Source organism: Staurois parvus, unplaced genomic scaffold (assembly GCF_062004578.1).
Source record: "Staurois parvus isolate SC_StPar_1 unplaced genomic scaffold, SC_StPar_1.0 ptg001452l, whole genome shotgun sequence".
NCBI classification, from domain to species: Eukaryota; Metazoa; Chordata; class Amphibia; order Anura; family Ranidae; genus Staurois; species Staurois parvus.
The window spans coordinates 77,429-149,517 of NW_028319248.1; the positions used below are offsets into that span (position 1 = coordinate 77,429).

Below are 72,089 nucleotides of genomic sequence, written 5' to 3' on the forward strand. Positions count from 1 at the left end.
TCCTGTTTTGGGGGTCATCTCACTATTGCCCATCTAGTGAACCTGTTATTAATTTCATTAACACTAAAGCAGCTGCAACTGATTAACAACCCCCTCTGCGACTTAAGCAGGCCATAGACGGGTCGAAAACCGCACGTTTTTTAAAAAAAAAAAAAAAGAAAAATCGGTTGTTCGATCGGCTGACATTACCACCAACGGTAAAAAAATCGGCTATAGCCGGCATTTAACCCCATAATTACTTCTGTCCAGGGGCGGACTGACAACTCATGGGGCCCCCGGGTAATAGGGGATCATGGGGCCCCTGTGTCCTCGCCCACACCCAAAAAAGCCTATGAAAAAGCCAATGAACAGTACCAGGGGCATCTCATGGGGCCCCCTACTGACCCCGGGCCCTCGGGCAGTGCCCAAGTGCTCGAATGGTCAGTCCGCCCCTGCTTCTGTCCCTTGCAGAGACAGGAATTCCAGTCCGCTATTATATTTTATATTATAAAGTCTTGGGGTTGCAACAAATGTATCCATACAGATGGTTTTATTTGGATACAAATGGATACATTGTTGCAACCACAAGACTTTTTCATATAAAATATAATAGCGGACTTTAGAATAAAGAATGGAGCCGCCATTCAGTGACATCTGTACATTCTTCTTCTTCTTCTCCCCCTGCTCCATTCATAAAAGCTGTACTATCCCTTCCCACAATAAAAAACACTCTATGATTGGTGGAGGCAGACCTTTCATTCATCTGCCCATGTTCATTCATAAAGCACTTTTCATTGTGAGAATCATTAGTACAACTTCTATGAATGGAACAGGATGACAGAAAGGGCAACAGGTCCAAAGGCTCATTTTAACCCTTGCAGTACTGGAATATCACAGGTGTGGGGATATCCAGGGGGCAAAAGAATGAAGATTACTTCTTCTTTTTCCTCTTCTTCCTCTTCACGGCTCATGCACAGATTTTTTATCAGTAAAACGAACGGACGATTTGCCCATCATTGCCGGGAAAATCAGCCGACCGTCAAAATCGGCCTCGAATTTTCAAACATGTTCAATAAAAAAAATGTGCCAAAACCCCGAAAAACGGCCAGCCAATTAACCCACTAACGGTGCGAAAATCGGGAAATATTTTTTCTTCGGCCGATTTTCGACCCGTCTATGGCCGGTATTACCTGACCAGCTCAATATCCCAGGAGTTTCATTGACTTGATGCTAGACTCTGATTAAAAAGGCTTCATTGCATTTTTTTGAGCCGTGTGAATATATATATATATATATATACAGGGGCGGACTGACAACTCATGGGGCCCCCGGGCAATTGGGGATCATGGGGCCCCTGTGTCCTTGCCCAAACTCAAAAAAGCCTATGAAAAAGGTACCAGGGGCATCTCATGGGGCCCCCTACTGACCCCGGGCCCTTGGGCAGTGCCCGAGTTTCCAAATGGTCAGTCCGCCCCTGACTACAGGTATATATATATATATATATATATCCAGGGGCAGACTGACCATTTGGAAACTCGGGCACTGCCCGAGGGCCTGGGGTCAGTAGGGGGCCCCATGAGATGCCCCTGGTACCTTTTTCATAGGCTTTTTTGATATGGAAAGGACACAGGGGCCCCATGATCCCCTATTGCCCGGGGACCCCATAAGTTGTCAGTCCGCCCCTGCCTGTATTATATTCTACGGATGATCTGATCTGGGATGACACGTTATATGGACCATATTATTCATGTAAGATTGTATAGATCTGATCACACATGGTATCTGTCTGTCTGTCTGATCGATTGATCAACTGACCGACCATCTATCCATACTGGCCGATGTGATATTAGATGGCCCATATTTCCAACACAGACATCTCTAGCACTGTATATAGACGATGTGTGATCCGGGGGATAGTTCACATCTCAGCCCCTCCAGACGGTGTCAGGGATGGGCGGGGCGGGCTGGTGTCGGGATCCGCCCTGTGAGTGATGTCGGGCTGCTCCTCCCTGCTCCTGGTCCCGGTGTTCGGGGAGGAAGCCGGAAGAGTGACCCGGAGATGGAGCTGAATGTGGAGCTGATCCGTCCGCGGCTGGGGAAGGTGAGCCCTCCTCCCGTACTGGGCCACAGAGCTGACACTCTACCGGCCCCCCCGCTGTGATCATTGCCCCCTGTATTCTGATCTCCGTAACTCCAACCCCCTTCTGTACAGTCATTGAAAGTATTGATCATGTGATTGGAAGTATTGATCATGTGATTGGAAGTAATGATCATGTGATTGGAAGTAATGATCATGTGATTGGAAGTATTGATCAAGTGATTGGAATTATTGCTATGACTCTGGTCCTAATTGATCAACTTTTATACCAAGATCGATTGATCATAGACCTACTGGGTGTGGAGGACACAAGCGAACCTCCATGGGGCATTGGAAATGAACTCCTGGAAAGGGTCAGGAAAGTTTGAATGAAAGCTCTTGGGGCGAGGCGGAACAGCGGTTTTCACTTAAGATCGTCTTTGGTTGCCACAAATCGCATATTCCTATTTCCAGACTTAGTCTAATTACTCCCCTCCCCCCGGTCACATCAAACCCGACTTTGAAATCGTGCGACTTGCTGTGAAGTCGCAGGTTTTCAAAGTCGGACGACGTGTCGATTTCAGGCACGATTTTTCAAGACATCTGATACAGGTCTATGCAATTCGCGCCAGAAGTCGCGCATATATTACTCTAGAAATCGGTGCGGGTCCAACCAAGTTGGAATCGCACCGACATGACCGCTGTAATTGCGGACAGTAGGCTGCGATTTGCAATTCGCATGCCAATTCGCATCCAGTGTGACTGGGGACTCAGTGTATTTATGGGCCGAATACGTCACAGCGGTATGTCCTGCGTTGCGGCGGCTCATTCACCGCGGCCAGAGTACCCAAGGAAACCGTATCGTCAGGGGCGGACTGACCATTTGGAAACTCGGGCACTGCCCGAGGGCCCGGGGTCAGTAGTGGGCCCCATGAGATGCCCCTGGTACCTTTTTCATAGGCTTTTTTGAGTTTGGGCAAGGACACAGGGGCCCCATGATCCCCTATTGCCCGGGGGTCCCATGAGTTGTCAGTCCGCCCCTGCGTATCGTACTTCAGCTTCTCTTCTTCCATAAATGACCCATTTATTTTCCAATCGATCGTTTCCAGCAGGAATAATTGATCTATAGCCCACAACCCAGTCGATCGATTATGGTGGATTTTGATTGATAATTAAGATCTGGTCGTAACCTACGATTGCAAGTTATTGGTCGCTTTTCCATCATGTGATCTCATCATCCAATCAGTCGATCTGCAATCGTATACATGAACAAAGTATCTCAGTGCTGCCGATCGATAACAATCAATCATCTCCTACCCTGGCCTGGATTGAATCCAACTGAAATTGAGGCTAAATTGACCGGAAGGGAAGTTGTAGCTGTTCGATCATTTGTGGATTTGATCACTTTGATCAAATCGCACATAAAAAAAAAAAAAAATGAAAGTCTGTGTGGCCACTATAAGATATGCAAATAGTTGTATGTATCAAATATGGTCGCATTGAAGGCGGAGCTAATTGTAACGATCGATTAAAGCCGACTTTGTATCATTGCAGTACAAGTTCCGGGATCTGACGGTAGAAGAGCTGAGAGATGTCTACAAGACCTTCCCAGGATTCATCTACTCCATGGATACATACAGTAAGTGGATGAGGACTTCCAGAGCCACCTAAGCATTGAGAAAGTCCTGCTTACATTTTTTTTTAAATTACCCCCCCTCCCCGGGTCACACCGATTCGACTTGAAATTGTGTGACTTTCTGTGAAGTCGCACGATTTCAAAGTCGGATGTCATTACGACTTGAGGTGCAACTCTGCCTAGATGTCTATGCAAGTCGCACCCAGGGGTGGACTGAGAATTCATGGGGCCCCCGAGCAATAGGGGATCATGGGGCCCCTGTGTCCTTGCCCACACTCAAAGCACACCCAAAAAAAGCCTATAAAAAAGGTACCAGGGGCATTTCATGGGGCCCCCTACTGACCCCGGGCCCTTGAGCAGTGCCCGAGTACTCGATTGGTCAGTCCGCCCCTGGTCGAACCTGAAGCAGCACATGCACTACTCTAGAAGTTGGTGCAGCTCTGACCAAGTCAGAATCGCACCGATATGACCGCATTAGTTGCGAACAATAGGATGTGACTTGCCGTGCGATTTGCAACTTGCATGGCATGGCAAATCGTATGGCAAGTCGAACCCAGTGTGACGGGGTCTTGAAGGGTATCCAACCACAGGAACAGAAATGTATTATAATGCAACTCACTGGTCCTTAGAGGTGGTGGATGCATTAGTTTTCTCTTTATTTTCACCTGGTGATCCTGCCAGAAATACACTTCCTGTCCTAGGGTGACAACACTCACTCAAGCCTTTCTATGGAGGAGCAGAGTTGTCACCCTAGGACAGGATTGCAGAACACCCCCCTTCCCCCACCCTTTTTTTTTTCTCTATAAAGCTGGCCATATACCAGTAGATTATTGAACAAATAGTCATAAGAACATTCTTACAGGACATTCAACTGTCACTAAAAATGTCACCAGGTGCACTTCAAAGTATAATTAATGCTCCATTCATACCTATGCAGTTTGACTTTTCTCCTTTTTTGCAGTGCTTTTCGCAGTTCGTTTTGCGGTTTTTGCCACGATTTGCGTTTTGTTCAGTTATTTATTTATTTTTTTTAAAGTGGAATTTTTTTCCCTTTTTTTTTTTTTTTTTTACATATTTTTTAAAGTGGAATTTTTTTTTTTAATTTTAAAGTGGAATTAATTTTTTTTTTTTTTTTTTTTTGCTGAGCAGAATAAAAACACAAAACGCGGCAAAAACACACTACCGTGCATTTCAGCAGATTCTCCATTGAACTCTATTGTATCAACAATGCTGCTTTTTGCTTACTGAGTGTGGCATCAGCAGAGCTGGGGGTCACTACTGAGTGTGGCATCGGCAGAGCTGGGGTCACTAATGAATGTGGCATCGGCAGAGCTAGGGGTACTACTGAGCGTGGCATCAGCAGAGCTGGGGTCACTACTGAGCGTGGCATCGGCAGAGCTGGGGTCACTACTGAGTGTGGCATCGGCAGAGCTAGGGGTACTACTGAGCGTGGCATCGGCAGAGCTGGGGTCACTACTGAGCGTGGCATCAGCAGAGCTGGGGTCACTACTGAGTGTGGCATTGGCAGAGCTGGGGTCACTACTGAGCGTGGCATCGGCAGAGCTGGGGTCACTACTGAGTGTGGCATCGGCAGAGCTAGGGGTACTACTGAGCGTGGCATCGGCAGTGCTGGGGGTACTACAGAGTGTGGCATCAGAGCTGTGGGTCACTATTGAGTGTGGCATCAGAGTTGGGGGTCACTATTGAGTGTGGCATCAGAGTTGGGGGTCACTATTGAGTGTGGCATCAGAGTTGGGGGTCACTATTGAGTGTGGCATCAGAGTTGGTGGTCACTATTGAGTGTGGCATCAGAGTTGGGGGTCACTACTGAGTGTGGCAGCAGCAGAGCTGGGGGTACTACTGAATGGGATCAGCAGTGCTGGGTGTACTACTGAGCAGGGCATCAGCAGAGCTGAGGGTCACTACTGAGCAGGGCATCAGCAGAGCTGAGGGTCACTACTGAGCAGGGCATCAGCAGAGCTGAGGGTCACTACTGAGCAGGGCATCAGCAGAGCTGAGGGTCACTACTGAGCAGGGCATCAGCAGAGCTGAGGGTCACTACTGAGCAGGGCATCAGCAGAGCTGAGGGTCACTACTGAGCAGGGCATCAGCAGAGCTGAGGGTCACTACTGAGCAGGGCATCAGCAGAGCTGAGGGTCACTACTGAGCAGGGCATCAGCAGAGCTGAGGGTCACTACTGAGCAGGGCATCAGCAGAGCTGAGGGTCACTACTGAGCAGGGCATCAGCAGAGCTGAGGGTCACTACTGAGCAGGGCATCAGCAGAGCTGAGGGTCACTACTGAGCAGGGCATCAGCAGAGCTGAGGGTCACTACTGAGCAGGGCATCAGCAGAGCTGAGGGTCACTACTGAGCAGGGCATCAGCAGAGCTGAGGGTCACTACTGAGCAGGGCATCAGCAGAGCTGAGGGTCACTACTGAGCAGGGCATCAGCAGAGCTGAGGGTCACTACTGAGCAGGGCATCAGCAGAGCTGAGGGTCACTACTGAGCAGGGCATCAGCAGAGCTGAGGGTCACTACTGAGCAGGGCATCAGCAGAGCTGAGGGTCACTACTGAGCAGGGCATCAGCAGAGCTGAGGGTCACTACTGAGCAGGGCATCAGCAGAGCTGAGGGTCACTACTGAGCAGGGCATCAGCAGAGCTGAGGGTCAATACTTTGCAGGGGATCAGCAGAGCTGGGGGTCACTACTTTGCTGGGGGTCACTACTGAGCAGGGGATCAGCAGAGCTGGGGTCACTACTGAGCAGGGGATCAGCAGAGCTGGGGGTCACTACTGAGCAGGGGATCAGCAGAGCTGGGGGTCACTACTGAGTGTGGCGTCGGCAGAGCTGGGGGTAACACTGAGGAGATCTGCTGAACAGGGGTACTACTGGGCTTCTACTGGTCCTCTTTAAAACACATAAAAAATGAACACCAGCTTCATTAAAGCTTCACAGAAGCATAAAAAAACACATTACAAATGCATGCTGAAGGGTTGGGTGCTAAAGTTGTGGGGGTGTGAGGGCGGGGGTGTGAGGGCGGGGGTGTGATGGAGGGGGTGTGTTTAAAGTCCAAGCATGTGTAAATGAGCCCCAAAAGTATTGCTACAATGTAACAAGCTTCAATTTGTAGTCTGGCTCCTGGAGTGATACATTGTTGCAGTGGGCGTGTCTAATGATCATGCTTTTCTTTGCAGCATTTAAAGACGGTTCACAGAAAGACCTCCTGAACCTCTCCGGGACGGTTCCCATGAAATTTCAGGGTACGTTTACTTTGAAGTTTTTTTGTTTGTTTTTTTATCTCCTTTTGTGGTCAGATTTGGTTTCCAAGGTTTTTTGTTTTTTTTTTTTGTTTTTTTTATACAAAAAGTATCCAAATATATTGGAAAGTCATGTGACACATCAGTATTTCCCCTCTGGCCACATGCCTTTTATTGATGTCATCCGTCATCCTGGGCCTAGAAGGCGGCTGACAACCATCGCCATCCCCGCCATTACTCATCATCAGCCTGTGTGTGGGAGGTTTTATCATTACACCCAACCACTAAAATGCCATTGAAGATGTCACATTTTACATGTTTGAAAACTCGCTTTCAGTCTTTTTAGAGCAGCTTTCATTAAATATGTGGTGATCCTGCCATTCGGGCACTTCCTGTTTGTGGGTGACAACGCTCCGTCCCTGTCTCCAGTTGTTCTCCTGCGTTGTCACCCTGTCACACGGGCTTCCAATAGAGGCCGCCTGCCTTTCCACGCACATGGCCTCCCAGTCTTAGTCCGTAGGGTTCAATATTGAGTTGGCCCCGCCCTTTGCAGCTATAACAGCTTCAACTCTTCTGGGAAGGCCGCCCACAAGGTTTAGGAGGGTGTCTATGGGAAGGTTGGACCATTCTTCCAGAAGCACATTTGTCAGGTCAGGCACTGATGTCGGGGGAGGAGGCCTGGCTCGCAGTCTCCGCTCTAATTCATCCCAAAGGTGTTCTATGGGGTTGAGGTCAGGACTCTGTGCAGGACAGTCAAGTTCCTCCACCCCAAACTGGCTCCTCCATGTCTTTATGGACCTTGCTTAGTGCACTGGTGTGCAGTCATGTTGGAACAGGCAGGGGCCATCCCCAAACTCTTCCCACAAAGTTGGGAGCATGAAATTGTCCAAAATGTCACCTTAAGAGTTCCCTTCACTGGAACTAGGGGGCCAAGCCCAACCCCTGAAAACACCCCCACACCATAACCCCCCCTCCACCAAACTTTACACTTGGCACAATGCAGTCAGGCAAATACCGTTCTCCTGGCAACCGCCAAACCCAGACACGTCCATCGGATTTCCAGACAGAGAAGCGTTATTGGTCCCTCCATAGAACACATCTCCTCTGCTCTAGAGTCCAGTGGCGGCGTGCTTTACACCACTGCATCCGACACTTTGCATTGCACTTGGTGATGGAAGGCTTGGATGCAGCTGCTCGGCCATGGAAACCCATTCCCTGAAGCTCTCTACGCACTGTTGTTGGGCTCATCTGAAGGCCACACCAAGTTTGGAGGTCTTTAGCTATTGACTCTGCAGACAGTTGGCAACTTCTGCGCACTGTGCGCTTCAGCATGCGCTGACCCCGCTCTGTCATGTGACGTGGCCTACCACTTGGTGGCTGAGTTGCTGTTGTTCCCAGTTGCTTCCACTTTGTTATAATCCCACTAACAGTTGAGCGTGGAATATTTAGTAGCCAGGAAATGTCACGGATGGACTTATTGCCCAGGTGGCCACCTATCACGGGACCACGCTTGGAGTCACTGAGCTCCTGAGAGCGACCCATTCTTTCACAAATGTTTGTAGAAGCCGTCTGCATGCCTAGGGGCTTGATTGTATACACCTGTGTCCATGGAGGGGATTGGAACACCTGAATCCAATGATATGGAGAGGATTGGAACACCTGAATCACATGATTTGGAGGGGGGGGCAATACTTTGGGCAATATATGTGTGTGTGTGTGTGTGTGTGTGTGTGTGTGTGTGTGTGTGTGTGTGTGTATACACACGCTATATACTGCATCTATATACACAAACTAGGGCGTCTTTTATTAAAAAAAATACAAAAGTGGCAGTTGTTATGCACAGAGCAGTCTACAGTAAATGTCGTGGTTGGGTGTACGCCCTGAACGTTTTATTTTGCAGGGAACTCTTACAACATCCCGATCTGTCTCTGGCTCCTGGACTCGCACCCCTTCGGTCCCCCGCTCTGCTTCCTGAAACCCACCGACACAATGGGCATCCGGGTCGGCAAACACATAGACGCCCAGGGGAGGATCTATCTGCCGTACCTCCAGAACTGGAGCCATGTAAGAGCGCTGCGTCCTGGGCTTGTGGAATGAATGGGTCAGAAGCGAATCAGAAGCTGGGTGATGGTAGGCAGGCTAGTGAAGGATGATTTCTGATTGGTTGCAGATAGTTATTATGTGCTGCTGCATTGTGCACTCTGGTCTATGGGACACATAGGGGGAGATTTACTAAACCTGGAGAGCACAAAATCTGGTGCAGCTCTGCATAGAAACCAATCAGCTTCCAGGTTTTATGGTCAAAGCTTCATTGAATGAGTTGAGGTTACAGTGCATTGAAAAAGTCTTCACACCCCTTGAAATTTTCCACATTTTGTCATCTTACAACCAAAAACATAAATGTATTTTATTGGGATTTGATGAGATAGACCAACACAAAGTGGCACATAATTGTGAAGTGGAAGGAAAATGAGAAATGGTTTTCAACATTTTTTGAAATAAATATCTGAAAAGTGTTGCGGCATTTGTATTCGGCCCCCCGGAGTCAGTACATTGTAGGACCCCCTTTGGCTGCAATTCCAGCTGCAAGTCTTTTTGGGGATGTCTCTTTGCACATCTAGAGAGGGACATTTCTGCCCATTCTTCTTTGCAGAATCGCTCAACCTCTGCCAGATTGGATGGAGAGTGTCTGGGAACAGCAATTTTCAGGTCTTGCCACAGATTCTCCATTGGATTTCGGTCTGGACTGTGACTGGGCCATTCTAACACATGAAGATGCTTTGATCCAAACCATTCCATTGTAGCTCTGGCTGGATGTTTTGGGTCATTGTCCTGCTGCAAGGTGAACCTCCGCTCGGTCTCAAGTCTTTTGCAGACTCAAACAGGTTTTCTTCTAAGATTTCCCTGTATTTGGCTCCATCCATTTTCCCATCAACTCTGACCAGCTTCCCTGTCCCTGTTGAAGAAAAGCATCCCCACCACATGATGCTGCCACCACCATGTTTCACGGTGGTGATGGTATGTTCAGGGTGATGTGCAGTGTTAGTTTTCCCCCACACATAGCATTTTGCTTTTAGGCCAAAAAGTTCCATTTTGGTCTCCTCTGACCAGAGCCCCTTCTTCCACATATTTGCTGTGTCCCCCACATGGCTTCTTGCAAACTGCAAACAGGACTTCTTCTTCCAACAATGGCTTTCTTCTTGCCACTCTTCCATAAAGGCCAGATTTGTGGAGTGCACGACTAATAGTTGTCCTGTGGACAGATTCTCCCACCTGAGCTGTGGATCTCTGCAGCTCCTCCAGAGTTCCCATGGGCCTCTTGGCTGCTCCTCTGATGAATGCTCTCCTTGCCCGGCCTGTCAGTTTAGGTGGACGGCCATGTCTTGGTAGGTTTGCAGTTGTGCCATACTCTTTCCATTTTCGGATGATGGATTGATCAGTGTTCCGTGAAATGTTCAAAGCTTGGGAGATTTTTTTAAAACCTAACCATGCTTTACACTTCTCCACAAATGTATCCCTGACCTGTCTGGTGTGTTCCTTGGCCTTCATGATACTGTTTGTTCACTAATGTTCTCTAACAAACCCCTGAGGGCTTCACAGAACAGCTGGATTTATACTGAGATTACATGACACACAGGGGGGCTCTGTTTACTAATTAGGTGACTTGTGAAGGTAATTGGTTCCACTGGATTTTAGTTAGGAGTATCGGAGTAAAGGGGGCTGAATACAAACGCAGGCCACACTTTTCAGATATTTGTAAAAGATGTTGTAAACCATTTCTCATTTTCCTCCCACTTCACAATTATGTTCCACTTTGTGTTGGTCTATCACATCCAATCCCAATAAAATACATAACATGACAACATGGGGAAAATCTCAAGGGGTGTGAAGACTTTTTCAAGCTGTATTTATACTGAGATTACATGACACTCTGGTGGACTCTCTTTACTAATCATGTGACTTCTGAAGGCAATTAGTTCCACTGGATTTTAGTTAGGGGTATCAGAGTAAAGGGGGCTGAATACAAATGCACGCCACACTTTTCAGATATTTATTTGTAAAAAATGTTGAAAACCATTTCTCATTTTCCTTCCACTTCACAATTATGTGCCACTTGGTGTTGGTCTATCACATCAAATCCCAATAAAATACATTTACATCTTTGGTTGTAACATGACAACATGAGGAACATTTCAAGGGGTATGAAGACTTTCAAGGCGCTGTAGAAGCTGATTGGCTGCCATGCGCAGCTGCACCAGATTCTGAGTGCTCCAGTTTTAGTAAACCCCCCCATTATATACACCTATTAGAAACCATTGAAATGTTTTTGTTTAGACCGGAGATCTTCTTTGTGAAGCTCGGTATAGGCACTGATGGCTGACAGCCTACTCCATCTGCTTCCTTGTGTGTCACCCTGCGTGGTACAGCCTGTCACATGACCAAGGAGTGTCACATGACTGGACCGATCATTGGTTTTACTGAGTCACCGGCCAGACAGGTATTTCAGGTTAGGAGTCGTCCTGATAGGGAAGTGTGTGTGTATATATATATATATATATATATATATATATATATATATATATATATATATATATATATATATATATATATATATGAAAAAAACTATAAATAACTTTATTGTCAAATTCCTAACACATATAAATATATGCAAAGTTCAAATATTAAACTGTGCATCCAAGCGTGATCCTGATTTACTCCCAAACCTCTCTCCTCCCCCTCTGGATCATGCACCCCCCCCCCCCATTTTTTTTCTTATTTCTATCTTGTTCCCTTAGGGCACGGGGGTCAAACTGGCAGCCCTCCAGCTGTTGCCAAACTACAAGTCCCATGAGGCATTGCAGGATTGACAGTTACAAGCATGACTCCCAAAGGCAGAGGCATGATGGGACTTGTAGTTTTGCAACAGCTGGAGGGCCGCCAGTTTGACATCCCTGCAGTGGATCCAAAATGGGGATGTTTGTAGATAAGGAATGATGATGATTGCGAGGGGTTCAGAATGAGGAGCTCTGTAGTTCAGGGATGATGCTGATTGTAGTGGATCCAGAAGGAGAGACCTTTGTCAATAAGGGATGATACGGATTGCATGTGGTTTAGAATGGGGACCTTTGTAGTTAATGGATGATGCTAATTGCAGTGGATCCAGAATGAGGATCTTTGTTGATAAGGAATGATGCTGATTGCAGTAGATCTAGAATGGGGATGTTTGTAGATAAGGAATGATGCTGATGGCAGGGAGTTCAGAATAGTTACCTATGTAGTTCAGTGATGATGCTGTTTGCAGGAGATCCAGAATGTGGACCTTTGTCGATCAAGGATTAATGCTGATTGCAGTGAATCTGGAATGGGGACCTTTGTAGATAAGGGATGATGACGCTGATTGTGTGGGGTTCAAAATGGGGACCTTTGTAGTTAATGGATGATGCTGATTGCAGTGGATCCAGAATGAGGATCTTTGTTGATAAGGAATGATGCTGATTGCAGTGGATCCAGAATGAGGATCTTTGTTGATAAGGAATGATGCTGATTGCAGTGGATCCAGAATGGGGATGTTTGTCGATAAGGAATGATGCTGATTGCAGTGGATCCAGAATGAGGATTTTTGTCAGTAAGGAATGATGCTGATTCCAGGGGATCTAGAATGAGGATGTTTGTAGGTAAGGAATGATGCTGATTGCGGAGGATGATATCTGCCTCCTCTGTGCCTTGTGAGGTCATTATCCCCCAGTAGTGACCATATGGCCGCATTCATGGCTTCCATGACAGGTCGGTATGTGATGATCACTTTTTGTCTTTTCAGCCGAAGTCCACAATCCTGGGACTGATCAGAGAGATGGTGATGAAGTTTGAGGAGGAGCACCCGCTGTATTCCCTCACAGCCACTGACGCCCACAGACAGAGGGAGCTGCTGTCCTACATCTCTCAGGTCACGGATGGTAAGGGAGAGCGGATATAGTGAATGCGGGGTCCGGGGAGAGCGGATATAGTGAATGCAGGGTCCGGGGAGAGCGGATATAGTGAATGCAGGGTCCGGGGAGAGCAGATATAGTGAATGCAGGGTCCAGGGAGAGCGGATATAGTCAATGCGGGGTCCGGGGAGACCGGATATAGTGAATGCAGGGTCCGGGGAGACCGGATATAGTGAATGCAGGGTCCGGGGAGACCGGATATAGTGAATGCGGGCTCCGGGGAGACCAGATATAGTGAATGCAGGGTCCAGGGAGAGCGGATATAGTCAATGCGGGGTCCGGGGAGACCGGATATAGTGAATGCAGGGTCCGGGGAGACCGGATATAGTGAATGCAGGGTCCGGGGAGACCGGATATAGTGAATGCAGGGTCCGGGGAGAGCGGATATAGTGAATGCAGGGTCCGGGGAGAGCGGATATAGTGAATGCGGGGTCCGGGGAGAGCGGATATAGTGAATGCAGGGTCCGGGGAGAGCAGAGCGGATATAGTGAATGCGGGGTCCGGGGAGACCAGATGTAGTGAATGCAGGGTCCGGGGAGACCAGATATAGTGAATGCAGGGTCCGGGGAGACCGGATATAGTGAATGCAGGGTCCGGGGAGACCGGATATAGTGAATGCAGGGTCCGGGGAGAACGGATATAGTGAATGCGGGGTCCGGGGAGAGCGGATATAGTGAATGCGGGGTCTGGGGAGACCAGATATAGTGAATGCAGGGTCCAGGGAGAGCGGATATAGTGAATGCGGGGTCCGGGGAGACCGGATATAGTGAATGCGGGGTCCGGGGAGACCGGATATAGTGAATGCAGGGTCCGGGGAGAGCGGATATAGTGAATGCGGGGTCCGGGGAGAGCGGATATAGTGAATGCGGGGTCCGGGGAGAGCGGATATAGTGAATGCGGGGTCCGGGGAGAGCGGATATAGTGAATGCGGGGTCCGGGGAGAGCGGATATAGTGAATGCGGGGTCCGGGGAGAGCGGATATAGTGAATGCGGGGTCCGGGAGAGCGGATATAGTGAATGCGGGGTCCGGGGAGAGCGGATATAGTGAATGCGGGGTCCGGGAGAGCGGATATAGTGAATGCGGGGTCCGGGAGAGCGGATATAGTGAATGCGGGGTCCGGGGAGAGCAGATCTATGTGATTTGTCTACTGTGTTGGGTGTTTTTACTAGGCAATCTAGCAGATTGCCGCTGACAGGACACAGCTCTGCCTTGTTTACGTAGGCAGAGCTGTGTTCTGTCAGTCTCCTTGGCAATCAATGGGTGCCGGCGCTCATCCATTGGCTGGCTCATGTTGATCGGCTTCTGCTGTGTCCAATGACAGCAGAAGTGGCAGTCCAGCGTCGTGCACATGCCCCCTGTGGCCAAAGTGCAGAATTGCGTGTATATATATAATGTGTGTGTACATGTTGGATTTTGCACAGAACGTCCGCCCTGTAGCAGTAAATCTTCTATAAGGGGGAGCTTAAAGTGGTTATTTACTAATTCTAGCAACATAAGGATTCAAAATAGTTCATGTTGATTGAGAGAGTGAAGTCCAGTCAAGGTAATATTGGGAGACAGTTGCATGTTTGTTCATCACCCCCGACATCCACCGACAGCCCAGGACAATCTTTTGGGGTGATTATCTTGGGGCAATAATTGATTATCTGGAATGGTGTTTCCTGGGTGATGATTGTTCTCTTTTGGCGTTTAACACGCACAGTATACATACACATGTTCAGCCTGTGCGGTCACTTGTGTTTCTGCAGAAAAGCCATGTCAGGGTTCTGTCATTCCATTGCATTACTAGTAATGGAACCTAACCGAGCCCCACCCCCCCCCCTCCCAAAAAAAATGCCTAACTGGACCAATGTCCTTTTATTTGCATCTGATGTATTTTTTTTTTTTTTTGTGTGTGTTTGTTTTTTCTAGGCGTATCAAACATAGACGTGAGCTCACCAAGCAGAGGAAAGGTCACGGTAATCGGAGGTGGGGATTTGGCTCTGGCCTGTTTATTGGCCATCTCTGCAAAGGTAAATATAAATAAATATTACCGCCCAAACCATCTAAGGTCATTGTCGCATATCTGATTTTCAGAGCTGGTCCCGACGTGTTTTGTTTGTCCCCAGTCCTGTTATGGGGTGACTACTGTGTCCCATTTGGTATGCTCTGTTGTCACCCTGTCCTTCTTCTTTTTTTTTTGAAAGGGTGAAATTAGAATTTAATGTGCTAAAGAAAATAAAGAGGATATTTGGACAACATACATTTTCTTCTGCTACTATATGATATCTGATACATTTATCATGGATGCATGTTGTAACTGATGAACTCAGTAAATTTGCATGTTCTCCCTGTGCCTGCGTGTGTTTCCTCCGGGTACTCCAGTTTCCTCCCACACTCCAAAGACATGCTGGGAGGTTAATTGGCTCCTGTCTAAATTGTCCATAGTATGTGTATGTTTGAATGTGATTTAGGGACCTTAGATTGTACACTCCTCAGGGGCGGGGACTGATGTGATTGTACAATATATATGTAAAGTGCTGCGTAAATTGATGGCGCTATATAAGTACCTGAAATAATAATAATAAAAATAAATAAATACAAACACTACCATAATAAAATACATTTATTAGAAACTGTCACATGATAGCAGGCCTCCGGGCCAATCAGCTGTAGCAGTAGAATTCCCTGCAGGGGCGTGCAACAAAAGGGGAGGGGGTGCTGGTGACATCATTGACTCCACATGTCGTCCCCCCCGTCAAAAGGGCCCCTGGCGGAGACTGCAGATGGTGGTGCCGACAGGCATAGTTCGGCATGGTCCACCATTGTCACGCTCATGAACTTTGTTTAAAGCCATAGTGCACAGCCAATACTGGATAGAGTGCTGGCAGACAGGAAGTGTTGGAGGGAGGTTGCAGCAGTGCTGAGAAAAAGGTTCAAAACTGTATTTTAAAGAATAATGCCGGCCATACATGGGTCGAAATTCGACTGATTTTTCGCCCGAAGATCGGACCTAAGAATAATTGGCCGACTTTCGCTCTGTTAGTGGGTCAATGGTACTGGCTGATTTTTGTGGATCCTCCCCTTTTTGGTGATCGGGCATGTTGGAAAATTTGTGAAAAACGACCGATTTTCAACTCGATGATCAAATCGTACGATCGTTTTTCCGAAAGGAATATGCGCATGAGCCGTGACCTGGAAGGAACAGAAGTTTCGCCTGTTATACGGGGTGAACATTAGGACTTGGTTGGCCGATTTTCGAAATCATTGATGGCACCATTGGATTACTGAGCAAACAACGTTTTCGATTTTCAGACGAAAAATCGTTCAAAATTCAAATCATGTATGGCCTGCATTAGTCTCAGTGTGCTGTATAAATAAAAAAATATATATTTTTTTTTATTAGTGTTCTGTTCCCCATAGGACAAGCACGTGTAACACTTTGTCGCATCTTCTGTGCGCTTTCCCAGCTCTGGTTCACACTAGTGCAGCTTTGAAACCATGCCACTTCATGCAGCTTCAGCACGGGTTCACACTGATGCGGTGCGGCACGTCACGTATGAGTCACACAGGAACAGCACCGCATTCCTGTGCAGATTTTCTGCGCAGAAAATTCTGTGCGATTTCTGTGCAGTGTAATTTGAACCATACATTTTGTATGGCTCAGATCGCACCGCATCCGCACCAAAATAGTGCAGGACCCTTTTTTTTACTTTTGTCCACACTAGAATCGGACCGCATGTGTATTCACACCTATGCAATCCAATTCTGCACATCGCACTGCGCTTTGCGAACCAATTTCGGGGTGTTGTTAATTTAACATACACACCCGCAATGGTTCGCTTGACTGGGGCGAGGTTATAATGCAGTGTGGAAATCGCACAGAAACCGGTGCAAATTTCGCACCGCATTTGTGTGAATCTGGGTTCAAAGCTGACTATTCAGTGTGACTTCATTGTGGCTTGCTGACACTCTGTGCGACTTCAGATGTCAGTGCAAGTTGCAATGGATTTGCACAAAAATAATGCAGGAACCTTTTTCAAAGTCGCTGTGACTTGAGTCAAACGATTTTAATGGTTTTATTGCTGCTAATACGGTGCGATTGCCCTGCGACTTTGAATTCTCAAGTCGCATGACAAGTTGCACTGGTATGAACCAGGGCTAAGTCTATCAGTGAAAGTGCCCCTCCCCCCTTTTACACAGCCATCCAACAACGAAGCAGGCAAGGAGCCATCTGCTGTGACGTGCAGACTTTTCTCCATCTTCAAACATTTTCCCAAGGGGAGAGGGGGGCTTATCAGCTAAAATAGTTCAGGAAAATGTAAACAGGTGCAGCGCTGATAAAGAATATTATGTGGAATAGCCAAATAGTTCAATCAATCATATGAATGATATAAGGTGCCAGATATGTCTCAAAATAACGGCATAAATATCATAAATAAACACAATAAATATAAAGTGCAGGATAATTATAACCACATGAAGGTGGTTAGTAGTGATAAAACAGTCAAAAAAAATGAATGTGAGGATCATGACAGATCACAAACAAAGTGCTCGAATTTCTTATCCAGGAATGACAGATGATGTGACTTAGTAATTAGTGAAGGCGCACTCACCAGAAGCGCGCTATAAACACGCATTTGAGATTTCTACTGTCTCATCAGGTATGTTCAGGTCAACTGCTCCAAAATCAGGCCAGGTTCCTGTTCCCTTCAGAGTCCCTTGACAGGTATCATTGTGTCGGGTCACCTCAAAATAGGCTTTGTGAATGATGGCACTCACAGAGAGCCCAACAAAAGATGCCACATAGCGTGATACTGTTTTTCTCAATGGAATTTTATTTCCACAAAGCAAGGTGATAACAAAAGGAAAGACAACTCACAATATATTTTCAGGATGGCCACCAGCGGTGGCGTGATGTCAAGGTGCTGTAGCCCCTCCCTGATGCGTTTCGTGCAAAGCACTTAGTCATAGGGTTATTTTGTCTTTTGCTAGCCTTTTGTTATCACCTTACTTTGTGGAAATAAAATTCCATTGAGAAAAACAGTATCACGCTGTGTGGCATGGTTTGTTGGACTCTCTGTGAGTGCCATTGACATTGTTTATATTGGCATTTATATTAGGAGGTTTATGGTTGCCTTTGGTGTCCCAGCAGCTGTTGTGTTTGTAGCGCTCCTTGAAACCACTTTTATAACATTCCAGGCAAATGCTTGGGGACAAAAAAAAATTTCCCTTTATGAAAGCAGCCTTCTCCTTGCTGGCTGTGTTGTTGGATAGTCCTGGAGGGAGGGGGTGCCTTGTCTGATCTTACAACCAGCCTTCGGCAGCAGCTAGGAGGATGGGACCAGGTATCCAATGTACAATGAACATATTATTAAAAATCGAAGCAAGGCTTCTTCTTCAAAAAAAATGAATGGCAATTGTTTGACACTCAATGCTTTAGCAAACTAAATGTCATCCAGTTGGGGTGGACTGATCCGGCGCCACCACTGCCATGCATCAAATTAAGTATCAAGTCGCAGGTTTTATACTATGAGATGGTTGCCTTGCATTCACTATATCCGCTCTCCCCGGACCCTGCATTCACTATATCCGGTCTCCCCGGACCCTGCATTCACTATATCCGCTCTCCCCGGACCCTGCATTCACTATATCCGCTCTCCCCGGACCCTGCATTCACTATATCCGCTCTCCCCGGACCCTGCATTCACTATATCCGGTCTCCCCGGACCCTGCATTCACTATATCCGGTCTCTTTGGACCCGGCATTCACTATATCCGCTCTCCCCGGACCCTGCATTCACTATATCCAGTCTCCCCGGACCCTGCATTCACTATATCTGCTCTCCCCGGACCCTACATTCACTATATCCGCTCTCCCCGGACCCTGCATTCACTATATCCGCTCTCCCCGGACCCTGCATTCACTATATCCGCTCTCCCCGGACCCTGCATTCACTATATCCGCTCTCCCCGGACCCTGCATTCACTATATCTGCTCTCCCCGGACCCTGCATTCACTATATCTGCTCTCCCCGGACCCTGCATTCACTATATCTGCTCTCCCCGGACCCTGCATTCACTATATCTGCTCTCCCCGGACCCTGCATTCACTATATCTGCTCTCCCCGGACCCTGCATTCACTATATCTGCTCTCCCCGGACCCTGCATTCACTATATCTGCTCTCCCCGGACCCTGCATTCACTATATCTGCTCTCCCCGGACCCTGCATTCACTATATCCGCTCTACCCGGACCCTGCATTCACTATATCCGCTCTACCCGGACCCGGCATTCACTATATCCGCTCACCCTGGACCCTGCATTCACTATATCCGCTCTCCCCGGACCCTGCATTCACTATATCCGCTCTCCCCGGACCCCGCATTCACTATATCCGCTCTCCCCGGACCCCGCATTCACTATATCCGGTCTCCCCGGACCCATCATTCACTATATCCGGTCTCTTTGGACCCGGCATAAACTATATCCGGTCTCTCTGGACCCGGCATTCACTATATCCGTTCTCCACGGACCCTGCATTCACTATATCTGGTCTCCCTGGACCCCGCATTCACTATATCTGGTCTCCCCGGACCCCGCATTCACTCTATCCGCTTTACCTGGACCCTGCGTTCACTATATCTGGTCTCCCCGGACCCTGCGTTCACTATATTCGCTCTCCCTGGACCCTGAATTCACTATATCTGGTCTCCCCGGACCCCGCATTCACTATATCCGCTCTCCCTGGACCCTGCTGTCACTATATCTGGTCTTCCACAGTACACACAGCATGGAAATGCAATTATTTTAGTAAATATAAACTGCTAAATACCTTTTCTCATCTGCAGTATACAGCAGTCTTGTGAGTTCTATCAGTGTACAGCAGAGAACTGGTTAAAGCTTATAGGAGGAGTTTTCACTCTCCTCTGACTGTCCTATGAGGCTGCATAACCTCTGACCCTAAGTCTGGACAGGGCTGATTGGCCCTGTGCTGATCACATGCACCCTCCCAAATAAAAAAAAAAATAATGCTCTAGCCATGCACACTAAACTGCGCATGTGCAGAGTGCCTCCTAGAGCTCTGTACTATCAGCAGATGGATTGGGGACAGTAAAAGAAGGGGAGGATCAGAGAAGACAGGATCAAACGGCCTTTTTACACAATGCTGGGAATTAACCCCTTAGGTTCCACATTGAATATAACAAGCATGCTTTGCTGCATATACAGACTGATTGTACTGTTGTGGGTTTAGTAACATTTTAATAGTGATGACATCTTGTGGTTTGTCCAGAGGGCTGCGGACAAGCTGGTACTTCTCGACGTCAGTGATGGTGGACTGAAAGGGGGAGGAGCCTTGGACCTAGACATATTCTGCATCCCGAACGTGCAAGTCAGCAAAGGTAAATGTCAGAGCTGGAAGTCTGCTTGGGTTTGTGGCTCAATTAAATGCAAAAAATGAAACTGTATTGTCCAGAGATTCTAAGCCTCTTTTATTGCGTTTTCAGATTTGTCCGCGGCAGCTGGCTCTAAGACGGTCATCATTACAGTGAATGCGTGGAGCAATGCGAAGTCCTATTTGGAGGTTCTTCAGAGTAACGTGGAACTGTTACGTGGCATAGTACCAGCTGTGGCCTATCACTGCCCGGACAGTGTGCTGCTCATCGCCTCTCAGCCAGGTAAGGACAACATGGGGTAGTCAGTAAAGCCCAAGGTGGAGTCACCATAGGAGGCCAGGAATATGGAAATCATCCACATTTAAATCCTCGCTTCTCACTGATACATAATTATTAAATGGCTTTCGGATAAACCCACTCCCATCACCAATCGGAAATTTCTGCGAGCAATAAACCCACCCCCATCACCAATCGTAAACTTCTGTCAGCAATAAACCCACCCCCATCACCAATCGGAAACGTCTGTCAGCAATAAACCCACCCCCATCACCAATCGGAAACTTCTGCGAGCAATAAACCCACCCCCATCGCCATTCGGAAAATTCTGTCGGCGATAAACCCACCCCTATCACCAATTGGAAACTTCTGCGATCAATAAACCCACCCCCATCACCAATGGGAAACTTCTGCGATCAATAAACCCACCCCCATCACCAATGGGAAACTTCTGCGATCAATAAACCCACCCCCATCACCAATGGGAAACTTCTGCGATCAATAAACCCACCCCCATCACCAATCGGAAACTTCTGTCGACGATAAACCCACCCCCATCACCAATCGGAAACTACTGGCAGCAATACACCCACCCCATCACCAATCAGAAACTTCTGTCAGTGATAAACCCACCCCCATCACCAATCAGAAACTTCTGTGAGCAATAAACCCACCCCCATCACCAATCAGAAACTTCTGTCAGCGATAAACCCACCCCCATCACCAATCGGAAACAACTGTCAGCAATAAACCCACTCAAATCACCAATCGGAAACTACTGGCAGCAATACACCCACCCCATCACCAATTGGAAACTTCTGTCAGCAATAAACCAACCCCATCACCAATCGGAAACTACTGGCAGCAATACACCCACCCCATCACCAATCAGAAACGTCTGTCGGCGATAAACCCACCCCCATCACCAGTCGGAAACTACTGTCAGCAATAAACCCACCCCCATCACCAATTGGAAACTTCTGTCAGCAATAAACCAACCCCATCACCAATCGGAAACTACTGTCAGCAATAAACCCACCCCCATCACCAGTTGGAAACTTCCGTCAGCAATAAACCCACCCCCATCACCAGTTGGAAACTTCTGTCAGCAATAAACCCTCTCCCATCACCAATCAAAAACTTCCTGTCAGCGATAAACCCACCCCACCACCAATCAGAAACTTCCTGTCAGCGATAATCCCACTCGCACTTGCGGGGAGATTTTTTGCAATTCTTTCCTTCCATCAGCAGCAGATACTTACTGCTTCATGTCTGAATTCCAGTGGAGATCATGACCTACGTGGCCTGGAAGCTGAGCGGCTTGCCTCATCGACAGGTCATAGGGATCGGATGTAACTTGGATTCGGCCCGGTTCCAACACATCATCCGCACTGTGACCAATTCCCAGGAGGAGGCGCAGGCCGGTTGGATCATCGGAGAGCAGGGCGAGGACAAAGGTAAGCTGGGAACCTTCATGGCCACAATTGTTCCTCGTTGGCTTTATTAACATTATTAGACAAAATGACTTTCCTCTGGAGGCTACAGGATTTATGGAGGACTTCCATTTGAATCCTGGTCAGGACACTATCTGCATGGAGTTTGCATGTTCTCACTGTGCTTGTGTGGGTTTCCTCCGGGTACACACCAGTTTCCTTCCACACTACAGACATGCTGGTAGGATAATTGGCTCCTATTTAAATTGGCCCTAGTGGTTGCATGCATGTGATATAGGGACTTTTTGTCAGCTTGTAGGTTCTCTATATGCAGCGTCCTCCAGAGGGTACATAATGCAACTGTTCTGCCCAGGACCCTCAGTGGGCTCTCCATAGCATAAGTCGAAGAACAGTCTTTCAGCCAAGCTAAGCTGGGTAGTGGTCACACTACGGGCAGATCAAACACTGCCTTATGCAGGCCATAGATGGGTCGAAAATCGGCCGATTTTTCTTTTAAACGAAAAATCGGTCGTTCAAGCGGCCGACGTTACCAGCAACGGTAAAAAAAATCGGCCGATTTTTCATCCCGTCTACAGCCGGCAAAAAGTGTCCCTGCAAAGAGCTCCGCTATTTCTTTGACAGTTCTTTGACATTTATAGTGGATGCTCTTCTTCTTCTTCTTCTACTTCTTCCTCTTCTTCTTCCTCCTCTTCTTCTTCCTCTTCTTCTTCCTCTTCTTCTTCCTCTACTTCTTCCTCTTCTTCTTCCTCTTCTTCTTCCTCTTCTTCTTCCTCTACTTCTTCCTCTTCTTCTTCCTCTTCTTCTTCCTCTTCTTCTTCCTCTTCTTCTTCCTCTTCTTTTTCTACTTCTTCTTCTTCTTCTTCCTCTTCTTCTTCTTCCTCTTCTTCTTCCTCTTCTTCTTCTTCTTCTTCTTCTTCTTCCTCTTCTTCCTCTTCTTCCTCTTCTTCCTCTTCTTCCTCCTCCTCCTCCTCCTCCTCCTCCTCCTCCTCCTCTTCATCCTCCTCTTCATCTTCATCTTCATCCTCTTCTTCATCTTCCTCCTCTTCCTCCTCTTCCTCCTCTTCCTCCTCTTCCTCCTCTTCATCTTCCTCATCTTCATCTTCATCCTCTTCTTCATCTTCATCTTCCTCCTCTTCCTCCTCTTCTTCATCTTCATCTTCCTCCTCTTCCTCCTCTTCATCTTCCTCCTCTTCCTCCTCTTCCTCCTCTTCTTCATCTTCCTCCTCTTCCTCCTCTTCTTCATCTTCATCTTCCTCCTCTTCCTCCTCTTCATCTTCCTCCTCTTCTTCATCTTCATCTTCCTCCTCTTCTTCATCTTCCTCCTCTTCTTCATCTTCCTCCTCTTCATCTTCCTCCTCTTCATCTTCCTCCTCTTCTTCATCTTCCTCCTCTTCATCTTCCTCCTCTTCATCTTCCTCCTCTTCATCTTCCTCCTCTTCATCTTCCTCCTCTTCATCTTCCTCCTCTTCATCTTCCTCCTCTTCATCTTCCTCCTCTTCATCTTCCTCCTCTTCATCCTCTTCATCCTCTTCTTCCTCTTCATCCTCTTCATCCTCTTCTTCCTCTTCTTCATCCTCTTCTCCTTCTTCTTCATCCTCTTCTCCTTCTTCTTCATCCTCTTCTCCTTCTTCTTCATCCTCTTCTTTTTGTCTTCCTCTTACAGGTCACGGCTCATGCGCAGATTTTTTTATCGGTAAAAAGATCGGCCGATTTGCCCATCATTGCCGTGAAAATCGGCGGAACGGCAAAATCGGTCGATTTTTTTCCAACTTCACCGATAAAAAAAATCTGCCAAAATACCGAAAAACGGCCGAACAATTAGCCCACTAATGATCCGAAAATCGGCAGATTATATTTTACCCATCTATGGCCTGCATTAGTTTTCCCAAAATGGACACTCTCCTTACTCCCCTCCAATTCTGAACCCCAAATTGTTTAGTACATCAGGTACCCTCTTCCCACCTGTGTATGGGGGCATCAGCTTTCAAATTAACAGAATAGACCTGAAATTCAGGTACTGTCACCCGGGTTGCAGCTGGGGACAATGGAGAAATGATAGAGTTGTTAACAAAATGGCAAACCCAGGACTTTATTCAGTGGGAACGCAGTTCCGGCACCACCAGCACTGGATGTTTGTAATGTTAAGGGGTGTTGGGGTGTGTTGGAGGATCTATTGTTGCTGGCTGTTGGGGGATTTATTGTCACTGAATAGGACCTATCTTTGTGTAGTGGTCTATTGTTGCTGGGGAAGTCTGTTGTTGCTGGTGGGGGATCTATTGTTGATGGGGGTTAGTTGTTGCTGGAAGGGATTTACTGTTGAGGGAGGGGTCTGTTGACTATTGTTGCTGGCTGCTGGAGAGTCTATTGATGCTGGCTGCTGGAGATCTGTTGTAGCTGCTGGGGGTCTATTTTTGCTTTGGGGTCCATTGTTGCTGGAGGAATCTATTTTTGATGGGGGTCTGTTTATGCTTGGGTGGTATTTGGTTTTGGGGTCCATTGTTGCTGGAGGAATCTATTTTTGCTGGGGGTCTGTTTATGCTTGGGTGGTATTTGGTTTTGGGGTCCATCGTTGCTGGAGGAATCTATTTTTGCTGGGGGTCTGTTTATGCTTGGGTGGTATTTGGTTTTGGGGTCCATCGTTGCTGGAGGAATCTATTTTTGCTGGGGGTCTGTTTATGCTTGGGTGGTAGTTGGTTTTGGGGTCCATTGTTGCTGGAGGAATCTATTTTTGCTGGGGGTCTGTTAATGCTTGGGTGGTATTTGGTTTTGGGGTCCATTGTTGCTGGAGGAATCTATTTTTGCTGGGGGTCTGTTTATGCTTGGGTGGTATTTGGTTTTGGGGTCCATTGTTGCTGGAGGAATCTATTTTTGCTGGGGGGGGTCTAAAGTTGCTGGCTGTGGGGGATCTATTTTTCTGCTTTTCTTGTTATTAAAAAATTTCATACAAACTATTTAGCACCACAAAATGATACTTGGCTCTGTATTCTCTAAAAGGAGAGGTACTGGGAGGTACGTAGGGAGTGGAACCAAGAAACGGTGCTCAGAGGTGGGTAGGGGGCGGAGCCAAAAAGTGACTCAGAAGGGGGGAGTCCCTGCACCTATTTTTGGAGAACAAAAGCCCTGGGAAAACCCCATCGTCTGAATTTATGGCAACATTATTTTTCAGTGGCTGCATGGAGTGATGAAGATGCTGCAAACAATCAAAAATCGCCATCAAGAATATATCCCAAGATCTTTCAAGAACAGCTGGCAAGCAGGTAAGTTGTCTAGAGTGGGCCTGAATGCTAAAATTAGGATTTGGTATCTTATAGGCAATATATAGAACGATTATTTACATATAATACACAGAATATAACTGGATATAACATTTATAGGTAACGTTGATCCAGGGAATATCCGATTGCCTCTCGGGGGATCAGGAAGGAATTTTTTTCCCAGCAGGAGCAAATTGGATCGTGCTTTGCTGGTTTTTTTTGCATTCCTCTGGATCATCTGTGGGTGTAGGATTATAACTTTTTTTTTATGGTTGAACTGGATGGACTTTTGTCTTTTTTTTCAGCCAGACTAACTATGTAACTATTATTTGTGTCTAAGCTGTGCCTCGCAAAAGCTACAAAAATTTTTTTTTCCTTATTTTTCTCCTGTAAATTAGCAGAGCTCCTCCTGTGCCTTAATCCTCATAGCTGTATATCTTTAGTGTGAGATCATCTAGGGCACTGCTGCCTCTGACTGCTGGTTTCCCCAGATTTGGAGTGAGATCTCCTAGATTGTAAACTGTAACGAGCAGGGCCCTCTATTTCCCTTGTACCAAATTGTATTGTAACTGTAATGTCTGCCTTCATTTTGTAAAGCACTGCGAAAACTGTTGGCGCTATATAAATCCTGTATATTAATAATAATAATTTGATATTGATGTGCTGCTCACTGTTCTCCTTGCTGGAGAGGAAGCTGTACCTGAGGACCTACAGTGCAAGGATCTCCCTGCTTCTACTTTATTTATTCTGAGGATTGCTGCTTCCTCCACTTTATTATCCCAACACTCATCAGATCTCCAGTTATTAAGGGACACTTCTGACACGAGGAACCAAAGCTATGCCTCTACCAAGATGGCCACCCCTACACATAAACACCATGCAAAACATGGCATTATAAGCCAGAAAAAAACTAAAAACAAATCTGCATGGAGCTTACAGGGAACAACAGTTACTAATCCTTTGTTCTCTTCTTGTCTATTTTGACACAACCTCCACAGTTTAGGTCCAATTTAACGTGGTCCTCTGTAATGAGGTAAGAATTTCAGTTGGAGAGCAGCAAGACCAGAAATAGCTGAAAATACTTGTGAATTTTAAGGTCCACTTTAAGGCCTCATGTACATTGCTGCTCCCAAATGTGAGTTCAGAAGCTTTTGGCTTTTTTTTGTCAAAGCCCCTTAAACTCAACTCAATAAAAGCTTTATATATCCATGCACACATAGGTTTTTTATCAGACTTTAGCAGCAGCAGCATCTAGGGGCGGTTAAACGTCCCTCTTCTGAACGCAGGAGAATCACATTCGGACGAGGACGTGACAGAATTAGGGTTAGCAAAGCATCCTCCTTTAGGCTTCATGTACCAAGCTCTCCTAGCTGCTGAAAAACGCTAAACACGCCACAGATGCGTGTAAACGCAGTACCACATTCAGCCACGTTTAGTGCTTGGGTGTTAATTCATTTCAGTGTCAAGTACTCTGGCCAATTAAATGAAAAAACGCCCAAGCATTTAAATCGACTGAAATTGGTACCACGTGTATACTCATTTTGCCACGTTTAGCGTTTTTCATCAGCCTGGACAGCTTGGCGTCCAAGGGAGCGCCAGTGTACATGAAGTCTAAAGGAGGATGCTTCGCTAACCCTAATTCTGTCGTGCTGATCTATATCTTCAATAGGTTGAGTCGGTGACCCAGACCAACGATGCAGATCGGGAGTCTTGACTTGATTCTTCAACCCCTTGACGCCGACGGTACACAAATATGCGGCCTCACAAAACTGGGCTTTTTTCTGTGGGGCTGCATAGTTGCGTACATGTCTTTGTGCTGGGAGCGCGCCGCACTGCATGCTCCCAGCACAAAGACCGCAGTGTCTCACTGAGAGCCCCGGGTCCTGTACTAACGATCGGGACCCGGGACTTCTGATTCCGGGTCACATGATCGCTGTGATACCCTCTGATTGGCTATGACAGTGATCAGCCCCTGGCCTGATGTAAGCTTACAAGCCCTTCCCGGTGGCCTAGGTTCCCCTGACTAGATATGGATCTACAGCCCGGCCCCCTTGTTTTTTTGTTTTTTTTTCTCTCTCTCTATGAATGGAGAAGTGAGATAAATTGTATCTCTCTAACTCCTGGCAAAGAGAGAAAAAAAATTGTTTGTTAAAAAAAGAAAAAGATAAATAAATATTAAAAAATAAGAAAAAATACCTAGATCAAGGTTTTATCTAGTTCAGTGTCAGGGTTAGTATTTGGAACAAGGTCGGTGTCAAAGGTCAGGATTTAAAAAAAAAATCGGTATCAGTGTCAGTTAGTGTCAATGTCAGTGTCAGTGTGTTTTAGGTAAAAAAAGATAAAAACAAAATGCGCACTATTGTTTCTGGGCTGTACTACGGGTACAAACAACAACTAATATAAACATATATGGTATCGCTGCGATCGTCAAGAGCTGGAGAATTTATTTTGGGTTGTTCTTTGGTGGTAGGTTATGGTCGTAACAAGAAAATGTATATTATATAGGGTGCGTTTGTTGGAGCCCAACCTCTGTAGCTGTAAGATAAAGGTGCCAGATGGATATCAGGGATGGATGGATGGGAGCAGTAACACTGAGGCAGCTCTTCTTAGAGTGGAAGCAAGGCTCTAATGCAGTAACAAGAAAAAGGGAGGAAGGCGCCTCTAAGTGCAGTATTAACAATTTATTAGACAATGGAAAATTTGCACTTACAAGAAAAACGGTCAAAAAGACTCATCGTGTGGTCATTGGATCCAGGTGGGACATCCAGCCGTCCAGCAGCAAGCTATGTCTATAGGATCAGGAAGTAGAGTCCAGGATGTGCATCAAAAATGAAGATTGGAGAGCAGAGTCAGATGTAGCAGGTGAAAGGGGTGGTAATGCATTTCGGAGCATGCTCAATAGGCTCCTTCTTCAGAAACACACAGCTAAATAAATAAAAAATGATTTTTTTTTTTTTTTACTTTTTTGGGACAGTTTTCCTTTGATAAGAACAGGAGATATCCATTACCATTTACCACAAAATGAAAGCCTAATTTGTCCTGAAAAAAGCAAGGTATAATCCACCTGGATGTACAAAGTAGTTGTGATGAGATGGACGGTTTTACTATCACGTGTCAACGTTGCAAAATTGCGGTTAGATTTGTTTTACCCTTAGGCGTGAAGGGGTTAACTTGGACAGTTACAGAGAAAATATTAAATCCAGTGGCAGTCAGCTAGATTACATTTTTAAAAAAGGAGGTGAGCAATGGGAGCCGCCTTCTTTTCCTTAGTACACGTTTCTACTCAATGTAGAAGATGACCTCCGACACTGCACGGCATGAGAACTACCGTAACTACTTTGGCACAGTGTTACATTTTTACTATAAACAAGCAATGTGTTGTTAGAAATATGTTAAAAACTATAGAAAACATTCTAAAAAAAAACTGAATTGTGATAATAAGTGCACACAAAGTGAAGATCAAAAGCAAAGTCTAATGTAAAGTTCACTCACATAACCACCTTCAGCAATTCCAGTGCTTTGGCCACCACCACATAAATCAGCTTACCAGAGGGTCAGACCTCACCACACAAGAGGGCTAATATGGCTTTATACTGTCTGCAGAAGGATGGATGGCTCTCTCCTCTGTATGTTGAAATGGCCACATAGCCTAGAAGTGAGTCTCGTATACAGAGGAAGAAAAAAGAATCCGCGATGTGTAGAAGTTTACCAATCGATTTATTAAAACAAAATAAGCCAGGAAATATAGACCAAGCAACAAGACTTACAACTGGCGCACACCCAAACCAGCTTGATGATGTCACAGCTTAGCTATGAACTTACGCGTTTCGTCCTACAGACTGTCTTCTGAAGGAAGATTATTATTACCAATAGAAATCCATCATAATAAATGCAGTGTGTGATTATCCATTTAAATAGTGGGAAATCTAAACCAGTAATACAGTGCGCCGTTTTGTTTTTGATCTTCAGGGCCTTGGAGGTCATGAAAGGGAAAGGGAAAGGTCAAAGGTCGTGGTCCATCGGCTTGTCTGTAGCCGAACTCGCAGACACCATTGTTCAAAACAAAAAGACGACCCATTCAGTCTCATCATTTGCCAAGGTAATTATTCCACCATGCTAATATTCTAATACAAAACTGCTAAAAGAGATGACATTATAACCTGACGTTGAACTGGTGTAGGAGCATGTGGTTTCCTTTAATTCATTGTGTGAAAAGCAGCAAGGCATTGCTTTCCAGTCATGGATCAAATGTCTTTCTTTTGACTGCCATAACCTGCAGAGAGCCATTTTGTCCTTTAAAACAACATCTGTCCAGGTAGCCACATCTACCCAAGTTAGATGCAAACTAAGCCTTTCTCACTGGCCTAGCGTCCCCTGGCCAGATGTAAGCTTACAAGCCCTTCTCGGTGGCCTAGGTTCCCTGACTAGATATGGATCTACAAGCCTGTCTCACTGGTCCAATATCTCCTGGTGTAAATACAGACCTTCAAGCATTTCTCATTGGCCTAGGTTCTCCCAACTAGATATGGGTCTACAAACCTTTCTAGTATCCCCAAGCCTTTCTCACTGGTCTAGTATCCCCTTGTGTAGATGTGGGCCTTCAAGTCTTTCTAATTAGCCTAGGTTCTCTTGACTAGATGTGGGTATACAAGCCTTTCTTACGGGTCCTGTATCCCCTGGTGTAGATGTGCGCCTTCAAGCCTTTCTATTCGGCCTAGGTTCCCCTGACTAGGTGTGGGTCTACAAGCCTTTATCACTGGTCTAGTATCCCCAGGTGTTGATGTGGCCTTCAAGCTGTTCTCATTGGCCTAGGTTCCCCCGACTAGAGACAGGTCTACAAGCTTTTCTCACTGGTCTAGTATCCCCTAGTGTAGTTGTGGGCCTACAAGCCTTTCTCATTGGCCTAGGTTCCCATAACTAGATACAGATCTAAAAGCCTTTCTAGCTGATCTAGTAGCCCCTGGTGTAGATCAAAGCCTTCGTTATTGGCCTAGTGTTCCCTGGCCAGATGCAAGCCTAAAAGCCTTTCCCACTGTCTTAAGGTCCCCTGACCTAGATAAGGCATTCGCATTTTTCTTATTTTCCTAGTGTCCACTGGTCAAAATGCTTGCTCACTGTCCCCTGGCTTTGATAAAGGCCTACAAGCCTTTCTCATTGGCCTGGTGCCTCCTGGCCTAGAAACAGATCTCAGCATTGCTTATTGGTCTAGTGTCTGCTTACCTGGATGAGGACCTACAAGCCTTTCTGAAAGAGAGCTGGTATCCCCTGATTAAGATACAAGCCTAGCTCATTCTCCTGGTTTGCCCTGTCTTACAGGCCTTTCCCATTGGCCTAGTGTCTCCTGGCTTGGAGGCCTTTGTCAGTGGCTTAGTGCCTCTCCCCTCTAAACAGATCTGAGTATTTCTTATTGGCTTAGTGTTTGCTGGCATAGATGAGGACCTTCAAGCCTTTCTGAGTGGGCTAGTGTTCCTTTACCCAGATACAGGCCTTTATTATCATCCTAGTGTCCATTCTCTTTCTTTCCTAGATACATCTCTGTGGGCATTTGTCATTGTTCCAGTGTCCCCTAGGCCTAGGTGAGGATTGTAAAGTTAGCTGCCCTGGTACCCCCAGGCCTAGATTCTGGCCTCAAAATTTAAGTAATTGCTCTATTGCTCCATGACCCAAATGTGGACCTACAAGCCTTACTCCTTCCCTGCTTCCATCAAAATCCTTTTCCCTTTTGGTGGAAACTAGGCCCTCTAGTATGACCCAAACATACGTTAGAGAATCATCCTCTCCTAGGCTTCTCTTTACCTTTCTGATTGAACTCAACTGACACTTGAGCAATTTTTTTTTTGTCTTATCTTAAAGCGGAACTAAACCCTCTTATCCTACAGCCAAGGAAGCTGCCATCTTGGCCTCTGTCTGATCTTAAACTGCCATGATGCTGCACATGTGATCAGTTATGACACCAGCCATTTGATGGTTTGACAGTTTGATTGAGAGCACAGCCAATGTGACATTTCCTGACTTGTCCCGGTAGTGTAACTGTCTTTTGAAACTGTTAAGTTGATGGGTTTAGTTCCACTTTAAGAGTACTTGAGATGAGGTCTATCTCCTGACTGACTTAGAAGAGTCCGTTTAAAATTCAGGTGATTTAACCCGGAGAAGTGTTGCGAAATTAAAAATTTTATAGATTTGGTCATGTTGGGGGTTCTGGAATACAGTTGGAGATAGATCTGTAGTAGTATTTTATTTTGCTGGTCCTAATTGTTTTCTCTCTCTTTGGTGACCAATCAGGGTTTCTACAACATACAGGAGGAGGTATTTCTAAGCCTGCCGTGTGTACTGGGAACCACTGGGGTGTATGGGAACCCTGAGATCCTTCAACCGGATGATACGATGACTGCAGCCCTCCAAAAAAGTGCCTCATCCATACACAATCTTCAGAAGCAGCTGCAACTGTAACCTCATGGAGCTGGACTCCTCTATCTTCTCTACTACGCAATGAAGTTGGATGGGGATGATCTCTGCAGTGCAGAGTATCACTCTCCTACAATGAAGAGATTATTGCAGGGTTACTGAAAGAATGGAAGAAAGTTTTTGTAGTTTGTTTATGGAACAATTATGAAGTGCTCTTCTTATAAATGGTCAAGCTGGCATTTTTACAGGCTTAAAGGGAACCTGTCATGTCTAACATAGTATGGGAGCTGGCATCACAGGCTGCATGCGCCTACTAATTAACTAAACTCACTCCTGTGTCCCCTGAGATCCGGGGCCCACACTGGGCCTTTAGCCTTGTCTTCTGCTCTAGAGCTTTGTCAAATCCCAAAATCAACAAGACCATCACAGTGGCCAAATGGCAGCATTCTCACTGTATGTTAAAGTATACACGCATGGATCATTCTCAATCAGCTGAACAAAAGAAATCTAACAAATTCTTCCCGCCTCCCTCTGAACCTTCGCCGCCGACTATCGTATTCTAAATATTCTAAAGCCAGCGGCTGTCAGAGTACCAGAATAGTGATTGCAGCTGATTGGTTGCAGTGACATATTGGCGACTGGTTGTCTTCTTCAATCTGCAGATTGAAGTTTTGCAAGCTGGGTGGTGCTGACATGGCCACCTGCAGATCACCTTTCGGGCAATTCAGAATAGAAGAGATGAAATATAATCCATGTATGGCCAGTTTAAGATGATAGGGGTGAAAATGCTGAGTCAAAACCTAAAGTGGTTGTAAACCTCAGACATGAAATATGAACAAAGCACATCCACCTATAGTGTGTACTTGTCTCAATCCAGAGCTCTAAATGTTGTTTCTGTCTGCTACATCCTTCCTCTGCTATCTGCATGAGTCATCTCTGACAGGTTTTCCTGACACCAAGAGGGAAAAAAAGGTGACTCAGGAAGGAGCTCCAGCACACAGCCTGTGATTGACACTTTCAGCTCTATTGCTGTGTGAAGGCAGTTTGTCCCTTCCCTCCAATCAGCTCTCACTGAGCTATTCAGTTTCCCACCCCCTGCTTTCTGGAAGCTCAGACATAGCTCTTTGGATGTAGAGAAGAAAGGTATGAGGATAAACTGGTACAACTTGTGCAGGGGGATTTGTTTCTGTGTATCACCTGAGGCCAGGCACTTCATTGGGTATAGGTAAGAGTTTACAACCACTTTAAGTCAAGGCTGCCATCACACCAGTCACCCAGCATTGGTTGGCGCTCCTAGGTAGTCAGAGGCAGAGCAGATGATTTGGAAATCTGCCTGCTACCATGCTGTAATGTGATTGGACACAGACAAGACAGGTTCACTTTAAAGAAAACCTGTCATGGTGAAAGTTACTTGTTGCAGCCACTGATACTGCAGGGGTGTGCTCTGCCCTACACCTAGCTCTATATATCCAATAGCTGGATGATCTCCTCATTCAGCACTGGATGGGAGCCTTGGCAATACCCAGCTTGACAGGTCCTCTTAATTATTTATGGCAGTGCAGCGTCACCATTATTATGCAGTATGTCAGTTTCCAGGATCATAGATCCTACTTGAACAGAAAAAGAGCAACTCAAGTCACAGTAGCAGGTTTTTTTCCTAGAGTAGGTGCAGGTACTCCTCCCTTCTGAGTCACTTCTTGTCTCCTCCCTCTACCTACCTATGAGCCCCGTTCCTTGGTCCCACTCTCTACCCACTTCCTAGTACTGTCCCTTTCCGAGAATACCGAAGCATCAATTTGTGATGCTGAATAATTTATATGGACTTTGTTACTGATAACAAGAAAAACAATAAAATAGATCCCCTGCAGATGCAAAATACCCCCCCCCCAGCAATAATAGATCCTCCCAGCAACAAACTCCCCCTTCAACAAAATATCACCCAACAACGACAGATCTCTGCCCACAACAAAACAGTAGATCTCCCAGCAGCCAGCAACGGTAGACCCCTCCCTCAACGGTAGATCCCTACTACCAACAATTGACGCCCTAGCCACCTTAGACCCCCCAACAACAATAGATCCTTGTCGAAATAGAAACAACACCTCCTGCGCTCAGGGACCCAGATCAACGATAGATGGGTGGATGGACCACTTATGGAAGTTAGTCCACCAATGGATCAAAGGTTGTGCAGCTCTTAACAAGGCTGGGGAAGCCCGACCAGTACTGCAAAGTGAAACAACGCAGCAACCTTGCGCATTACCTCAATACAATATTAAAGTGAGATATATATATATATATATATATATATATATATACTCACATATGAAGCAGTAAAACAAGCATGCAAAATCCTCAAAGGAGCATTAAAGTGCAAGACCAGTGCTAGTCACATCAAGGGGGGAGACTCTCAAAAGTTCCGCTGATGCGTTTCGAAGGGGGTCCCTTCTTCCTCAGAGCTCTCGCACTGGTCTTGCACTTTAACCACTTGCCCTCCTGAGGATTTACCCCCCTTAATGACCACGCCTCTTTTTGCTACTCGGCGCTGCACTAATTCAACTGATAATTGCGCGGTCATGCAATGCTGCACCCAAACAAAATTTATGTCCTTTTTTTCACACAAATAGAGCTTTCTTTCAGTGTAATTTGATCACCTGTGCGCTTTTTATTTTTCACGCTATAAACAAAAAAAGGCCAAAAATTTTGAAGAAAAACAATATTTTTTACTTACAGCTATAAAAAATATATAGTAAACTCAAAGTTGGTTATAAATTTAGGCCAAAATGTATTCTGCTCCATGTTTTTGGTAAAAAAAATCCCAATAAGTGTATATTGATTGCTTTGTGTGGAAGTTATAACATCTACAATCTATGGTATAAATACTGTAATTTACGCCATTTTTCTGCTATACAGCGCTGCGCTAGTTTAACAGACAATTGCGCGGTCATGCAATACGGTACATAAATGAAATTTACATCCTCTTTTTTCCCCACGAATTGAGCATTCTTTCGGTGGTATTTGATCGCCTGTGCGGTTTTTATTTTTTGCGCTATAAAAAAAAAGGCTGACAATTTTGAGGGAAAAAAACAATATTTTGGACTTTTTGCTATAAAACATGTCCAGTAAAAAAAAAATGCAAAAATCTAATTTAGTCATAAATTTCTGCCAAAATGCATTCTGCGACATGTCTTTGCTAAAAAAAATCCCAATACGTGTAAATTAATTGGTTTATGTGAAAGTTATAGCGTTTACAAATGGCGGGAAAGATACTGGGATTTTTAATTTTTATTTATACTAATAATGGCGCCGATCAGCGACTTTTGGCGGCAATCAGCGACATACGGCAGTGACCAGCGACTTATGGCAGGACTGCGGCGGACATTTTGACACTGGGGGGGAACTGACTTGGGGTCACTGACATTCCCAGTGACACCAATACAGTGATCAGTGGAAAAAAAAACACAAACTGTACTGTCACTGGGGAGGAAGAGGTTAACATTTTTAGAATTTTCTGTGTAAGGGGAGTGTTTTACTAGGGAGGGGTGTACTGGAGGGGGGGGGGGGAGCTGATCGAGGGAGAGAAACTCTGCAGCTTCTCACAAGCTGTCAGAGAACTGACACAGAACAGGGCTTTGTGTAAATAATGCAGCCCTGCTCTGTGTCAGCGATCACCGTCAATCGCGGGAAAACGGCCGGGAAAAACCGGCCGTGACCCATCGGCTGACACCTGCTGCTGACACCCACGGGACAGGTAGGGCGGAAGCGCTCCTCGCGCGCGCCCCCTACCTGTTTTGAATGCAGCCGTTTTAAAACGTGCTTTTGCCTACGAGTGCCGCCCTGCCACCGTTTATATCCGGTGGCTGGGCGGCAAGTGGTTAATGCTCCCTTGAGGATCTTGCACGCTTGTTTTACTGCTTCCTTTTGTGAGTATATTACTCATTTTAATAAAGTCAACTTTTGTATTGAGGAAATGCGCAAGGTTGATGCGCTTTCTATTTGTTTCACTTTGCAACAATAGATCCTTACCAGTAACAACAGACCTTCCTAGTACTAATAGACCCCCTGCAACAATGGATCCCCTTGGCCGGCAGCATCAATAGACCCTCCACCATACTCCAGCCTCCTATTCAGGGCTGGAGGTGCCAGAACTGCATTTCCCCGCTAATAAAAAGCCATACATTGAGTCTGCTCCAGGGCTGGTCTGACACATCATGGGGCCCCTGTGCCCTTGCCCACACTTAAACCACACCCAAAAAAGCCTATGAAAGGTACCAGGGGCATCTCATGGGGCCCTCTACTGACCCCGGGCCCTCAGGCAGTGCTCGAGTTCCCAAATGGTCAGTCCGCCCCTGGTCTGCTCCCTATTAAAGGCAATATTGATTTGTAATTCATTTCCACAGATATCACAGATGAAATCTTATTTGAAACTTCCACTTTTGCTCCAGTGTTTAGAAAACTTAAAAATAACTTCATGAGAACGGTTACCCTTGTCAGCCAATGACTGGTTAGCTTTTGTTGGAGTGCAGTAGGCGTGCCAGGGAAGGTTGATTGATTATTGGTTGCTTGGATTGGGGCACGTTGTTCTTTTTATAAAAAAAAAAGAGAGAGAAAAAGAGAGACCTGTGTGGTGCCAGCGACATTCAAGTGATACGTTTCAAGTATGGGGACAAAAAAGTATATTGAGCTAAAGTACACATCTGCATTCAACGAAGTGTTTGTATGACTTCATGCAGGGTCAGCCTGCCATCTCCAATGGACCCGGGGCCGTCCAGCTACAGTGCGCCCCCTCCTGTTTTGATATGGTCACCATCAATTTTTTACCATCAATGATTGTGGACTCTTAAAGCGGAATTAAACTCAAAAGCAAACATTTATTCCATTGCAGCTTCCCTATTCTTATGTCATGGCTGCATTCGTTTTCTTTTTTAGGCTTTCTTTCTTTAGCAGAACTATTAACAGGGCTGCACAAAATCACGTAGTGTAATGGGGTTAGCTCGGCAGCGAGTGTGTGTGACCCCCTGGATGAGTTTACAACACAAAACAGGTGAGAAAACAAAGGTGCTATTTATGTACAAGAGGAAAAACATCAAAACAAAAAGAAACATGAAAATAAATCCTTGCCAACTTACTGTACATACAGCTTCCCTCGCTATCAACTAGGTGCAGCCTTGTTTTTTTTTTTTTTTGTTTAAAAAAATATACTTTATTTTTTACATAAGTATAAAAAAAGATACTTTAGTCGGGATACATCTCACCCTGTACTGTGACACAGCGCTTAATACACCACATGGCAATACAGTTCCAATCGTACAATAAATACATTCACGCAGCAGTATGATACCTAACGTGACAATACAGAGTACTAGGCGTCATCCTAGACTCCAAACTCTCCGTCCAGGTCCAGGTCCAATCTCTGACAAACTCATGTAGACTTCACCTCCGCAACATCTCCAAGATACGTCCATTCCTAACCCCGGAAACTACTAAGCAACTCATTCACTCCCTCATTATATCACGCCTCGACTACTGTAACTCCCTCCTCACTGGCCTCCCTCACCGCAGGCTATCCCCTCTTCAGTCTATCCTGAATACTGCGGCCAGACTCATCCACCTTACTAACCGTTCTGTATCTGCCATCCCTCTCTGCCAATCCCTCCACTGGCCTCCACTCAGTATCCTCCACCCCTCTCTGCCAATCCCTCTACTGGCCTCCACTCAGTGTCCTCCACCCCTCTCTGCCAATCACTCCACTGACCTCTATTCAGTGTCCTCAATCCCTCCACTCAGTATCCTCCACCCCTCTCTGCCAATCCCTCCACTGGCCTCCACTCAGTGTCCTTCACCCCTCTCTGCCAATCCCTCCACTGGCCTCCACTCAGTGTCCTCCACCCCTCTCTGCCAATCCCTCCACTAGCCTCCACTCAGTGTCCTCCACCCCTCTCTGCCAATCCCTCCACTGGCTTCTGATTGCCCAACACAAAAAATTAAAATGACTAACATTGACGTACGAAGCTGTCCATAACACTGCCCCAAACTACCTCACCGACCTGATATCCATCTGCCACCCAGAAACGTACTTTCCGCTCCTCACAAGACCTCCTACTCTCTAGTTCCCTGGTCTTCTCCTCCCATGCCTGTATCCAGGACTTCTCCAGAGCTTCCCCCATCCTCTGGAAGTCACTACCCCAATCCATCAGGCTGTCACCTACTCTCCTCGCCTTTAGGCACACCCTGAAAACCCATCTCTTTAGGGAAGCCTACCCCGTCCTCACCTAATTGCCGATCTCCTCCACTCTTCCTACCACTCCATCCCCCACAGTTATTTCCTCCTGTACCACTATCCCCTCCCTCCTAGATTGTAAGCTCCAAGGAGCAGGGCCCTCGAACTCCTCGTGTATTGAATTGTATTGTTACTGTATCATCTCCCATTATAATGTACAGCGCTGAGCGAACTGTTGGCGCTATATAAATCCTGTATAAAAATAATACAGTTCCATTCGTACAATAAATACATTCACTCAGCAGTATGATGCCTAACATGGTGTACACGGCAAACAAACTCCCCGTCATTCCAATTCCCCGTCATGCATGACCCTGAGACTGTTTGTGGACCCCTAAGGTTCCACCAGAGTATCCTGGTAGTGCGATGTCAGATGTGCAGACCCCTGTCCCATACATCCTACATGGCACCGCCACATAATCATAACATGCAGAAACATTACGGAATAAACCAATTCAATCAAGCATCGGGTGTGTTGGAGGGGGGTGGGAAGAAGGGAAGGGGGACAGGGTTCACAGGCCCGAAGCTTTATTGAAAGGACAAAGACGCGTAAGGGAGAGTAGGGGGAAGGGGAGACCCTCAGCTGTCCTCTTCCTCCTTAAAGTCCATCAAGTTATAGTCTCTGAGCCAGGGGCGGACTGACAACTCATGGGGCCCCCGGGCATTAGGGGATCATGGGGCCCCTGTGTCCTTGCCCAAACTCAAAAAAGCCTATGAAAAAGGTACCAGGGGCATCTCATGGGGCTCTCTACTGACCCCGGGCCCTCGGGTAGTGCCAGAGTTTCCAAATGGTCAGTCCGCCCCTGCTCTGAGCAGACTGAGGATTCGTCTGCGACAGTCCTCAATGGACATCCTCTCCCGCTGGTGGATGAGGCGTTTCCTGGCACACCATAAAATGTCCTTAACAGTCTGATTATGTCAGTATTTCTGTGCTCAAAGTGGTACATTTGTTTGCATGGAAATATGTATTTTTTTTTATTGCAGGCCTGTAATTCTTAGGAATAACTCAGTGAAATCTGTCCGAACAAGAGTCTAGTAAACATCTCGGGGATGATAAAATTTGAAACACATAATCATAAATTATAATTTAATAAATAATCATAAAAATATTAATATAAGAATACATTTAAGTCAATAATGTAATCAAACCAAAAACACTGAAATTTGAAATAGAGCGCCAAGTTCACACATCACTGAGCAAAGTCGCAGAATCATTTTCAGTGTCTGATGACAAATTTCTGTGCAAATCATTATCACTCAATTCTGCAAGTGGTTCTGATTTACTATCGCTGTTCTCTAGCCGGTCTAAAACCGCTTTTGACCTAAAGGATTGGATTGGACACACAACAATCCAATGGATCACCCATCCCACGCACTGCTGCTTCCATCAACACTGGTGATTTTGGAACGTACTGTTTTAACTTAGGGAGAGCATTGTATCTAATTAGCATAGTTGCTCTTTCTCCCTCACCCCCTCTCAGAAGCAATGCAAGCGCAAAACGCCAAAAAGTGCGGACTTCTACCCTGATCCTTTGGGGCGCAGCTTTTACTTTCTGACTGCTCATCACATTTCTTGAGGTACTAAAATACCAGAACAGTACAAACACCCCCAAATGACCCCTTTTCAGAAAGTAGACACCTTATTCTATCTGCTGAGAGGCATATTGAGTCCATGGAAGATTTATTTTTTTCCACAAGTTTCTGGAAAATGACAAAAACTTTTTTTTTTACACAAAGTTGTCATTTAAATGATATATTTCTTGCACAAGCCATGGCCATATGTGGAATTACACCCTAAAATACATTCTTCTACTTCTACCAAGTATGGGGATACCACATGTGGGAGACTTTTTGGGAGCCTAGCCAGATACAGGAGCCTGAAATCCAAGGACCACTTTGAAAGCCTGAAGGTGCAGCACCCACCATTTTATTCACTAGGGTGTTTGCTTTAAAAAAATATATAATGTTTGGGGTTTAAATGAATTTCCTAGTAAAAAATACTGCTTTTACATGAAAGCCGGCTGAAAAAAATGATACCAGGATGATGCTTGCAGCTGTAGGCATCATCCTGGTATAACCATTCAAAGTCCAGTTATGTACCAGTACGTCGCTGGTCCTTGTTGGGTATATATGCTATGTTCTATTTTTTTTTTATGCAGCCTGTGGACTGAATGAAAAGAAGAGAAGAAATCTCTGCCAGAAAAAGTGTGTGGTATGCCCACCATTAGAATATACCGCCCTGCATCCACCCACTTCTAATGGTGGGCACACATTAGGTCGCATGGTGCCACATGCGCCAGTTCCAAGATTGTACAAATGTCTAAATAGTGGCACGCTCCGATAAAAATTGTCCTCGTATAAGTGGTACCTCATATGGAAAAAGGATGACACCAAGTCCCAAACTATTTTGCCACTGCTCCCCATATAGTCTGGGCATCTGGGGGGCTCCACGTGACTATCTTTTCCCTCGTAAATCCAAAACTTATAAGTATAGCCTGTTGCCCTCTCACTGGTCTTCTACATCTTGACCCCATATCTGGCACGCTTGCTGGGGAGAAATTGTTTGAATGCAAGGCAGTCAGGAAAATTAATCAGGGACTCATCAATGCAGATGTTTTGCTGGGGAGTATAGACATCTGCAAATTTTTGGTTAAGGTGATTAACGAGGGGCTGAATTTTGTGGAGCCGGTCAAATTCAGGGTTACCCCGAGGAGGACAGAGTGTATTGTTGTTGAAATGCATAAAACACATTATACTCTCATATCTATGCCTGGCCATGGCAACAGAGAACACGGCATTTGATGAATCGGGTCTGTGGACCAATACAACCGCAATTCATTTATTTTAGTAATGCCCATGTTGAGGGTTAGGTCCAAAACAATATCAATTCAAAAACCGTAATGGGTTACCATGCGAATGGTCTTGCAAGGTTTGAATTTGGTTGGCGGCGATACATTGTTGTGCATATAAACTGCTTTGATCCACAATCAATGCATACAGATCTTCCATGAAAAACAGAGTAGTTAAATTTGCTATTTCCACCTGAATTCCGGGTTGGGCAGTGAATGGGGGAAGTACAAGTGCTGCAGAATTTGTGGGCTGCCAATTGGGATTTGCAAGCACATCTGGAAGGATACTAGGGGCTCTACGGTACTGTGTGCGAATTCTTGGTGGTTGCGGGACAATACTTGTGCTCGCCACCGCACCGGCTTGTACTGCACTTATGGGACTCATCACGTTGCCAAGTGATACTGCAGTGCTGGTATTATTATTATTATTATACAGGATTTATGGCGCCAACAGTTTTCTCAGCGCTTTACAATATAACGGGAGACAATACAGCAACAATACAGTTCAATACAAAAGGGATAGGAGGGCCCTGATCCTGGGAGCTTACAATCTAAGAGGTATGTGAAAGACCAAGATGTACTGGGCCGCTGGTGCTCGCCAGTTCACCAAAAGCAAAAGGTAGCGCGGCACTAGTACTGGCACTCTGCTGCATATGAGAGTCATCAAAATTTACCAGCAAGTGCTAACAGAGATCAGGCCTGATTCTGCCAACACGGTTTTGTGTGCAATGTATCAAGTGACAGTGACTTACTGGCACTGCACTTGCTGGGGGAGAAGGGGGGGTGTAAGAGTAGGGGCTAAACGCAGGTGCCGAGGCTGATCCCGCTAATACTGCATTTTTAGGGACACTATACTAATGTGAACGGTGGTATAGTGCTGATCTGATCAAAGATATTGATCCATTCAGACACTATACTAGCAATGGAGGTTTATTGTGCATGAGCGTGTTCCTGGCAATCAAGGGGTTAAATGTGATTACTGGAGTATTGACGGGCAATCTGACGCTATCTGGGAGGGGCGTGAAAACCATGGGAGCGCAAATCACATATATATATATATATATGTGATTTTGCGCACCTGTGCCGCCCTGTAGCAGTATTTCAGCTATAGGGCGATCAGGAAGCGGTTACAGAAGCGGTTTGTGTTATGGAGCTGCGTCACTTTAACTGACAATTGCGCAGTCATGCAACGTTGCACCAAAATTAAATTTACATCCTTTTTCCCCACGAATTGGGCTTTCTTTCGGTGGTATTTGATCGCCTGTGCGGCTTTTTTTTTTTTTTGCGCTATAAAAAAAAAGACCGACAATTTTGAGAAAAAAAACAATAATTTGGACTTTTTGCTATAAAACATGTCCAGTAAAAGAATGTAAAAATCAAATTTTGGCAAATTTTGACCAAAATGTGTTCTGCGACATCTTTGCTAAAAAAAAAAAACCCAATACGTGTAAATTAATTGTTTTACGTGAAAGTTATAATGTTTACAAATGGAGATATAGATACTGTATTTTTAATTTTTTTTATACTAATAATAGTGGCGCTCAGCGACTTATGGCAGTGAACAGCGACTTATAGCGGGACTGCGGCGGACATTCTGACACTGGGGGGGGGGGAACTGACTTGGGGTCACTGACATCCCCAGTTACACCAATACAGTGATCAGTGCAAAAAAAAAAAAAAACACTGACACTGTACTAATGGCACTGGGGAGGAAGGGGTCAACTTTTGGAGACAATCAAAGGGTTAACTATGTGAGAGGAGTGTTTTACTAGGGGGCGGGGGTGTGTACTGCTCTGTTACACACTGTTCCAGGAGGCTGTGTCCAGCGATCCCAGAACAGTGTGCTGAAAGCTGCCAGGGAGAAAAGCTCCATTGAAACCAATGCAGCCTTCCTCTCTGTCAGTGATTGCCAGCAATTGCCGGGCTCCGGTGGGTAATCACCGGCCGGGAACCAGTGATTGACACTCGCGGCCGCGATCGGTGCTGCGGGTGGGGCAGTCGCGCGCCCCCCTACCCCAGAAAGCAGGACCACGTTTCTATACGTGATCCTGCGCACAGGGCCGCCTTGTAGCAGTATATGTACTGCGGGCAGTCCCCTAGTGGTTAACGTATGTAAACAGATGATCATCCATTTACATACGCTACTCCATAGAAATACATGGGGGTTTTTTATTTGTAAACAGGCAGATGAAAAAGGGAATGCCCGTGTGAAAGGGGCCTAAGATCCAGGTGTAAGATTAACCAAATATATCAAGCAGGTGCTAATGATCATCAATTTCAAATGTAGGTTAACAGCCATTAACTGAAACAGAAACAGCTGTGTAGGAGGCCTAAAACTGGGTGAGGAACAGCCAAACTCTGCTACAAAAGCCGGCCTAACATTGGTTGCATTCTGAAATAATTTTCTTTTGAAAATCTTTTCTAAGAATTTTCGTTTGAATTTCACACCATTAGTCGGCCACAGAAACGGCCGATTGTCGTGCAACCATCGGATTTGAGTGATCAGGCATGTTGGAAATTTTTTGAAAAACGAACTAGTTTCTAATCAATGATGGGAGAATCGTGTGAGAAATATAATTGAAAAAAAAACGAGCTGTGACCTGGAAAGAAAATTCCTGGCTACGAAAAAATTATTTTCTGTAGCAACATGTGAAATTGAAGGCTTGGTTGGTCGAATTTCGAAATCAATATAGGCACCATCGGATTACAAAGCACATGAAATTTCTGAATTTCTAAAGAAAATTTGGATTTCGACCCGTGTGTGGCCTGCATAAGGCGAGGTTGTAGAACACAGTTTTAGGTCATAGGTCATACACCATGGCAAGACTGAGCGGAGCACCAAGACACAAGGCAGTTGTCCTGCATCGGCAAGGTCTCTTCCGGGCAAAGACTTTAAAGCAGACTGGGGTTCCAAGATGTGCTGTTCGAGCTCTTTTGAAGAAGCATAAAGAAAAAGGCAACGATGAGAACCGTATTCACAGTGGTCAGCAAAGGAAATTTAATGCGGCATGCTTCCTTCTCTTCCACATCAGAAGATGTCCAGCACCGTCTTTAGCACAGAACTGGTGGAAACCATTAAGACCCAGGAACACCCATCTATTGTCCGGAGAAGTCTGGAAGAAATGGGGTGCAGAAAATGGCAGCAGGTGCTCTGGACTGATGAGTCACAATGTGAAATGTTTGGCTGTAGCAGGAGGCAGTTTGTTGGCTGGAGAGCGGTACAACAACAAGTGTCTGCAGACAACTGTGAAGAATGGTGGAGGTTCCTTGCAAGTCTGGGCTGCATCTCTGCAACTGTAGTTGGAAATTTGGTCAGAGTTAATGATGTCGTCAATGCTGCGAAATACAGGCAGATACTTATCCATCATGCCATACTATCGGGGCCGTGTGTGATTGGTCTCAAATTTATTCTACAGCAGGACAACCACTCCAAACATACAGCCAATGTCATTAAGAACGATCTTCAGTGTAAAGAAGAACAAGGAGTCTTGGAAGTGATGGTTTGGCCTCCACAGAGCCCTGATCTCACCATCATGGAGTCTGTCTGAGATGACATGAAGAGACAGAAGGATCTGAGGCCACCTACATCCACAGAAGATCTGAGGCCACCTACATCCACAGAAGGATCTGAGGCGCCTACATCCACAGAAGATCTGAGGCCACCTACATCCACAGACGTGAGGCCACCTACATCCACAGAGGGTCTGAGGCGCCTACATCCACAGAAGGATCTGAGGCCACCTACATCCACAGAAGGATCTGAGGCCACCTACATCCACAGAAGGATCTGAGGCGCCTACATCCACAGAAGATCTGAGGCCGCCTACATCCACAGAAGGATCTGAGGCCGCCTACATCCACAGAAGATCTGAGGCCGCCTACATCCACAGAGGGATCTGAGGCCGCCTACATCCACAGAGGGATCTGAGGCCGCCTACATCCACAGAGGGATCTGAGGCCGCCTACATCCACAGAGGGATCTGAGGCCGCCTACATCCACAGAGGGATCTGAGGCCGCCTACATCCACAGAGGATCTGAGGCCACCTAAATCCAAAGATCTGAGGTTGGTTCTCTGAGATGTTTGGAACAACCTACCTGCTGAGTTCCTTCAAAAACTGCGTGCAAGTCTACCTAGAAGGTGGCGAAGGGCGATTACACCAAATACTCATTTCATTTGGATTTGTCTTGTCCTTTTTTTTTTCATTTTGTTAACTGATAAAAAACAAACTATGAACACTTCTGTTTCTGAAACAATTCTTCGTTGACAGTATTTCTTCACACCCGCCTAAAACTTTTGCACAGTAGCGTAGATACAGGGATGAGGGAGGATATGGGGTCGGAAAGTTGGGGGAGACAAGCAATAAGAGGCATGGGGGTTCACAGAGAGGGAAAGAAGAGGACAATGGGGTGACAGGGTTGCAAGGTATGGAAGGGATAGGAGTTTGATGGCAATGGAAGAGGTGGCATAAAAGGGGGAGGGGCAGTGGGCTGATATTGTACACAGGAATATTATTCACATAGCTCCTCCCCCTCCCAGTGTCCACCCTCTAAGAGACAGGAAAGGGGAAAGAAGGGAGGGAAGAAGGTGTTTTCCTGCCCTTCTCCAACATGGCGGCCGCGGTCCCGGCTGCGGTCGCCATGGTGACAGAGGCCTGTATCCAGGGAAGTGACGCGCCCGCCAGAAGCGGAAGTGGCGGTGCGGACAGCTGGGTTTCCGGCTCGGCTGGGTTTGGTCCGGAGAGTGAGCGGAGAGGACGGAGGGACCCGCATCACCATGGCGGTGTCCGAGGCCCAGCTCAAGAAGATGCTGAGCAAGGTGAGAGGGACACGCCCCCCGACGGTCACCTGACAGCCCTCTGTCCACCTGTCACCCCAAATCTACCCCCCCCCTCCGGACTCCAGACTATAGTCCCCCATTACCCGTCACCCTTCCCCCCATGACTATCACCCCAATATGTCATCTGTCACCCCTTCTACTGCCCCCTCCCCCATTATCTGTCACCCCACTATCCACCTGCCTGCCATTCCAGACTTTGCTGTATCATCTGTCACCCTGCTATACACCCCATCACCTGTCACCCCACTATACACCCCATCATCTGTCACCCCACTATACACCCCATCTGTCACCCCACTGTACACCCCATCATGTCACCCTACTATACACCCCATCATGTCACCCCACTATACACCCCATCATCTGTCACCCCACTATACACCCCATCTGTCACCCCACTATGCACCCCATCATCTGTCACCCCACTATACACCCCATCATCTGTCACCCCACTATACGCCCCATCATCTGTCACCCCACTATACGCCCCATCATGTCACCCCACTATACGCCCCATCATCTGTCACCCCACCATGTCACCCTACTATACACCCCATCATCTGTCACCCCACTATACACCCCATCATCTGTCACCCCACTATACACCCCATCATCTGTCACCCCACTATACACCCCATCATCTGTCACCCCACTATACGCCCCATCATGTCACCCTACTATACGCCCCATCATCTGTCACCCCACTATACGCCCCATCATACGTCACCCCACTGTACACCCCATCATGTCACCCTACTATACACCCCATCATGTCACCCTACTATACACCCCATCATCTGTCACCCCACTATCTGCCCCATCATCTGTCACCCCACTGTACGCCCCATCATCTGTCACCCCACTGTACGCCCCATCATCTGTCACCCCACTGTACGCCCCATCATCTGTCACCCCACCGTACTCCCCCATCCTGTGTCACCCCACCGTGCGCCCCATCCTGTGTCACCCCACCGTGCGCCCCATCTGTCACCCCACTATTCCACTATACGCTCCATCATTTGTCACCCCATTATCATTCCACTATACACCCCATCATCTGTCACCCCACTATTATTCCAGTATACACCCCATCATCTGTCACCCCACTATTATTCCAGTATACACCCCATCATCTGTCACCCCACTATACGCCCCATCATGTCACCCCACTATACGCCCCATCATGTCACCCCACTATACGCCCCATCATCTGTCACCCCACTGTACACCCCATCATGTCACCCTACTATACACCCCATCATCTGTCACCCCACTATACACCCCATCATCTGTCACCCCACTATACACCCCATCATCTGTCACCCCACTATACACCCCATCATCTGTCACCCCACTATACGCCCCATCATGTCACCCCACTATACGCCCCATCATGTCACCCCACTATACGCCCCATCATCTGTCACCCCACTATACGCCCCATCATCTGTCACCCCACTGTACACCCCATCATGTCACCCCACTGTACACCCCATCATGTCACCCTACTATACACCCCATCATGTCACCCCACTGTACACCCCATCATGTCACCCTACTATACACCCCATCATGTCACCCCACTATACACCCCATCATCTGCCCCCCCACCATCTGCCCCTTCATCTGTCACCCCACTATATGCCCCATCATCTGTCACCCCACTGTACGCCCCATCATCTGTCACCCCACTGTACGCCCCATCATCTGTCACCCCACTGTACGCCCCATCATCTGTCACCCCACTGTACGCCCCATCATCTGTCACCCCACCGTACTCCCCCATCCTGTGTCACCCCACCGTGCGCCCCATCCTGTGTCACCCCACCGTGCGCCCCATCATCTGTCACCCCACCGTACGCCCCCATCCTCTGTCACCCCACTATTCCACTATACGCTCCATCATTTGTCACCCCATTATCATTCCACTATACACCCTATCATCTGTCACCCCACTATTATTCCAGTATACACCCCATCATCTGTCACCCCACTATTATTCCAGTATACACCCCATCATCTGTCACCCCACTATTATTCCAGTATACACCCCATCATCTGTCACCCCACTATTCCCGTCACTCCAGTATACACCCTATCATCTGTCACCCCACTATTCCCGTCATTCCAGTATACACCCCATCATCTGTCACCCCACTATTCCCGTCATTCCAGTATACACCCTATCATCTGTCACCCCACTATTCCCGTCATTCCAGTATACACCCCATCATCTGTCACCCCACTATTCCCGTCATTCCAGTATACACCCCATCATCTGTCACCCCACTATTCCCCTGTAATTACAAAGTCGCACAGGACCCTCTTTGTAATGGCACTCAAATCGCAATGTGTGTGGATCTTCCCCATGTGAACGACTTCAACAGGAACACATAATATCTAGCCTGTTATGCAAATCTGCGAGTTTGCCAACGCATCCAGAATCACATGTGTGTGAACCGGGGCGGCTCCATTCACACCCAGCATTGTTGGAACATGGCAGAATCGCTGTGATGGCAAAACGCAGGTTCAGGCGCCATTATTTTCAATGGCGCCTAAAATTTGTGCGGTTTTGCCTGGATTATCGCGCTGCAAATCGCAAAGTTGGTTTTCCAGAAATTGTCCCGGGCGCTGCCAGCCCGCACCACGCTACAAAAACTGACACCTAGATTCAAAGAAAATTTGTCAGGCCCCGCCTCATCCCCCTTCCTGTTATTACAGTGTGCGCCCCATCATCTGTCACTTCCTACCTGTTTCCCTCTACTGGTCTGTCCTCTTCTGTCACCCGGCACCCCATCAGTCTATATATATATATATATATATATACAGTGGGGATCGAAAGTTTGGGCACCCCAGCTAAAAATTTGTATTAATGTGCATAAAGAAGCCAAGGAAAGATGGAAAAATCTCCAAAAGGCATCAAATTACAGATTAGACATTCTTATAATATGTCAACAAACGTTAGATTTTATTTCCATCATTTACACTTTCAAAATAACAGAAAACAAAAAAATGGCGTCTGCAAAAGTTTGGGCACCCCGCAGAATTTATAGCATGCACTGCCCCCTTTGCAAAGCTGAGACCTGCCAGTGTCATGGATTGTTCTCAATCATCGTCTGGGAAGACCAGGTGATGTCAATCTCAAAGGTTTTAAATGCCCAGACTCATCTGACCTTGCCCCAACAATCAGCACCATGGGTTCTTCTAAGCAGTTGTCTAGAAAACTGAAACTGAAAACAGTTGACGCTCACAAAGCTGGAGAAGGCTATAAGAAGATAGCAAAGCGTTTTCAGATGTCAATATCCTCTGTTCGGAATGTAAGTAAGAAATGGCAGTCATCAGGAACAGTGGAAGTTAAAGCAAGATCTGGAAGACCAAGAAAAATATCAGACAGAACAGCTCGCAGGATTGTGAGAAAAACAATTCAACACCCACGTTTGACTGCACGATCCCTCCAGAAAGATCTGGCAGACACTGGAGTTGTGGTACACTATTCCACTATAAAGAGATACTTGTACAAATATGGTCTTCATGGAAGAGTCATCAGAAGAAAACCTCTTCTACGTCCTCACCACAAAAATCATCGTTTGAACTTTGCAAATGAACATATAGACAAGCCTGATGCATTTTGTAAACAAGTTCTGTGGACCGATGAGGTTAAAATTGAACTTTTTGGCCAGAATGAGCAAAGGTACGTTTGGAGAAGAAGGGGCACAGAATTTAATGAAAAGAACCTCTGTCCAACTGTTAAGCATGGGGTTGGATCAATCATGCTTTGGGGTTGTGTTGCAGCCAGTGGCACAGGGAACATCTCACAAGTAGAAGGAAAAATGGATTCAATAAAATTTCAGCAAATTTTGGATGGTAACTTGATGCCATCTGTGAAAAAGCTGAAGTTAAAGAGAGGATGGCTTCTACAAATGGATAATGATCCTAAACACACCTCGAAATCCACGGGGGATTACATCAAGAGGCGTAAACTGAAGGTTTTGCCATGGCCTTCACAATCTCCTGACCTCAACATAATTGAAAATCTATGGATAGACCTTAAAAGAGCAGTGCGTGACAGACAGCCCAGAAATCTCAAAGAACTGGAAGACTTTTGTAAGGAAGAATGGGCAAAGATACCTCAAACAAGAATTGAAAGACTCTTGGCTGGCTACAAAAAGCGTTTACAAGCTGTGATACTTGCCAAAGGGGGCAGTACAAGATATTAACTCTGCAGGGTGCCCAAACTTTTGCAGACGCCATTTTTTTGTTTTCTGTTATTTTGAAAGTGTAAATGATGGAAATAAAATCTAACTTTTGTTGACATATTATAAGAATGTCTAATCTGTAATTTGATGCCTTTTGGAGATTTTTCCATCTTTCCTTGGCTTCTTTATGCACATTAATACAAATTTTTAGCTGGGGTGCCCAAACTTTCGATCCCCACTGTGTGTGTGTGTGTGTATATATATATATATATATATATATATATATATATATATATATATATACAGTGGGGCAAAAAAGTATTTAGTCACCACCAATTGTGCAAGTTCTCCCACTTAAAAAGATGAGAGAGGCCTGTAATTGGCATCATAGGTAGACCTCAACTATGAGAGACAAAATGAGAAAACAAATCCAGACAATCACATTGGCTGATCTGGAAAGAATTTATTTGAAAATTATGGTGGAAAATAAGTATTTGGTATCGCAGGATCCTCTCTATGGTAAAGAAAAACCCATTCACAACATCCAGACAAGTGAAGGACACTCTCCAGGAGGTGGGCGTATCATTGTCAAAGTCTGCAATCAAGAGAAGACTTCACGAGAGCAAATACAGAGGGTTCACCACAAGGTGCAAACCATTCATAAGACTGAAGAATAGAGAAGCCAGATTAGACTTTGCCAAAAAACCTCTAAAAAAGCCGGACTAGTTCTGGAAAAGTATTCTTTGGACGGATGAAACTAAGATGAATCTGAATGACGGGGAGAAAAAAGTGTGGAGAAGGCTGTAAAAAAAATAAAAGTCAGCAGCTACAAAAACTGTAGCTGCTGACTTTTAAAAAACAGCCACTTACCTATCCCTCGGTCCCGTGTTACCTCCGCCGCAGCCCGTTTCACCGGCCATCCTGTATTCCAGGCGCCGGTATCTTCAGTGTGGGCCCCCGGCTGCGACAGCTTGCGGCTTCACAGCCGGGTACCCACTGCGCATGCGCGAATAGCACTGCACTTCCTGAATGACCCCATAGTCTTCTGGGACCTGTCACGTGTCCCACAAGACTTCGGGGAGGGAGGACAACTTCTGCTTCCGATCGCCTAGGTGATCGCAGCGGAAGTGGGAGCGGGTACCTGTCATATTCGGATACCCGTTCCCCCTCACTCCCCAAAGGTGCCAATCCTTAATGGGGACCAATCTTTAAAGCGGAACTTCCTTTTTTTGGGTGGAACTCCACTTTAAAGTAGAACTGAAGTCAGAAAATTAAATCAGAACTATGCTTGTCTCAGTTCCAGTGATGCAGCTTCCCCTCTGCGCTCCCAGCCACTGACATCTTCAAGCGGACAGCTTCCGGGTCTCGAACGCTTGCCGCTGTCATTGGCCGGGCAGGAATGATGCCACTCCTGCGCATGTGTGGGAGTTTCATCAAATTCGACTTTGCAGAATTTGTACAGTGAGCCGCGCATGCGCAGCTCACTGTACAGGGGTAGACAGGCAGGTAAGCAGCTTTAATGCAGAAGAGACAAAGCATTTATCTTCTGCATTAAAATTCCGGCCTGTCCGCCAATTTTTATTTTTTAGTTAAAGTTCCCCTTTAAGTCCTGCTGGGTCACTTCAGGCTGGCAACTTTTGCAGGTATTGCAATGTAAAACATTAACCACTTGCCACACGTGCTATAGCCGAATAACGGATACAGCGCGGTTGTCCAGTTCTGGGAGGGTGGCATATGACATCTTCCCAGAAGGTGCACCCGGGGATCTTCGCTGTGTCTTGTAAAAGGCCAATCATGGCAATCTTTTACCATGTGATCAGCTGTGCCCAATGACACAGCAGATCACTGGGTAAATACAGTTCCTGGTTATCGGCTGCACTTTCCTCACGCTGTCACAGTGTGAGGAAAGTACTGCCGAGAATCGGCAATTGTCAGCGAGCAGATCAGCACTGATTAGCAGTGCCACCCACCTGTGCCTAGCAGTGCCGCCCATCAGTGCCACCTAGCAGTGCCGCCCACCTGTGCCCAGAGGTGCCTAGCAGTGCCGCCCACCTGTGCCTAGCAGTGCCACCCATCAGTGCTGCCCACCTGTGCCCAGAAGTGCCTAGCAGTGCCACCCACCTGTGCCCAGAAGTGCCTAGCAGTGCCGCCTACCTGTGCCCAGAAATGCCTAGCAGTGCCACCCATCAGTGCCGCCCACCTGTGCCTAGCAGTGCCACCCACCTGTGCCCAGAAGTGCCTAGCAGTGCCACCCATCAGTGCCGCCCACCTGTGCCTAGCAGTGCCACCCACCTGTGCCCAGAAGTGCCTTGCAGTGCCACCCATCAGTGCTGCCCACCTGTGCTCAGAAGTGCCTAGCAGTGCCACCCATCAGTGCCGCCCACCTGTGCCTAGCAGTGCCACCCACCTGTGTCCAGAAATGCCTAGCAGTGCCACCCATCAGTGCCACCCACCTGTGCCTAGCAGTGCCACCCACCTGTGCCCAGAAGTGCCTAGCAGTGCCACCCATCAGTTCTGCCCAGCAGTGCCATTAGTCTGTGCCACCTATCAGTGCTGCCCGTCAGTGTTGCCAATCAGTGCTGCCTATCTGTGCCACCTCATCAGTTCCCATCAGTGCTGCCTATTAGTGCAGCCTCATCAACACTCATCAATGAAAAAGAAAAATTACCTGTTTGCAACATTTTATATTAGAAACAAAGAAAAACTTTTTTTTTTTTTTTTCAAATTTTTTGCTCTTTTTTTGTTTATAGCGCAAATAAAACACCCCAGTGGTGATTAAATACCACCAAAAGAAACCTCAATTTGTGTGAAAAAAATGATGCAATTGTCATTCAAAGTGCAACAGCGCTGAAAGCTGAAAATTGGCCTGGGCAGGAAGGGGGTATAGGTGCCCGGCAGGCGAGGGGTTAATAAGTGCCTGTACTGTTTAACATCCAGTAACACACTGCCCCACCCTGCTCTGCACATGCTCAGTTGCTCTCCATTTTTAGGCAGTGCTGAATTCGTAGAGGTCTGCTGACAGCCTTAGGGCCAGTTCACACTACATGCGTTTTTAGTGGCTTTTTTTCTGCATCCAAAACGCACAGAAAGTAGGTGATATGGTGGTCAATGTCATAGTTCACATCAGTGCTTGCAGTTCCAGCGCGTTCCGGTTGCAGAAACAAAAGTAGAACAGGTGGCATTTTTTTCTGCACAGAACTGTACTGAAACTCTGTAAAACGCAAAAACGCACGTCCATATTTAAATTGAAGAAAAAGAGGGGGAAAAACAAACTTGAATGCATAAAAACCGCACTGGAATGCATAAAAAATGCACCAGAATTTGTCAAAAACGCAAATGTGGAAACGCATCCTGAAAGCATCTGGACTGTTTCTATAGTTTGAATCGGCCCCTAAAGCGGAAGTAAATCCTCCTCCGCCAAGGAAGCTGCTTCTGTTTGATCTGCAACTGCCGCTGTGCTGCACAAGTGATCAGTTATGACTCCAGTCATTTGATGGTTTGACAGTTTGGTTGATGACACAAACAAATGTGACAGTTAGTATTTCTGTCATTCTGGGGATGGAACTGGTTGTTTTAAACTGTTAGCCCCGGGTCACACTAATGCAATGTGGGAAAATGGGGAATCCTGTGCGTTTCCCGCACCATATTGCAATTGTACGGCATCCATGTGATCTGGCACGGGTGTCAATGTTAAATTAACGACACCCTGAAACAGATCGCAAAACACAGTGCGATTACCAGAATTCGCATCGCATGGGTGTTCACAAAAAAAGGGTCCTGCACTTTTTTGGTTCGGATGGAATGCGATTTGAGCCATACGGAACTCTCTCTCCCCCCTCGCTCTCTCTCTCCCCCCTCACTCCCCCCCCTTTCCCCGCCCTCTCTCTCGTCCCTCTCTCTCCCCCTCCCCCTCCCCCTCTCTCGTCCTTCTCTCTCCCCCTCCCCCTCTCCCCCCCTCTCTCTTTCCCCCTCCCTCTCTCTTTCCCCCTCCCTCTCTCTTTCCCCCTCCCTCTCTCTTTCCCCCTCCCTCTCTCTTTCCCTCTCCCTCTCTCTCCCCCCTCCCTCTCTCTCCCCCCTCCCTCTCTCTCCCCTCTCCCCCTCCCCCTCTCCCCCTCCCTCTCTCCCCCCTCCCTCTCTCTCCCCCCTCCCTCTCTCTCCCCCCTCCCCCTCTCTCCCCCCTCCCCCTCTCTCCCCCCTCCTCCTCTCTCCCCCCTCCCTCTCTCTCTCCCCCCTCTCTCTCTCTCCCCCCCCTCTCTCTCTCCCCCTCCCTCCCCCTCTCTCCCCCTCCCTCCCCCTCTCTCCCCCTCCCTCCCCCTCTCTTTCTCCCCCCTCTCTCCCTCCCCCCTCCCTCTCTCCCTCCCCCCTCTCTCTCTCTCCCTCCCTCTCCCTCCCCTCTCCCCTCTCCCTCCCCCCTCTCCCTCCCCCTCCCTCCCCCCTCCCCCTCCCCCCTCCCCCTCCCTCCCCCCTCCCTCTCCCCCTCCCTCCCCCCTCCCTCTCCCCCTCCCTCCCCCCTCCCTCTCCCCCTCCCTCCCCCTCTCTCCCCCCTCCCTCTCTCCCCCCTCTCCCTCCTTTCTCCCTCCCCCCTCCCTCTCTCCTGTCATTGTCATGTGTTGCAGAGCAGTCTCGTGATAGAAACCGGATCGCTCACCTCCTGAGTCATGGTGAGGTCATCCGAATCGAGTACACAGCCTGCTTAGGGAAGTGATAATACAGCACACATCAATGACGGATCATTCCGGAGGATGATTGGCAGAGGGGGTGTTATCCAGCGCTGGGCACCTAAGACTCACCAGACTTGGAGAACTAAAATGCACAGCATGCCCTGACTGCCATTGCCCTGGGGGTATTGAGCAGCCAGGTTTATTGTTGTTATCTTACAGAACAGCGGTCTCCAAAGTGCGGACCTTTGCTTGCCTTTATCCAGTCCTTAAGGCACTATTCCACCCACTGACACCACAAAGGGGCACTAATCCACCCACTGACACCACAAAGGGGCACTAATCCACCCACTGACACCACAAAGGGGCACTAATCCACCCACTGACACCACAAAGGGGCACTAATCCACCCACTGACACCACAAAGGGGCACTAATCCACCCACTGACACCACAAAGGGGCACTAATTTACCCACTGACACCACAAAGGGGCACTAATCCACCCACTGACACCACAAAGGGGCACTAATCCACCCACTGACACCACAAAGGGGCACTAATCCACCCACTGACACCAACAATGGGGCATTATTCCACCCACTGACACTACAAAGGGGCACTAATCCACTCACTGACACCACAAAGGGGCACTATTCCTCCCACTGACACCAGTGAAGGGGCACTATTCCTCCCACTGACACCACAAAGGGGCATTATTCCACCCACTGTCACCAACAATGAGGCATTATTCCTCCCACTGCCACCACAAAGGGGCACTATTCCTCCCATTGACACCAGTGAAGGGGCACTATTCCTCCCACTGACACCAGTGAAGGGGCACTATTCCACCCACTGACACCAGCGTTGGGGCACTATTCCTCCCAGTGACACCACAAAGGGGCATTATTCCTCCCACTGACACCAACAATGGGGCATTGTTCCACCCACTGACACCACAAAGAGGCACTAATCCACCCACTGACACCAACAATGGGGCATTATTCCACCCACTGACACCAGTGAAGGGGCACTATTCCTCCCACTGACACCAGTGAAGGGGCACTATTCCTCCCACTGACACCCCAAAGGGGCATTATTCCTCCCATTGACACCAGTGAAGGGGCATTATTCCTCCCACTGACACCAGCGTTGGGGCACTATTCCTCCCACTGACACCAACGATGGGGCACTATTCCTCCCACTGACACCAACGATGGGGCACTATTCCTCCCACTGACACCAACGATGGGGCACTATTCCTCCCACTGACACCAACGATGGGGCACTATTCCTCCCACTGACACCAACGATGGGGCACTATTCCTCCCACTGACACCAGCGATGGGGCACTATTCCTCCCACTGACACCAACGATGGGGCACTATTCTTTACTATACTGGGTGCAACTTGGCATGCGATTTGCATGCCACGCAACTTGCAAATTGCATGCAAAGTCGCACCCTATTGTCCATAATTACAGCGGTCATAGTGGTGCCGTTCCAACTTGGTCAGAACCGTATTGATTTCTGAAGTAGACATAGACATCTGTGACAGATATCTTGCAAATTGCACCTCAAGTCGGGATCGGTGTGACCAGGGGGGGGTAATTGCCTGGTTATATCGGTGCGATTTCAGGTGTGATTTGGGAATCACACCTAATGAATCGCATCTAATGAATGTGACTGTCAGTGTCTTTAGTGATTTGATGCAGCGCGATTTCTAAAGTAGTTCTTGCATCCATCACCTTTCCTGCAGTTTTGTTGCGATTTCACTTACATAGAATGTAATGGAAATTGTGCTGCAAATTGCAAGAAATCATTGAAAATCTTCACAAGTCGCAATAAAGTCTTCAGAAATCTCATCTGAAATTGTATCTGAAATTGCGCACAAATTGCGCGATTCTAAATCGCAGCGGTGTGACCGGTGACTAATACCCCTCAGTTCGCCATCCAGCCGCAGCAGATTTCGGTCCTTCATTGAATTTTACAGCCTGTCGTCAGCAGTGCTAGATGAACCCCCTTGGTCCCCCCCCCCCCACCTGCACCTAAACGGCGAGGTCTCATGAACGGGGCCCCAAACGCCATTTGTTACTGAGACCGTCGTCGCCCACATTTGCAGTCTCCCTGTCCTGCTCGTCGCGCGCTCTCTCTCTTCTCTCTTTCCTCTCCCCCTTCTCTCTCTCCTTCTCTCTCCCCCCTCTCTCTCTCCTTCTCTCTCTCCTTCTCTCTCCCCCTTCTCTCTCTCCTTCTCTCTCCCCCTTCTCTCTCTCCTTCTCTCTCCCCCCCTTCTCTCTCTCCTTCTCTCCCCCCCCCCTTCTCTCTCTCCTTCTCTCCCCCCCCTTCTCTCTCTCCTTCTCTCCCCCCCCTTCTCTCTCTCCTTCTCTCCCCCCCCCTTTTCTCTCTCCTTCTCTCTCCCCCTTCTCTCTCTCCTTCTCTCTCCCCCTTCTCTCTCTCCTTCTCTCTCCCCCCTTCTCTCTCTTTCTCTCTCCCCCCTTCTCTCTCTCCTTCTCTCTCCCCCTTCTCTCTCTCCCCCCTCCACCTCTCTCTCCCCCCTCCACCTCTCTCTCCCCCCTCCACCTCTCTCTCCCCCCCTCCACCTCTCTCTCCCCCCCTCCACCTCTCTCTCCCCCCCTCCACCTCTCTCTCCCCCCCTCCACCTCTCTCTCCCCCCTCCACCTCTCTCTCCCCCCTCCACCTCTCTCTCCCCCCTCCACCTCTCTCTCCCCCCCTCCACCTCTCTCTCCCCCCCTCCACCTCTCTCTCTCCCCCCTCCCCCCCCTCTCTCTCTCCCCCCTCCCCCCCCCTCTCTCTCTCATCTTTCCTTCTCTCTCTCCTCTCTCTCTCCTTCTCCCCCCGCCTCTCTCTCCCCCCCGCCTCTCTCTCCCCCCCGCCTCTCTCTCCCCGCCTCTCTCCCCCCCGCCTCTCTCCCCCCCGCCTCTCTCCCCCCCGCCTCTCTCCCCCCCGCCTCTCTCCCCCCGCCTCTCTCTCTCTCTCTCCCCCCGCCTCTCTCTCTCTCTCTCTCCCCCGCCTCTCTCTCTCTCTCTCCCCCGCCTCTCTCTCTCTCTCTCCCCCGCCTCTCTCTCTCTCTCCCCCGCCTCTCTCTCTCTCTCTCCCCCGCCTCTCTCTCTCTCCCGCCTCTCTCTCTCTCTCCCCCGCCTCTCTCTCTCTCCCCCGCCTCTCTCTCTCTCTCTCTCCCCCGCCTCTCTCTCTCTCTCTCTCCCCCGCCTCTCTCTCTCTCTCTCTCTCTCTCCCCCGCCTCTCTCTCTCTCCCCCGCCTCTCTCTCCCTCTCTCTCTCCCCCCCCTCTCGCCGTCCCCTCCCGCCCCCCCCTCTCCCGCCTCTCCCCCTCTCTCTCTCTCCCCTCTCTCCCCCCTCTCTCTCTCTCCCCCCTCTCTCTCCCCCCTCTCTCTCTCTCCCCCTCCCTCTCTCTCTTGACTTTTTCTTCCCTGCTTTCCCTTTTCTTCCGTCATCCTTCTATCTCTCTCACCCTCCCTCTCTATCCTGGATGGTACCCAGTAAAATCCGATGCACATTTCTATGTAAAGAATCCATTCGGGAATTTTGCAGTTACTATTTTTTTAGTGTCGTATTAAATGTTAATGATCAATTTTCTGTGTTTTTCAGTACAAATACAGAGACTTATCAGTACGAGAAATCCTAAACGTCACCGGATTGTACAGAGATCTCAAACCAACGCTTGACTCCTATGGTAAGTGTCTGCACTCACCTGATGGCCGTTTAAAGCATCTCCAACCATATTTATTATGTTGCCTTTTATATATTATATATTTTATTTAAATTTTATTTTTTATATATTTTTATATATTTATTTTATTTATATTTTATTTTTTATATATTTTTATATATTATATATTTTTTTTTATATGCAGTGTAAAAGGGATTGCAAACCCATATTTATTTTAACCCCTTCACACCTTAAGGGTAAAACAAATGTTAATGCCTAAGCACAATTTTGCAACTTTGACATGTGTTAGCAGAACTGTACATAGCATCACAACTACTTTGTGCATCCAGGTGGATTATAACTTTTGTTTTCAGGACAAATTGGGCTTTCATTGGGTGGTAAATGGTAATGGATATCTCCTGATTGTTTTTTTTTTTTTTATTATCAAAGGAAAACTGACCCAAAAGTAGTAGTAAAAAAAAACGAAAACATTTTTTTTTAGTCTAGTTGTGTATTTTTTGCTGTTACCATACCCAACCACCCGGCACATTAAAGCTTACAATCTAGGAGGAAGGGTTGAGTGATACAAAAGGTAATAGCTGTGGGGGATGGGCTGATGGAGGAAATAAAAGGCAGTTTACTAGTTATAAGCAGGATAGGCTTCTTTAACCCCGTTATAGCCGAATGATGGCTACAGTGCGGTTATCCAGCTCTGGGAGGGCATCAGATGACGTCCTCCCAGGACGTACCCTCCCGCGATCTCTGCGATTATGTGTCCTATGGACACAACTGATCACATGATGAGGTAAAAGGCCAATCACAGCGGCCTTTTACCACATGATCATCTGTGTCCAATGACACAGCAAATTGTGGAGTAAATACAGTTGCCGGTTATCGGCAACACTTTCCTCACACTGTCACAGCGAGGGGAAATTACTGCCGATAACCGGGAGCTGTCAAAGAGCAGATTGGCACTGATGATTGGGGCACTGATGATCAGTGCCATGCAGTGGCACCCAGCAGTGCTGCCCAGCAGTTGCACCCATCATTGCTGCATATCAGTGCCCATCAGTATAGCCTATCAGTGCTGCCTATCCGTGCCACCTCATCAGTGCCGCCTATCAGTGACCATCATTGCTGCATGTCAGTGCCCATCAGTATAGCCTACCCGTGCCACCTCATCAGTGCCCAGCAGTGCCGCCTATCAGTGACCATCATTGCTGCATGTCAGTGCCCATCAGTATAGCCTATCAGTGCTGCCTATCCGTGCCACCTCACCAGTGCCCAGCAGTGCCGCCTATCAGTGACCATCATTGCTGCATGTCAGTGCCCATCAGTATAGCCCATCAGTGCTGCCTATCTGTGCCACCTCATCAGTGCCCAGCAGTGCCGCCTGTTAGTGCCGCCTATCAGTGACCATCATTGCTGCATGTCAGTGCCCATCATTGCTGCATGTCAGTGCTGCCTATCTGTGCCACCTCATCAGTGCCCAGCAGTGCTGCCAGTTAGGGCCGCCTATCAGTGATCATCATTGGTACATGTCAGTGCCCATCATTGCAGCCTATCAGTGCTGCCTATCTGTGCCACCTCATCAGTGCCCAGCAGTGCTGCCAGTGAGTGCTGCATATCAGTGCCCATCAGTATAGCCTATCAGTGCTGTCTATCCGTGCCACCTCATCAGTGCTCAGCAGTGCCGCCTATCAGTGACCATCATTGTTGCATGTCAGTGCCCATCATTGCAGCCTATCAGTGCTGCCTATCCGTGCCACCTCACCAGAGCCCATCAGTTCAGCCTCATCAACACACATCAGTAAAGGAAAAAAATTACAAAATGTGCTAAATTTTATAATTGAAACAAAGAAAACTTTTTTTCCTCAAATTTTTTGCCCTTTTTTGTTTATAGTGCAAAAAATAACACCCAGCAGCAATTAAATACCACCGAAAGAAAGCTGTATTTGTGTGAAAAAATTGTAAAAATTTCATATGGGTACAGTGTTGCATGACCGCGCAATTGTCATTCAAAGTGTGATAGAGCTGAAAGCTGAAATTTGGCCTGGACAGGAAGGGGTATAAGTGCTCAGTAGGCAAGGGGGTTAAAGAGAGAGGTTTTCAGGGATTGTCTAAAGGTGGATAGATTAGAAGGTAGATGGACAGGCTGGGGTAGGGAGTTCCATAGGATGGGAGAAGCTCAGGAGAAGTCCTGGAGGCGACCATTGGAGCAGGTGACACGGGAACTAGAGAACAGAAGGTCTTGGGAGTATCGAAGAGAGCAGTTTGGTTGGTATTTTCAGACCAGGTTGGTGATGTAGCTGGAGTTGTGTTTTACACTTTTGTTAATAAAAAATTAAAAAATTTTTAAAATAGAGCTGATAAGTTAAAACCGTAGAAAACAGCAATTCCCATATCAATATCAATAAAGCCGCATCTGCCTTTTATTACCGGACCTGTATATCCTGTTCATGTTCAGCGATACATTATATCTCACATCCATTGTGGGACCCGAGAGCCAGCTACAGATGTAAGATTTTATTTTCTTTCACAACAAAGCCAATCCGATGGGAGCGATATACAATGACATGAGTGTGTAAGGTGATCTCTCCTGCCGTAGTAGATGTTGGCACACTGACAGAGCACCAGGTGGAGGAGGGCGGCGGGCAATCTGGGAAAACCTGTTCTGTCTGAGCACAGTGCAGTCACTGTATCCTGTTCACTGACACCATACATGCGGACACCATGGCTTCCCTGCGACTCATCATTCACTGAGTGGTGTGTAAAATTCACTGCTGGCCCCGGCCCTCTGGGAGGATTGTTGTCCTCATGTCCTGTCCCGGGATATGTAGTGTAGGGGGCTCGGATCATTTCATGGCTCTGTCCACACGTTGGTGCATAAGAAGTGATCACAGTATAGTATGTGGAGGCTCTAGAATAGGGGTCTCCAAAGTTTTCAGTACGGGGGGCCCATCATGTATTATACAAATATTCAAAGGCCGAAAAAAATCAGTTTTTATAAATGAACAAATCAAAAGGTTTTACTTGGAATTTGTGATCATCGTGATAATGTAGATAGGAAAAAAACTTCATTCAACTTGCCGACCGAGTTATAGCCAGCATTCGCGCGGTCGTCCAGTTCTGGGAGGGCTCTATTCACATCCTCCCATGAACCCCGCCCCCCCAACCCCCGTGCGCCCCATGGAGTGTATCGGGCGCGCTCTGATCATGGCTCGAGGTAAAGGGCAAATCACAGCAGTCCTTTACCATGTTATCAGCTGTGTCCAATCACAGATGATCCCATTGTAAACAGGATTTGCAGGTTATTGGCAGTCCTCTCCTCACGCTGACAGCGGGTAAGCGGCAATCCACATAGGGGACATCTAAACTGATACTCAGGGCACTGATCATCAGTGCTGCCTTTCCGTGCCCATCAGTGATGCCTTTCAGTGTCCATCAATGTTGCCAATCAGTGCAGCCTGTCCTTGCCTCCTGTTCAGTGCTGACTGTCAGTGCCACTTAATCAGTGCAGCCTCATCATTGCAGCCTATCAGTGCCCATCAGTGCTACCTCATCAGTGCCCATCAGTGGAGCCTATCAGTGCAGCCTATCAGTGTTGCCTCATCATTGCAGCCTATCAGTGTCCATCAATGTTGCCAATCAGTGCAGACTGTCCGTGCCCTCCTGTTCAGTGCTGACTGTCGGTGCCGCATAATCAGTGCCCATCAGTGCAGCCTATCAGTGCTGCTTCATCAGTGCAGCCTATCAGTGCTGCCTCATCTGTGCAGCCTATCAGCGCCCATCTGTGCAGCCTATCAGCGCCCATCTGTGCAGCCTATCAGCGCCCATCTGTGCAGCCTATCAGCGCCCATCTGTGCAGCCTATCAGCGCCCATCTGTGCAGCCTCATCATTGCAGCCCATGTGTCCATCAATGCTGTCTATCAGTGCAGCCTGTCCTTGCCTCCTGTTCAGTGCTGACTGTCAGTGCCGCATATTCAGTGCCCATCAGTGCTGCCTCATCAGTGCAGCCTATTAGTGCCCATCAGTGAAGAAGACAAATGACTTATTTACATAACTTTATAACAGAAATTAAGAAAACCGTTTTTTCAGAATTTTCAATCTTTGTTTTTTCTTTGTTTAGCAAAAAAATAAAAAAAACTCCAGTGGTGATTAAATTACCGCCAAAAGAAAGCTCTATTTGTCTGAAAAAAAATGATACAAATTTTGTTTGGGTGCATTGTTGCACGACCGCGCAATAGTCATTCAAAGTGCGTCCGCACTGAAAGCTGGAAATTAGCCTGGGCAGGATGGGGGTGAAAGTGCCCGGTATTGAAGTGGTTAAAGCGTGACATGTTGGGTATCCATTTACTCGGCATAACATCATCTTTGATATTTTACTAAAGAAATGGGTATTATAGAATGTTTGTGCGCACCAAAATTCATGACCGTGTGCAAGGGAAAAAGAATCCAAATAAACTTGAGCCCAATGCAGGAATATACTTGCTGATCTGTCAGTAGTCCAGTCACCTCCTAGCTAGCTGTAGTGAGCAAACACCTCTCTCTGCGCGTTGAATATGTTTTATGTTTGTATTTTTCGGTCCAGAGTAATGCCGATCTTCATTGAATTTATTTCCTTCATTGTTTTGCAGTGTTCAACGATGGCACCTCCAGGGAACTGTTGAGCCTCTCTGGGACGATTCCTGTGCCATACAAAGGTAAGTGTTCTCTTACTCGCTGTGCGGTTTGTTGTGTATTTTATAGCTGCTTTCTTTTTTTTGTTGTTTTTGTTTAGTTTTTTATATATAGGAGTAAGATCATAGCTATAGCACAGCACAAACATGGCCACTGCAGAAAATGGTTGTAAACCTCTGACATGAAAAATGAACAAAGCATATGCTTCTCTAGGAGGGGCGTCAACCTGCATTTCATCACGGACCACATCAGCATTGAGTTTACCCTCAAAGAGTTGGTTGTATCTGTATGACTAGATGTCCAGAGCACCCCACCTCCCCTTACATCGCAGCGCACCCCACCTCCGGTTACATCGCAGCGCACCCCACCTCCCCTTACATCGCAGTGCACCCCACCTCCCCTTACATCGCAGCGCACCCCACCTCCGGTTACATCACAGCGCACCCCACCTCCCCTTACATCGCAGCGCACCCCACCTCCGGTTACATCGCAGCGCACCCCACCTCCCCTTACATCGCAGCGCACCCCACCTCCGGTTACATCACAGCGCACCCCACCTCCCCTTACATCGCAGCGCACCCCACCTCCCCTTACATCGCAGCGCACCCCACCTCCGGTTACATTGCAGCGCACCCCACCTCCCCTTACATCGCAGTGCACCCCACCTCCCCTTACATCGCAGCGCACCCCACCTCCCCTTACATCGCAGCGCACCCCACCTCCGGTTACATCGCAGCGCACCCCACCTCCCCTTACATCGCAGCGCACCCCACCTCCCCTTACATCGCAGCGCACCCCACCTCCCCTTACATCGCAGCGCACCCCACCTCCCCTTACATCGCAGCGCACCCCACCTCCCCTTACATCGCAGCGCACCCCACCTCCCCTTACATCGCAGCGCACCCCACCTCCCCTTACATCGCAGCGCACCCCACCTCCGGTTACATCGCAGCGCACCCCACCTCCGGTTACATCGCAGCGCACCCCACCTCCGGTTACATCGCAGCGCACCCCACCTCCCCTTACATCGCAGTGCACCCCACCTCCCCTTACATCGCAGTGCACCCCACCTCCCCTTACATCGCAGTGCACCCCACCTCCCCTTACATCGCAGTGCACCCCACCTCCGGTTACATCGCAGTGCACCCCACCTCCGGTTACATCGCAGTGCACCCCACCTCCGGTTACATCGCAGTGCACCCCACCTCCCCTTACATCGCAGCGCACCCCACCTCCCCTTACATCGCAGTGCACCCCACCTCCCCTTACATCGCAGTGCACCCCACCTCCGGTTACATCGCAGTGCACCCCACCTCCGGTTACATCGCAGTGCACCCCACCTCCGGTTACATCGCAGTGCACCCCACCTCCGGTTACATCGCAGTGCACCCCACCTCCGGTTACATCGCAGTGCACCCCACCTCCGGTTACATCGCAGTGCACCCCACCTCCGGTTACATCGCAGTGCACCCCACCTCCTGTTACATCGCAGTGCACCCCACCTCCGGTTACATCGCAGTGCACCCCACCTCCGGTTACATCGCAGTGCACTCCACCTCCCCTTACATCGCAGCGCACCCCACCTCCCCTTACATCGCAGCGCACCCCACCTCCCCTTACATCGCAGCGCACCCCACCTCCCCTTACATCGCAGCGCACCCCACCTCCCCTTACATCGCAGCGCACCCCACCTCCCCTTACATCGCAGCGCACCCCACCTCCGGTTACATCGCAGCGCACCCCACCTCCGGTTACATCGCAGCGCACCCCACCTCCGGTTACATCGCAGCGCACCCCACCTCCGGTTACATCGCAGCGCACCCCACCTCCGGTTACATCGCAGCGCACCCCACCTCCCCTTACTTCGCAGCGCACCCCACCTCCCCTTACTTCGCAGCGCACCCCACCTCCCCTTACTTCGCAGCGCACCCCACCTCCCCTTACTTCGCAGCGCACCCCACCTCCCCTTACATCGCAGCGCACCCCACCTCCCCTTACATCGCAGCGCACCCCACCTCCGGTTACATCGCAGCGCACCCCACCTCCGGTTACATCGCAGCGCACCCCACCTCCCCTTACTTCGCAGCGCACCCCACCTCCCCTTACTTCGCAGCGCACCCCACCTCCCCTTACAACACAGTGCACCCCCCTTACCTTGTGCTGCTGCCAGGAAGAAGCTGGGGGAGGACCTGGAAAGCAGAAAGTGCAGGGTCTGGAGGAGGGCTGGAGTCAGCTGCCAGTCGGTTGAATGCTGAGACCACGGGAGGTGGGGTGTTGCAGCTGCACAAAGAGGTGCAGGATCAGTAGGAGGAGCTCTGTCCTCCTCTCTCCTGCCAACCACTGAGATGAGCCTCTTCGCAGCTGCACAGAGAAGCGCAGGATCTGTCAGAGGAGATCTGTCCTCCCCTCTTCTCCCACCATTGTGCTGGTGGTAACGATGGGGGTGCCGCAGCTGCATAGGAGCTGTGAGGGCCACATAAAATGGCCTGGTGGGCAGTGTTCATTTTGACATCAAATTTCGATTTCATTTTAGCCCTAGTCTTTTAACTAAAATCCCATTTGAGTTGTATTTTAGTCATCTGAACTTTTAGTTTTAGTCATATTTTGGTAGACGAAATTAATCGTAGAGAGAGAAAAATAAAGTGGGGCCGGGCTGTTCAGTGACTGATCACTGTGATAGCCAATCAGAGGCCCGGAATCTGGAGTCCCGCGTCCTGATCGTTAAAACGGGACCCGGGGCTCTCAGTGACACCCAGGTCTTTGTGCTGCAGCGCGCTCCCAGCAGAGAGATAGGTACGCAAATATGCGGCCCCGCAGAAAAAAGCCCAGATCTGTGAGGACACATATTTGTGTGACGTCGGCGCCAAGGGGTTAAAGTATATTTAAAAAAAAAAACAAATATTAGTTTTACCTTCAAATATTCTAAATGCTTACACATTTGTTAGCTCTTTTATATTCCAAACTTTTTAGGGACAGAATACTGTTTGTGGTTAGTTGTCTGTGTGGTCATGTGACTTTGAGAACTGTTGGCATCAGCCACAAGAACACACATGGAACTCGCTTCCCTTTTTTTTTTTTTTTTTTTTTGCAATGTACACTTAAAGTGATACTAAACCTGGAAATGTTTGTTATCTTAATGCATTGCTTGCATTCACCATTTCCTGTCTGGCCCATGTACATAAATGGCCAGACGGGAGCAGTGCAGGGTCAGGTGGCCATTTATAAGCGGCCTCCCCACCCCCTGCTTGTGCGCACTCCCTGGGAGCACGCAGCACCGTGATCCGGTGCCCGCTATGACACAGTGAAACACCGATCAATCGTTGTACGGGACCTCTCTGCGAGGTCCCAATCATGTGATCACTGATTGGCCAATCAGTGATCACATGAATAGTCGTAAGCAAGATGTCACTTCTGACATCATTGCTTGCTATGTGTGAAATCTGTGAATGATCACAGCGGTCACATGGTACAGGGCTATTCACAACAGCCTTGTACCATGTGACAAACTGTGACCAATCACAGCTTACACAGTATTTCTCAATGGCTGCAAGAATGCAGCCAGAGAGAAGGAGAAATGATTGCTTTTACAGCCTTTATGGGTGTAAAAGCAATCAGTGTACAAAAAAAAAATCTTTATAACCCCCCCCCCCCCACAAGTAGTACAGTGTCACTATGGTGACACTGTACTGCTAGGATGACAGTATGTAAAAAAAAAAAAACATAAATAATCTAAAAAAAAATAAAAATGTAAACAAAATTTTGAATAATTATTTTTTTTATTATAAACTAATTTTGTGTTATTTTTCTTTGCTAAAAAGATAACTGAACACATTTTGGCCAAGATTTATGAAGAAAGATTATTTATTTGCTAAATTTTATAAGAAAAACACTTTTTCTCCAAATTTTTGGACTTTTTCATTTATATAGCAAAAAAAATAATCCCAGTGGAGAATAAATACCACCAAAATAAAGTTTTATCTGTCTCAAAAAAATGCTAAAAAATTCATATGGGTACAGTGTTGCATGACCGCGCAATTGTCATTCAAACTGTGACAGCGCTGAAAGCTGAAAATTGGCCTGGGCAGGAAGGGGGTGAAAGTGTCCGGACTGGAAGGGGGGTGAAAGTGTCCGGACTGGAAGGGGGTGAAAGTGTCCGGACTGGAAGGGGGTGAAAGTGTCCGGACTGGAAGGGGGTGAAAGTGTCCGGACTGGAAGGGGGTGAAAGTGTCCGGACTGGAAGGGGTTGAAAGTGTCCGGACTGGAAGGGGTTGAAAGTGTCCGGACTGGAAGGGGGGGAAAGTGTCCGGACTGGAAGGGGGTGAAAGTGTCCGGACTGGAAGGGGGTGAAAGTGTCCGGACTGGAAGGGGGTGAAAGTGTCCGGACTGGAAGGGGGGGAAAGTGTCCGGACTGGAAGGGGGTGAAAGTGTCCGGACTGGAAGGGGGGGAAAGTGTCCGGACTGGAAGGGGGTGAAAGTGTCCGGACTGGAAGGGGGTGAAAGTGTCCGGACTGGAAGGGGGGGAAAGTGTCCGGACTGGAAGGGGGTGAAAGTGTCCGGACTGGAAGGGGGGGAAAGTGTCCGGACTGGAAGTGGTTAAGATAAAAATGTGTTTTTAGCTTCCCTGTGCTCCCCCTGCCTTGTGTGAAGGGAAAGAGAGCAGAGAAGAGATCAGGGCTCTGCATGGTTGCATCTCTTCTGCCCTCTCTTCCTTTTCACACAGGGGCTCGAACAGCAGCAGGAGCCATTGACTCTTGCTGCTGTCAATCAGATGTTGTGAAGAGGAAGTGTGGGGGGGGGGGGGCAGGGCTAAGTCTCACAGTGTGTGTCTATGGAGTGTGGCTCCTTAGACACACAGGTCGGGAGGGAGCACGCAGTGTGGATTCTCTAGAAAACGGCTGGCTATAGAGACACACAAAGAAGAGGAGGAGCCAGGATCGCCGGTGGGGGTCCCAAGAAGAGGAGAAGGATCGGCGCCACTCTGTGCAATACCACTGCACACAGCAGGTGAGTAGAACATGTTTTTTATTTAATTTAACCTCTTCACGCCGGCGCCTCCCGACATTTTAAGGGGTTTCAGACGCCGGGAGGCGGGGCTGGGTTTTAGGGTCATGTGGGCAGCACAGTGGCTAAATAGTTAGCACTTCCGCCTGGCAGTACTCGGGTCGTTGGTTCGTATCCCAACCACGACACCACCTGCCTGGAGTTTGCATGTTCTCCCTGTGCCTGCGTGGGTTTCCTCCCACACTCCAAAGACATGCTGGTAGGTGAATTGGCTCCTGTCTACATTGTCCCTAGTATGTGTATGTATGAATGTGAGTTAGGGACCTTAGATTGTACACCCCTTGAGGGTTAGGGACTGATGTGAATGCACAATATATATGTAAAGCGCTGCGTAAATTGACGGCGCTATATAAGTACCATAAATAAATAATAAATAATGTGCCCACCGTGATTCACTATCACGGCGGTCACATGATCGGAAAAGGTCCCGATCAAAAGGGGAGATCGGGACCTTTCCGTGAGACACCGACATATGTGCTGGGAGCGCGCAGGGTGCAAATTTATTGAATTTATAATATTAATAAATATATATATATATAATGGATAATAATAGAAATACCATACATGCGCTGTGGAGCGCTCAGATTATATATAGGTGCGTAAGACGTCTATGTATGGCGTTTTAAAGTGCGAAAGTGACATATTAGATAAAACACCAATAAACAGTAAATCAAAGTCCAAATGTAAAATATCAGGTGAATTCAGTGACTCCAGTGATAGTAAATGAGTATGTATTGCGCATTTGAGTAATCAGACCACTCCGGGTCTCCTGGATCTAGAAAGGTGAGGATCAAAGGATCATCTGACAAACCACCGCAAGACAGGTAATCAACGTGTCATCACTCTCCAGGTATCAGGAATACTCATCTATCCAGCAGGGGAGGATCACACTCCAAGCAACAGAAATACACTTTCTTCCAGCTGGGGGAGGGGGGGGGGGGCGGCACTCCCAATTATAAGGAGCACAAAGGAATCCACCTTGAGGGGGGGCTCGCCATAAACAAGCCCAAGCAAAAAGTACTGATAGTGTAGTATTTATTTGTTAATGTGTAAATCCACAAGCAAAGTAAATGCACTCACATCTGTAACTGTATAGAATTAAAGATGGCCGCCGGCCTCCCACGTGGCCTGTGCGGCGTGACGTCACTGGCTGGGCTCCACCGGTGACGTCACGCCGTACAGGCCCCGTCGGAGGCCGGTGGCCATCTTTAATTCTATATAGTAAAATCACATAGTATAACATTCCTGTATCAAACCATTTCACATACATTTTGTCCTGAGTGCTTTGTCCGGCGCCCTGCCTGCATTTTTACTGTTCTTTCTGCCTGGAAACTGAGAAACGTCCATGGCGTCCAAAAAGCGTCCCTTTAGGTCAAAAGCGGTTTTAGACCGGCTAGAGAACAGCGATAGTAAATCAGAACCACTTGCAGAATTGAGTGATAATGATTCGTGGGGGAAATTCCTCATCAGACACTGAAAACGATTCTGCGACTTTGCTCAGCGATGTGCGAACTTGGCGCTCTATTTCACATTTCAGTGTTTTTGGTTTGATTATATTATTGAATTCAATTTATTATTATATTATTATTTTTTATGATTATTTATTATATTATAATTTATGCTTTCGTGTTTCAAATTTTATCGTACCCGGGATGTTTACTAGACTCTTGTTCAGACAGATTTCAGTGAGTTATTCCTAAGAATTACAGGCCTACAATAAAAAAAAAAATAACGACATATTTCCATGCAAAAAAAGGTACCGCTTTGAGCACAGAAATACTGACATAATCAGACCGCTAGGGAGGTTAATGCTACAGCTGGTGAAGATGTTTCAGACAATTGTACCCTTCCAAACCTTGCAGGAACAGTTCAGGGATGGTATTTTTCTGTTTCAGCATGACTCTGCCCTTTTGTACAAAGCCAGCTCCATAAAGACATAGGGGTTGATTTACTAAAGGTTACTGTTCACTTAGATCCGAAGGGAAGCTCTGAAATGAGGTGAAGCTCTGCTGATTTTTCATCTAATCATGTGCAAGGAAAAAATGCTGTTTTTTGTTTTTTTATTTAATTAAAATTAATAAAATTTGCGTCATTTGCATTTTTAAAAGCGTGACATGTTTGGTATCTATTTACTCGGCGTAAAATCATTTTTTATATTTAGGAGCACGCAAACCTAGATCCCTCGCAAACGCAGTTTACAGTGTGGTTCACGCTTCTATGAGAATCGCCACCACTGATCTGACGAGGTTGAGCTCAGGTGGTAAAGCGGCCAATGGGGAGCAGTTTTAAATACAGATGAAGCTTCGCTCGCTAGCCGCTCACCTCCTGCTGTGCGCCCAGTTCCTAACAGGACCAGCACCAGTCTTGGGGCCCAGGGGTTGGGGACCTCTGGTCTAAGTCATTAGTTAATAGAGGAGGGGTTTTTTTTCACAGTGGAGCTTTTCTTTCATTTACTAACCATCTGAACACGCAGAAATCCTTTCTGAGAAAACATTTGTAACTATATATTTTATTTACCTTTTAGGTAACACATACAATATTCCAATATGCCTGTGGCTGCTGGACACCTACCCTTACAACCCCCCCATCTGCTTTGTGAAACCCACCAGTACGATGACCATCAAAACCGGGAAACACGTGGATGCCAATGGCAAGATCTACCTCCCATATCTGCATGAATGGAAGCATGTAAGTACTGGAGGGCCGGTCAGTAGGGTCAGTGTTTTTTTTTTTTTTTTTTTTTTTTTGTTTTTGTTTTTTTTCTCTTTGTCCACTGGTCATTTGGCTGGAAATCAAGTCATGTGACTGGTCTGAATGGGAATGTGCTGGAGTTATCAGGGTAGCAGCATGAGACTAGTACAGAACCTCCTGCATGGTATTGTGTCCTCACTGTACTTCTCCTCTACACAGCCTCCATCAGACCTACTCGGCTTAATCCAGATCCTGATTGTTGTGTTCGGCGAAGAGCCTCCAGTGTTCTCTCGATCATCTGCACCAGCTCCATACATGTATCCAGCACAGGGACCCCCCAACAGTAAGTTACCGATTTTTCAAAATCCTTCTGTTTCCTAACGTGTCAAAGCGTACGTTCAGTCATTTTGTGTAGAGTGGGGAAGAAGCAGAGCCCCTGTTGTTTTTTTACTGCTATCTGGGACTCTGTTAAAGGGATTTCCCTTCACTTCCTAGAAGCAGAACCCCTTATCAGGATTTCTTTGCTATCTGGGGCTCAATTAAAGGGATTTCCCCTCACTTCCTAGAAGCAGAACCCCTTATCAGGTTTTCTTTGCTATCTGGGGCTCAATTAAAAGGATTTCCCCTCACTTCCTAGAAGCACAACCCCTTATCAGGATTTCTTTGCTATCTGGGGCTCAATTAAAGGGATTTCCCCTCACTTCCTAGAAGCACAACCCCTTATCAGGATTTCTTTGCTATCTGGGGCTCAATTAAAGGGATTTCCCCTCACTTCCTAGAAGCAGAACCCCTTATCAGGATTTCTTTGCTATCTGGGGCTCAATTAAAGGGATTTCCCCTCACTTCCTAGAACTAGCATCCCCCCATCAGGACTTCCTTGCTATCTGGGGCTCAATTAAAGGGATTTCCCCTCACTTCCTAGAAGCAGAACCCCTTATCAGGATTTCTTTGCTATCTGGGGCTCAATTAAAAGGTTTTCCCCTCACTTCCTAGAAGTAGAACCCCTTATCAGGATTTCTTTGCTATCTGGGTCTCAAGTAAAGAGATTTCCCCTCACTTCCTAGAAGCAGAACGCCTTATCAGGATTTCTTTGCTATCTGGGGCTCAATTAAAAGGTTTTCCCCTCACTTCCTAGAAGTAGAACCCCTTATCAGGATTTCTTTGCTATCTGGGGCTCAATTAAAGGGATTTCCCCTCACTTCCTAGAAGCAGAACCCCTTATCAGGATTTCTTTGCTATCTGGGGCTCAATTAAAGGGATTTCCCCTCACTTCCTAGAAGCAGAACCCGTTATCAGGATTTCTTTGCTATCTGGGGCTCAATTAAAGGGATTTCCCCTCACTTCCTAGAACTAGCATCCCCCCATCAGGACTTCCTTGCTATCTGGGGCTCAATTAAAGGGATTTCCTCTGCTGACAACAGATTCACCGCAGAGGAAGAATTATTTTTAAGT

General features: G+C 47.4%; 2 protein-coding genes across 2 annotated transcripts in view; both read left to right on the forward strand.

Moving 5' to 3' along the window:
• Positions 1–1,955: 1,955 nt before the first annotated feature.
• On the forward strand, positions 1,956–32,221 carry UEVLD (UEV and lactate/malate dehyrogenase domains). The gene is made up of 12 exons (XM_089662281.1): positions 1,956–2,080; positions 3,611–3,695; positions 6,887–6,952; positions 8,850–9,013; positions 12,768–12,903; positions 14,849–14,949; positions 20,212–20,320; positions 20,426–20,596; positions 21,874–22,047; positions 25,211–25,301; positions 29,268–29,397; positions 31,581–32,221. Exons 1-12 carry the CDS (start codon positions 2,039–2,041, stop codon positions 31,746–31,748), a joined length of 1,437 nt encoding a protein of 478 aa, XP_089518407.1. The 5' UTR covers positions 1,956–2,038; the 3' UTR covers positions 31,749–32,221.
• A 13,299-nt stretch (positions 32,222–45,520) lies between these two features.
• TSG101 (tumor susceptibility 101) overlaps positions 45,521–72,089 on the forward strand; it is a 56,364-nt gene continuing 29,795 nt past the window's right edge. The window contains exons 1-5 of the mRNA XM_089662282.1: positions 45,521–45,646; positions 58,144–58,228; positions 62,843–62,908; positions 70,471–70,634; positions 70,857–70,980. Of these exons, the coding sequence (XP_089518408.1) occupies positions 45,605–45,646; positions 58,144–58,228; positions 62,843–62,908; positions 70,471–70,634; positions 70,857–70,980 (481 nt within the window). The 5' untranslated portion in view covers positions 45,521–45,604. The remainder of the gene's footprint in view (positions 45,647–58,143; positions 58,229–62,842; positions 62,909–70,470; positions 70,635–70,856; positions 70,981–72,089) is intronic.

Excerpts from the sequence above, each read along its gene's own strand:
- UEVLD (XM_089662281.1), top strand. The coding sequence starts at position 2,039 with ATGGAGCTGAATGTGGAGCTGATCCGTCCGCGGCTGGGGAAG. Across the intron at positions 20,597-21,873 it reads GCTCATCGCCTCTCAGCCAG|TGGAGATCATGACCTACGTG; the intron begins GTAAGGACAACA and ends TCTGAATTCCAG. Across the intron at positions 29,398-31,580 it reads CAGTCTCATCATTTGCCAAG|GGTTTCTACAACATACAGGA; the intron begins GTAATTATTCCA and ends GTGACCAATCAG.